Source organism: Cervus canadensis, chromosome 17 (genome assembly GCF_019320065.1).
Source record: "Cervus canadensis isolate Bull #8, Minnesota chromosome 17, ASM1932006v1, whole genome shotgun sequence".
In the NCBI taxonomy this organism is placed as follows: domain Eukaryota; kingdom Metazoa; phylum Chordata; class Mammalia; order Artiodactyla; family Cervidae; genus Cervus; species Cervus canadensis.
Window position 1 is genome coordinate 22,863,852 of NC_057402.1, and position 72,089 is coordinate 22,935,940.

Consider the following 72,089-nt stretch of genomic DNA (forward strand, 5'->3'; position numbering starts at 1 on the left):
TTAAAATATTAACTGTTATTTTCTGGTGGGGGAAGCAAAGTGCTATATAAGTCAGATTGCAGTACAAGTGTCTTTCATGAAATGCCCTTTCACCTTGTCTTTTATTATTCTTCTACAATAACTGAAAAAGCAAAGGTTACCGTATTTTATCAATAAACTATAATCACACAATGGGAGTTCTAGACAGAACACTGTCTAGAGTACACCTAAGTATCTTCAGCCTAAATCTAACAAGAACTCTTCAAGCAAAACAGGTTTAAAGGTTCCATGTGTTAACACCCTCCAGCCAAAGACCACTCGTAACAAACACATGTAGTTCAACAAGTTGCATTTTCTGCTCACTGCACAAGGGAGCACAGCACAGCATGGGGAATTGCGGGTGTCTGAGAAAGGACTTAAAAGATGTGGGCTTGTAGTAGAAGATTTGGGGTTGGATTCACAGAAGTGGGACTTTGCTCTGAATAGGATACTGTCAGGAAGTGCAGCACTTCTGTGATTAGGCATCTTAGTAAGTCTTATTCATAAGGCAGGAGGAGTGAAACAAGGCCAAAGCCATCACTGATAGGACAGCAGCAGCTGTTCATATTAGTCAGGACAGGGGAAGGCTTCGGATTTTTGTGGTTGGCAGGCTGACCCTGGTTTTGTCTCTACTTACACAGATTATGAGGGGGAGCAGGGTCTTGGTATTTTGTCTCACTTCATCACGGACAGAGTGGCCTTGTTTGATGATAATGTTTTACGCAATTGTTGATGTTCAACAGAATACCAAAATAAGCACCAGACAGTTCCCAGTTGTCAGGGACTGCTTTTCCTTCTCACGTGAACAATTCTACCAATACCTTTAGTGTTATTCCTTGAATTTGTGGTGAAATTAAAGAAGTTTATTATGTTTTTTAAGACAGAAATCAATAGAATTCGAATCCCTAGTGTTCATGATAAATGTTAAGTGTCAGAAAGTCAACTAAAAAAAATTAGGAAAGGGGGTATTACCTTGAAGATTCCTGTAACATGAGGAAGATAAGGGTGCAGGCGGACTGTGAGTCAGCTGGAAGCAGGAAGTTAAGTGCCAAGAACTACCTGTCCTTCTCTTGTCTCTTCAGCTCTCTGTACTACCTTTCTCCACACAACAAGAAACTTAACTGCCTACTGCTTGTCTTCCCAGTTACAATATAAGAGGGAGACTGACTCTCTTTCCACAGATAAAATTTGGAAGCTCCTAGGGAAGGGTTCCAACTAGGGCAGCCTGAGTTACAGACCCACCTAATCTAAACAACTATGACCACAAATGGCAGAACATGAGAGAGATGGCTGCTCCACTGGAACCACAGGGCTGGGGAAGTATTTTCCGGAAAAAGTAGAACTGAAGTGCTGGGCAAAAGTACTGAAGTTCAGCCAAGAGTGGAAAAAAATCAGTTCTGGGTTTTAGCTACAATAATTTTCAATTTTTATTTTATATTGGAGCATAGTTGATTAACAATGTTGTGTTAATTTCACAGGTACAGCAAAAAGATTCAGTTACACATTTATGAAGGATGGATCAGGAGTTTGGGATTGACAGGTACACACTGCTATATTTAAAATAGGTAACAAGCAAGGATCTACTGTAAGCACAGAGCAGTTCTGGGTTTTAGAAATAAAACGCCTGCTACAGGCAGCACTCTTTACAACTATCAAGGCATGGAAGCAACCTAAATGTCCATCAACAGATGACTGGATAGAGAAGATGTAGTATGTGTACACACACACACACACACACACTGGAATATCACTCAACCATAAAAAAGAATGAAATAATGCCATTTGCAGCAACATAATAGGACCTAGAAATGAAGTGAAGTAAGTCAGAGAAAGTATGTGACTTATTTCACATACTCAGTGAAGTAAGTCAGAGAAAGACAAATATATCATTTACATGTGATACCTAAAAAAAAAAAAATATATATATATATATACACACATATATATACTAATGAACTTATTTACAAAACAGAAATACACTCACAGTTACCAAAGGGGAAAGGGTGTGGAGAGAGACAAATTAGGAGTTTGGGATTAACAGATATACAGTACTATATATAAAATAGATAACCAAAAAGGACCTACTGCATAGCCCAGAGAACTATGCTCAATATCTTATAATGGAAAAGCATCTGAAAAAGAATATATTTTTTATTTAAAACATTTTAAAGGCAATTAATAAGTTCTGACATTTAAAAAAAAAGGCACAGAAGAATACACACGATATTCCTTTAGTATCAAAAATGGGTCCTGCTATGTCCTATTTTATCCACCTGGCAGAAAAACAACCACTATAAGTCACAGAATCTTACAGTCTTTTAAAGCATAAAATGGAAGGAGAAAAAGAGAAAGCCCAGAGAATCAGGAGAGGACGTGGGAGGTATCTTGCAGGCAGTGGACAGACCAGCATTGTCTCCATCTTGGATCTCCTCCTACCTCGGCAGCCTCATAGAGAGTGGACCTGGGCCATGACCATGACCCGTGCTAAGAACTCCCTTGAGCAGCCACACAAGGAGGAGGGAGAAGAGAGCTGTACCGGAGAGGAAGGGGAACAAGTGGACAAAACCCTTGGGCTCCCCTGACTATGAGAAGCCTGAGACCCCCAGCAGATATTCCTGTGCATGAGGGGCAGAGTGAGGAGGGACAGCTCAAGGGTGTGTAGGAAAGGCCCAATCCAAGTGTGCCCTGGTGTAGTGGGTACTGTTACTATTTACACAAACATAAGTATGTTGATAAAATATGTACAGGTTAACACCATGGAATGTAAGCTTCCAATCAAAAATGGCCATAGCCAATGAATAATTTAAACAGTGCCTGAAGTCTTTTTTTCAAATCATCTTTCCTTAATAAGTACAATTATCCATAAATGTACTTAAAACATAATATACTGAGACCATCCATTTATCTTCAAAAAAGTGAGCACTTCACTATCTTTGCCATCAGCAATAACATTTCCATATTTGTTCAATAATAAGCAAAATACATTTCTTTCACCATCCCACTAACAGCAGATATCATTTAGCTTCTGCCTAAGGATTTGGTTTTCTAAGCAGTTTAATGTAAATTGTAATCTTTACTAGCAGAGATGACCTGCTTCTGGACTAGAGTTATGGCACTTCTCTCTTCAAGAGTATGCAACGTCTCCTGGCAAGTTCACCCACTTCAGACTTCTATTAGATACAGAAAAATGGAAAAGGAAAGGAAAAGTGAATTCTAAAGACAGTTACAACATACCTTTTCCCCTTGACCTTCATTTAATAAATTGTGTCTTTGAAAGAGTATATATTAACTATAAGTTTAGGAGAAAAGAAATCTTAGGCTTATACTTGCTTCCTAGTGATAAACAGATAATAGATAATGTTTGTATCAAATACACATTTTTCAGAAAGATTAGAAACTTGAGAAAATCAACCGAGTTTAAAAACATTCAAAATATAAGTTCTGCCACAATCTTTTGCCTCCCATACCTTGAGAAAAAGTTACCAGAAATTTCCTATTAAACAGTAATTTTATAAAGAAAGCATATCAGAATTTCAACATTTAGGTTCATTTTGTTTTAAACATGAAAAATACCAAATGACTTTCTGAAATGAAAAGTGAAGTGAAAATGTTAGTCACTCAGTTGTATCCAACTCTTTGCAACCCCATGGACTGTATGTAGCGCGCCAGGCTCCTCTGTCCATGGAATTCTCCAGGCAAGAATAGTAGAGTGGGTAGCCATTCCCTCCTCCAAGGGATCTTCCAGACCCAGGGATCAAACCCAAGTCTCTTGCATTGCAAGCAGATTCTTTACTGTCTGAGCCACCAGGGAATTTCTATTTATATACTAAACATAGTTCCCAAAATCACTCCTTGGAGAACAAAAGGGCGGAGTAGTAGGTGGACGTGGGGTACATCTCTCTCCACGGATACATCAGGAATATACCTTTAGACACAAAACTGCATGCAGAACACCAGCTTAGAGCGGACAGGAGGACCAGACCAGTGGAAAAGAATATATAGAACCACGCAAAACTAGGCAGGAGGAAGGAACTAGGGGGAAAAATAGGAGTGTTAGTAGAACTGGACCTGCCCTCGGCAGGTAGAGGAACTGAAGCAGGGGTCTGATCCCCACAGCAGGGCAACTGTCTGAGTCAGAGGAGAAACATTTAAAGCTGAGAGTGAGACAGTGGATCTGTGGCAGCCTAAATGGAATGAGAATCAGACAGTCCTTGCAGCAGTCATAGATACCCCAGATAGGAACCCTGGTCTCCAAGAAGGGGCAGCAGCTGTGAGCTGGAGTTTAGGGATTGTGGAGCAATCCCAGGGCAAGGGCTGTGGTTGACTGCAGAGAGACGGACTGAGGGGATGCGAGGGAGGGGATCGTGGTGGGAAATGCCGGTGGAGGAAAGCCAAGCAGCCATGGAAGCAAGGTGATACTGCTGAGTCATGCATAGGGGGTAGAGCCATCACCATAGCCTCTCTCTTCCCACACACCAGCATCGGCAGCTGAACAATAGAGAGGCTGGCCCACCAAATGCCTGACCCATGGAACTACAGAGTAGGACCCCAACCAGGGGTGCCCCTCTATGTGCCTGATGCACCAAACAACAGAGAAGGACCCCAGGCAAGGGAACCCTCTAAGTGCCTGAATGGGGTGGAGCTATGGAGAAAGACTGGCCAAAGAGGACTTCTGATCGCCAGCTACAGAGGCTTGAAAAAAGACCCTGATAGGGCCCTAACTCCTGCGCTTGAGGCAGTCCATGTCCCTGCACCCTTGGCGCCATCAGGGTCCCCGCAAGCCAAGCAGCTGCACCACCTTCACACTCAACTCTCACTGGGAGAGAGCTGCCACCAGCAAAAAAAAAGTCCTGCCTCTATGCATACAGGGTCACTTTGGTTGTGTCCAACTCTTCGCAACCACGTAGACTGTGGCCTGCCAGGTTTCTCCGTCAGAGAGGGGGTTCTCCAGGCAAGAATACTGGAGCCTATTGGCCAATACTGGTTGCTATACCCTTCTAGAGCACTCTATTTCCTGCTGCCTTAGCTGCCAAACCCCTTGAATACCTGGTGCTGCCAGAACCCCTGTGACCCAAGCAGCTGCACCACCTCCACACCTGGACCTCACCGGGGCAAACCCAAGTCCTCCAGGGCAGCCTCAGGAGCAAACCCCAGTGGTCGAGCCACATACAGAAGTGGAAATAAAACCAGTTGAAACCCAGGGGCACTGTGGCTAAGGAAGAAGACCCAAAACCTTCCCACCAGCTGCACAAGCTGCAGATTAAATCCACACGATCAACTAAGTAGACTCTGTCGATGGAATAAATAAAAAGCCATTGAGAGCTCCAATGAAAGAAAATGCACTAGCTCTGATAGCTGTCGATATTGGAGGCAAGAACACAGAGGCGTAGGACCAGATTAGAATCTAAGCTACGCCCACAGCAGGTCCAGAGATCAGCACAGTGTTAGGGGTCATCCTACAGAGGTAAGGTAGACTGTGACTCCCAGAGAGGGAAAGGACTCTGACAGCAGTGACTCAAGGAAAACATTTATTATTCTTATTTTTTTACTTGTTATGTAGATTCTTTGGGGGTTCCCCCCCCTTTTTTTTACCCCCTGTTGTAGTTGTCGAATGTATTGGCACTAAGAAATCCAATTAAGCTTTCAAGCTTTTTTTCTTTTTTTCTCAGTCACATTTTTTATTATCATAAACCTCTGCCTCTGTGTTGGGCTTTTGCAGTTCTGTGGAGCTTTCCTCTTTTCTTTCTTTTCTCTTTTTCAATTTTAACTTTTTAAACCTATTATTATTTTTTCCAAATTTATTCCTTTGCTTTTCCTACTGTCCTTTTCCCCTTGCAGTTAATCATTAATGTATATAAATCTTCCTTATCTACCTCTATTTAACTTTGCATATCTATTCTTTCTTTCCTTTCTCTCCTTTCATCTCAACATATTTGTTACTTTTATTTTCATTGCTTTATTCCCCAATTGGCACCTTGCTTTAGTTTTGTTTTCCAGTTTGTGCTTTAATTACTTTTGTTCTGGTAGATATAATTTTTGGTTTCCTTTGTTCACTCGGTCAACCTATTGTACTTTATTTTTGTTGGACTGTTTTGATTCTGACTATGGGTGTATATGTGTATATTCACTAACACTTTCTATTGTTGTTATAAACCTCTGCCTCTATGTTGGGGTTTTGCAGTTCTGTGGAATTTTCTTTTTCCCTTTTTCTTTCTTCTTCTATTTCTTTTCTTTTCTTCTTTATATTTTTAATTTTTTAAACCTATTATATTTTTTATACATTTATTCCTTTGTTTGCCTTTCCTACTGTTCTTTTCCCCTTGCAGTTAATCTTTAATGTATGTAAATCTTCTTCATCAACCTCTAATAACTTTGCATACCTAGACTGACTTTCTTTCCTTCCCTCTCGACATATTTGTCAGTTTTGTTTTCATTGCTTTATTCCCCACTTGGCACCTTGCTTTAGTTTTGTTTTCCAGTTTGTGTTTTAGTTATAAAACAATAAACATAACTTTTTATTTCCTTTGTTCGCTGGGTCAATCTACTGTACTTCATTTTTATTGGATTGTTTTCACATTGCTCATGGGTGTGTAAGTATATGTGTATGTTTCATTATTTTAATTATTATTTGCCTGATTTTTTGACTGCTATTTGTCTGGGGTTCATCTTTGGTTTCTCATTTTTGGATATTTGTTTTTATCTCATGTAATGCCATAACAAACCATGTGTGGAATCTTCGTTCCTGACCAGATATCAAGCCCTGAGCTTTTGGAGTACAGCACTGACTCCAAGACCCTAGGCTACCAGAGAACTAACCCTAGGGAGTATCAAACAGTGAGAATTCACACAAAGGAAACCACTTGAATACAAGACCCTGCATCATCCAACCACCAGTAGCACCCTGTGCAGGATACCTCATGTAAACAACAAATAAAACAAAAATACAAATCCAACCATCAGCAGACAGGATTACCAACTCACTCAGCCTTGCCCATCAGAGGAAAAACAAACAAACAATAACTCAGCACAAATCTCACCTTAAATGAAGCTCACACAAACCACTGGACCAATCTTAGGAGGGCAGAAACCAAAAGGAATAAAGAATTTGATTTTCTTCAAGGAAAGAGTTCAACTTTCCTTAAAACCTGGGAACACAGACCTCAAACACAGTAACTTTAAAAAAAAAAATGAAAAGGCAGAGAAAGACTGCACAAATGAAGGAACAAACTAGAAAACCAGAAGTCCAAATTAATGAAGAGGAAATAGGCAAACTACCTGAAAAAGAATTCAGAATAATGATAGTAAAGATGATCAAAAAATCTTGAAAACAAAATGGAGAACATGCAAGAATCAATTAACAAAGACCTAGAAGAATTAAAGAAAAAACATACAGAGACAAACAACACAATCACTAAAATTAAAAATACTGTAGAAGGAATCAATATCAGAATATCTGAAGCAGAAGAATAAATCAGTGAGCTGGAAGATAAAATGGTGGAAATAACTTCTGAAGAGCAGAATAAAGTAAAAAGAATGAAAAGAGCTGAGGACAGTCTCAGGGACTTCTGGGACCATATCAAATGCACCAACATTTGAATTACAGAGGTCCCAGAAGAAGAAAAAGAAAGGGTATGAAAAAAATTTTGAAGAGATTATAGTTGAAAATTTCCCCAACATGGAAAAGGAAACAGTCAATCAAGTCCAAAGGGCACAAAGAGTCAAATACAGGATAAACTCAAGGAGAGACACACCAAGACACATACTAATCAAGCTCACAAAGACTAAACACAAAGAAAGAATATTAAAAACAGCAAGGGAGAAGCAACAAGTAACATACAAGGGAAACCACATATGCTTAACAGCTGATCTTTCAACAGAAATCTGCAGGCAAGGGAATGACAGGATATATTTAAAGTACTGAAAGGGGAAAATCTACAACCAAGATTACTGTACCCAACAAGGATCTCATTCAAAATTGATGGAGAAATAAAAAGCTTCTCAGATAAGCAAAAGTTAAGAGAATTCAGTACCACCAAGCCAGCTTTACAGCAAATGTTAAAGGGACTTATATAGTCAAGAAATACAAGAGAAGAAAAAAGATCTACAAAATCAACCCCAAACAATTAAGAATGGCAATAGGAACATATATATCAATAATTACTTTAAATGTAAATGGATTAAATGCTCCAACCAAAAGACACAGACTGGTTGAATGAATACAAAAAACAAGACCCATATATATGCTGTCTACAAGAAACCCACTTCGAACCTCAAGACACATATAGACTGAAAATGAGAGGATGGAAAATTATATTCCAAGCAAATGGGAAGCAGAAGAAAGCTGGAGTAGCAATGCTCACACAGACAAAATAGACCTTAAAATAAAGAAGATTACAAGAGGTAAGGAAGAACACTACATAAACATACATCCAGGGATCAATCCAAGAGGAAGACATAATAATTGTAAATGCACTCAACAGAGGAGCACCTCAATACATAAGACAAACACTAACAGACATAAAAGGAGAAATTGACAGTAACACAGTAATAGAAGGAGACTTTTAACTCCCCACTCACACCAACGGACAGATCATCAAAATAGAAAATTAATAAGGAAACGAAGTCTTAAATGATACATCAGATGAGATGGATTTCATTGATTTCTTCAGGACATTCCATCCAAATGCAGAAGAACTAAAAACAAAGGTCCATCTAGTCAAAGCTTTGGTTTTTCCAGTAGTCATGTATGGATGTTGCGATTGGACTATAAAGAAAGATGAGCACTGAAGAACTGATGCTTTTGAACTGCGGTGTTGGAGAAGACTCTTGAGAGTCCCCTGGGCTGCAAGGAGATCCAACCAGTCAATCTTGAAGGAAATCAATCCTGAATAGTCACTGGAAGGACTGATGCTGAAGCTGAAACTTTGGCCACCTGATGCAAAGGACCGACTTACTGGAAATGACCCTGATGCTAGGAAAGATTGAAGGTGGGAGAAGGGGACGACAGAGGATGAGATGGTTGGATGGCATCACCAATGTGATGGACATGAGTTTGAGTAGGCTCCGGGAGCTGGTGATGGACAGGGAAGCCTGGCGTGCTGCAGTCCATGGGGTCACGAAGAGGCGGATATGACTGAGTGACTGAACTGAACTGAACTTCTTCTCAAGTGCACATGGAACATTCTCAAGGACAGACCATATCTGGGGTCACAAATCAAACTCCAGTAAAATTAAGAAAACTGAAATCGTATCAAGCATCTTCTCTGTCCACATCGCTATGAGACTAGATATCAATTACAAGAAAAAAACTGTAAGAAACACAAACACATGGAGATTAAACAACACATTTCTAAATAAGCAACAGATTACTGAAGAAATAAAAAAATTTCTAGAAACAAATGACAATGAAAACACCAAAACTCAAAACCTATGGAATGTGGCAAAAGCTGTTTTAAGAGGAAAATTTAAAGCGATACAATCCTACCTCAAGAAACAAGAAAAACATCGAACAGACAACCTAACTTTACACCTAAAACAATTGGAAAAAGAAAAAAAAAAAATCCAAAATTAGTAGAAGGAAAGAAATCAAAGATCCAAGCAGAAATAAATGAAAATGAAAGAAAAAGTAGTAACGATTAATAAAACTAAAAGCTGGTTCTTTGAGAAGATAAACAAAATTGACAAACCTTTAGCCAGTCTCATCAAGAAAAAAGAAGAATCAAATCAACAAAATTAGAAATGAAAAAGGAGCGGTTACAACAGACAATGCAGAAATACAAAGGATTATAACAGACTATTATGAACAATTATACAGCAATAAAATGGATAAGCTGGAAGAAATGGACAGATTCTTAGAAAAGTTCAATCTGTCAAGACTGAACCAGGAAGAAATAGCAATTATGAACAACCCAACTACCAGCACTGAAATTGGAGCTGTGATCAAAAATCTCCCAAAAAACAAAAGCCCAGGAACAGATGGCTTCACAGGAAAATTCTATCAAACATTTAGAGAAAAGCTAATGCCTATCCTTCTAAAACTCTTTCAAAACACTGCAGAGGGAATGCTTCCAAACTCATTCTGCAAGACTACCATCACCCTGATACCAAAACCAGACAAAGACAACACCATAAAAAGAAAACTACAGGCCAACATCACTGATGAACATAGATGCATCAAAAGATGCATCTTTTTGCATCAAAAGATGCAAATCCTCAAAAGAATTTTAGTAAACAGAATTCAGCAACACATCAGAAAGCTCATACACCATGATCAAGTTGGGTTTATTCCAGGGATGCAAGGATTCTTCAGTATACAAAAATCAATGTGATATACCATATTAACAAATTGAAAGATTAAAAACCATATGATAATCTCAATAGATGCAAAAAAGCCTTTGACAAAACTCAGCACCCATTTATGATTCAGTCAGCTCAGTTCAGCCACTTGGTTGTGCCTGACTCTTTGCAACCCCATGGACTGCAGCACGCCAGTCCTCCCTGTCTATCAACAACTCCCAGAGCCTACTCAAATTCATGTCCATTGAGTTGGTGATCCCATCCAACCATCTCATCCTCTGTCATCCCCTTCTCCTCCCACCTTCAATCTTTCCCAGCATCAGGGTCTTTTCCAATGAGTCAGTTCTTCGCATCAGATGGCTAAAGTATTGGAGTTTCAGCTTCAACATCAGTCTTTCTGATGAATATTTAGGACTGATATCCTTTAGGATGGACTGGTTGGATCTCCTTGCAGTCCAAGGGACTCTCAAGAGTCTTCTTCAACACCACAGTTCAAAAGCATCAATTATGATTAAAACTCTTCAAAAATGGGCATAGAAGGAACCTACCTCAACATAGTAAAGGCCATATATGATAAGCCTACAGCAAACATTATTCTCAATGGTGAAAAACTGAAAGTATTCCCCCTGAGATCAGGAATAAGACAAGGGTGTCCACTTTCACCACTATTATTCAACATAGTTCTGGAAATCCTAGCTACAGCAATCAGACAAGAAAAAGAAATAAAAGGAATCCAGATTGGAAAAGAAGTAAAACTCTCACTGTTTGCAGATGACAAGATGCTGGACACAGAAAACCCAAAGATAGTATCAGAAAATTACTAGAGCTAATCAGTGAATTTAGCAAAGTTGCAGAATACAAAATCAATACACAGAAATCACTTGCATTTCTATATACTAACAATGAAAAATCAGAAAGAGAAATTAAGGAATTACCCTCATTCACCATTGCAACAAAAAAATTAAATATCTAGGAATAAACTTACCTAAGGAGACAAAAGAACTGTAACAAAAAATTATAAGACACTAATGAAAGAAATCAAGATGACATAAACAGATGGAGAGATATTCCATGTTCCTGGGTAGGAAGAATCAATATTGTGAAAGTTACTGTACTTCCAAACGCAATCTACAGATTTAATGCAATCTGTATCAAATTACCAGTAGCATTTTTCACAGAACTAGAACAAAAAATTTCACAATTCATATGGAAACACAACAGACCCCGAATAGCTAAAGCAGGCTTCAGAAAGAAGAATGCTGCTGGAGGAATCAACCTTCCTGACTTCAGATTATACTACAAAGCTACAGTCATCAAGACGGTATGGTAATGGCACAAAAACAGAAATATAGACCAAAGGAAGATGATAGAAAGCCAAGAAACCCATACACCTATGGATACCTTATTTTTGACAAAGGAGGCAAGAATATACAATGGGACAAAGACAGCCTCTTCAATAAATGGTGCTGGGAAAACTGGACAGCTACCTGCAAAAGAATGAAATTAGAACACTTCCTAACACCATACACAAAGATAAACTCAAAATGGATTAAAGACCTAAATGTAAGATGAGAAACTATAAAACTTCTAGAGGAAAACATAGGCAGAACACTTGATGACATAAATCAAAGCAAGATCCTCTATGACCCACCTCCTAGAGTAATGGAAATAAAGCAAAAGTAAACAAGTGGGACCTAATTACACTTAAAAGCTTTTGCACAGCAAAGGAAACTATAAGCAAAGTGAAAAGACAACCCTCAGAATGGGAGAAAATAATAGCAAATGAAACAATGGACAAAGGATTAATTTCCAAAATATACAAGCAGCTCATACAACTCAAAACCAGAAAAACAAACAACCCAATCACAAAGTGGGAAAAAGACCTAAATAGACATTTCTCCAAAGAAGACATACAGATGGCTAACAAACATGAAAAGATGCTCAACATCACTCATTATTAGAGAAATGCAAATCAAAACTACAGTGAGTCAGTTCAGTTCAGTCGCTCAATCATGTCTGACTCTTTGCGACCCCACGAACAGCAGCATGCCAGGCCTCCCTGTCCATCACCAACTCCCGGAGTCCACCCAAACCCATGTCCATTGTGTCAGTGATGCCATCCAACCATCTCATCCTCTTGTCATCCCCTTCTCCTCCTGCCTTCAGTCTTTCCCAGCATCAGGGTCTTTTCCAATGCATCAGCTCTTTGCATCAAGTGGCCAAAGTATTGGAGTTTCAGCTTCAACATCAGTCCCTCCAATGAACATCCAGGACTGATCCCCTTTAGGATGGACTGGTTGGATCTCCTTGTGGTCCAAGAGCCTCTCAAGAGTCTTCTCCAACACCACAGTTCAAAAGCATCAATTCTTTACATTACATTACCATATGTAAAATAGAGAGCCAATGGGAATTTGCTGTGTTGCTCAGGAAACTCAAACAGGAGCTCTGTATCAACCTAGAAGGGTGGGGTGGGGAGGGAGATGGGAGGGAGGTTCAAAAGGGAGGGGATAGATGTATACCTGTGGCTGATTCATGTTGAGCTTTGACAGAAAACAGCAAAATTCTGTAAAGTAATTGTCCTTCAATAAAAAATAGATTAATTAAAAAAAAATTTCCCGGCACATGGCAGGCATTCAAATTACAAGCATTATTATTGCTGGCTGCTCACGAGCCAGGGATCACACTGGTCCAATAAACAGGGCAGAGGGGCAAAGTACATAGTATAGAAAGAACTGAGAGGGGGGCTGTGCATCTGGCCTTCACAGTGAGATCCCAGTCAGCAGCGCACCAGGAAAAACCAAATCAAAAGCTAAAAATGGAGTTGCCATGATTCAGAAATCCCACTCTTGGGCATACATCCAGACAAAATTGTAATTAAAAAAGATACATGTGCCTCTATGTTATGTTCATAGCAACAGTATTTTACAATAGCTAAGACATAAAAACAACCCAAATATTCATCAATAAATGAATGGAAAAAGAAGATGTGGTGTTGGGACTTTCCTGGTGATGCAGTGGCTAAGACTCTGCACTCCTGATGCACAGGGCCTGGGTTCGATCCCTGGTTGGGGAACTAAGATCACATACGTCTCAACATGAGTTCGCATGCTGCAACTAAGACCCAGTACAGCCAAGTAAGTAAAAAGACACATTAAAAAAAAAAATATGTGGTGTATATGTACAATGGATTACTAACCATAAAAAGAATGAAATAATGCCATTTTCAGCAACATGAATGGACATAGAGATTAACGTACTAAGCGAAGTAAGAAAGAGAAAAACAAATACCATATGATATCACTTATATGTGGAATCTAAAATAAAGCATAAATGAACATATATATAAAACAGAAATAGATTTCCAAGCATAGGAAACAGATTTGCAGTTGCCAAGGGGGAAGCAGTGTTGGGGAAACATGGATTCGCAGTTTGGGACTAGCAGATACAAACTATACAGGATGGATAAATGACAAGGTCCTAATGTATAGCTCAGGGAACTATATTCAATATCCTGTGATAAACCATAATGGAAAAGAATATGAATTAGAATATGTATGTGTACAAGAATCACTTTGCTGTAGAAAAGAAATTAACATAAGATTGTAAATCAATTACACTTCAATAGAATTTTTTAAAAATCAGATTATAACAATGTGTCCTGCATAATGAGAGGATGGGTGGACTCCCTAAGGTTTCAACAAAACAATCTTTGGATTCCAAGTTTGATTTCACACGGATTTTCCTAGAAGGAAACAATATGCCAAGTAGTTGACTTGAGTCAGGTCCCCTCCTCAGTTATATTTCCCAATGTAAATTATTAAATTGACACGCAGCTGTCACTTCAATCCACTGTGAGTGAGTTGGTCTAACTTTCCCAGAGTGGTCAACTCAGGGAGTGTTACTAGTTTGACAGACTCGCCATAACAAATACCACAGACTGGGTGGCTTAGACAACAGAAATGCATTTTCTCACAGTTCTAGAGGTTAGAAGTCCAAGATCAGTGTCAGCAGGTTTGGTTTCTCCTGAAGCCTCTCTCCTTGGCTTGCAGGCGGTAGACTTCTGTCTTCATATGGTCTTTCCTCTGCGTGCACACATCTGCTGTCCAAATTTTTCTGTGTCCAAATTTCCTCAAAAGAAATTTTGAAAATAAAAAAATATAAGGACATTAGACTGGATGAGGGCCTAATGTAAACACCCATTTTAACTTAATCACCTCTTCAAAGGCCTCATCTCCAAATACAGTCACGTCCTGAGGTAATGGGTGTGATGGCTTTAACATATGAATTTAGGGGGAGGGGCAGACACAATTCAGCCCACAAAAGGGCATATGGATAAAGTTTAAGTTCTGGGGCCTATGAAGGTAAAGGACAAGACTCTGAGCCACAGTGACTAATGACGGAAATGCCTCAATTAATCCCACCTGATGTATCAGGCATACTTCTGGCAGTTCATCCATGAAGACAACGTAAGGAACATGTGTTTTCTCTAACTCCATTCTGAGCTGGCTTGTTCTTTTAAAAATACTTCAGATTTCCTCATCTTTAGCAATTAAAATAGTTTATATTCCAACTTGGCAAGAAACCACATAAATCCTAACTAGTTTGTACATTCATCCTACATCCATTTTCCTTATCTTATAAATTCATTTTAATTCAATTTTAGTGTACTGGACTTAGTGGATCCAAAATCAAAATCAGAAATAACAGACAACACCCTTGTTCTTCTTTTAAAATAATTATCAATTATTTAAGATTGTATATGGTTCTGTCCAGAGGTATCTGAGTACTGAGTAACAATACATATATCAAAACGACTTTTATGTGAAAGAAGTTTGCAATGAAAAGTACTCAGTGGCCAGTGAGAAGAAGGGACAAAAGGGACAAAAAGGAGTGTGCATTTACCGTTCGCTAACTATTTTTAGTGATGAACTAGATTAGTAATGATTACATTATTTTAATGGGAAATGTTGGGGAGGGATAGACTAAACATGAAATCCTGGAAGTTAAGACAGGAAAGGCCACATAATGATCCTAAGACAGAGGCTGATTGTAAGGTTACCAGCAGCTGCTACATCACATTTTGCAGATTCCAACAATTCCCCTAGACAGCATATTAAAAAGCAGAGACATTACTTTGCCAACAAAGGTCCGTCTAGTCAAGGCTATGGTTTTCCCAGTAGTCATGTATGGATGTGAGAATTGGACTGTAAAGAAAGCTAAGCACCAAAGAATTGATGCTTTTGAACTGTGGTGTTGGAGAAGACTTGAGAGTCCCTTGGACAGCAAGGAGATCCAACCAGTCCATCCTAAAGGAAATCAGTCCTGAATATTCATTGGAAGGACTGATGCTGAAGCTGAAACTCCAATAACTTTGGCCACCTGATGTGAAGAACTGACTCACTGGAAAAGACCCTGATGTTGGGAAAGATTGAAGGCAGAAGGAGAAGGGGATGACAGAGGATGAGATGGCTGGATGGCATCACTGACTCAATGGACATGAGTTTGAGTAAACTCCGGGAGTTGGTGATGGACAGGGAGGCCTGGCATGCTGCAATCATGGGGTCGCAAAAAGTCGGACACGACTAAGCAACTGAACTGAACTGAACTGAACAGTTCCCCTAAACTAAACTATTTGACCAGAAGTCAAATGGCAAACTGACAACAATGAAATCTATTTTATAGTACTTCAATCACAGACAAGCATATGCTTACCTGAATCAGTATCAATTTTATGGAATTTGCTTTATATGATATAAACATTGAAGTTCTGAAAGTAAATGTGCTAAATCATGGTTTTTAGAAAAAAGACTTTTACTTAAAATTTCAGAACTTATTCAATATATTTTTATTAAAGTAGAACATATATGCATATATTTAAGTATAACTTAGCCGTCTTAAATATCTGCAACAGAGGTTGAAAGAGAAGCAGTAACATTTGTTCAACACTCCATATCTATTCATGTAAACTGGCTCAAATCCTTCTCAGAAGTAGACAGGTTATAAATAAAAGAACTCATGCACAAGTCATTCAAGACACTACGAATGACACTCAAACACATCTTTTTATTATATACTAAATTTAAAAATACAAATCTTATTAAAAATGCTTATGAAACATTGTATACATAAGTACTGTCAAATACTATCAGATTATGACATTATGTACATTTGCTAAGGTTAATTAGAAACAGAACAACATTCATAATTTTGCTGACAACGAATTTCAGAAGTCAAATATTTTAATTAACATTTGGCAACTTTGAAGTAGTGATCTGCACAGGAAGATGTCTGCAGAGGTAAAACAGTGAGAAAACAAACGGAAAAATGCAGATATTCCTGCCCTAAGTGTTAATAAGTCGATCTCTTCTTCATCCTCTTAAGTCTCAATATAACAGAAATTAAAGTGCATAAGACCGCCAGGAATACCTGATTTGGTTGTACCCTAATACATACTACAGCCAATTGTGCTGCCATATTGAGGGCTTCGATCTCTGTACTGTTCCCAAGGTTTTAGAAGTTAATTTTGAATGTGACTAGGGGAAGAGAGGCCAATACTTTCTAAATTGCACGAAGCGGCCTTAAAGTGTAGAAACACCAAAGATAAAAGTATTAATTTGGGAATAGATTCAAGGAGATCGTCCCTGTCTATTTTGCCCTAGAAATAAAATTAGGATATGAACCTAGTTTTACCTCTGGAAAATGCTTACTAAAAATCTGTTTCGAAAGATCAGACATGTATAGCAAGTACCACAATACTGTCAGTTACTGTCCAGCCACTTACATACTGTATCATAAATACCAGGCATCAATACCTGCCCTCCAAAGATTCACAAGAAACACAGGAAGAAGCATGTTACTACTTGACACTAATCTTGCTAATCAACATAAAGCATGATCTGTAAAAATAGGTCACAACCATACAATCAAGGAAGAGGAGAAGGAAAGCTGCTAGTTTATAAAAGTGCTCCTTTTAGCTTTCAAGCCCAATAGCTTAATTTTGGGTAAAATAAGATTGTAAAGTAAGGCCATCAGTTCTAAATAAGCTGATGAAGCCATCTATACATATGCACGTATATACGTTTAAATTTCAGTTCTGATTTAACACGAATGTGCTATTACAAACCATTTATAGGAAACATCTTATCAGGCTTATTTACAAATATGTGATCAGAGAAAAGATCTTGAAAATCAAGAAAACTGCAGATAAATGTAGCCATTGCTAACACAGTTCACTAAAGGTAAGACAGATTTACATAAAAATCAAAGAAAAAAGTTTAGTAAGAAACCCCTACCATATACACCTATTGGTCATTGGATCAAAAAGGCAAATAAATGTAATGATCATGACTAAACTTTTATTACTGTCTCTTTTAATAACATATCAACATGAGGTTTACTTAGAATACTACCTATAAATACACAGTCTCTCATGATTCAATGAGAATATTAAGTTATTGAATACATTTTTTTATTCCCATGGCACATCATACTTGGTAACACTAATAAGGTAGATTTAGATAACACTTAAATCATGATTACGAATGTTTAATTGAGTATTTTCCTTTCTGTAGCTGTGAAATGTAAAGCTTAGATTTGCTTCCATCAGGCCTCTTAAACCAAACTTCATCATGGTTAATTGTTGTAATTACAGCACTAAAAAGAAAAAAAAATATGAATGAACGAATGACAGTATGCCTCCTCCACTCATTTTAGAGCATTAGCTATAAAACCACAATAGCTGGACTGTAAGGGCAGACTCAGGTATGTAATTGTCATTTATCAGAATGCTACTAGCAGGGCATGCGGCCAAAAATACCACATTCAGCAACACAATTATCTCCTTTCTTTTCTTAATAGAGTTGTTAAAATTTACTCTTGGAACCATTAAAAGCACATTGTCCATTCCCACTCCACCTCCAAAAGACAAAAAAGTGGAGCTAAAACCACTCCTTATCTATGGTATTACAGCTCCAACTCATATTGATATGGTTGTAGGATATGTTCTAAATACAAATCTTAATTCCCAGTGTCAAGCATCTATGATACTCAAACAGATTTTTTTTTAAACACTATTAATCTTTAATATATTAGGGTGGTGCAAAGGTAATTGCGGTTTTGCATTGTTGAACTTTGCCATTTGATATGGAATACATTCTTAAATAAATGTGGTTATGTTATACATCATTTTTTAATATACATTTCTCACTTTATGTATTTTTGCTAATGACTTATTACTTGCGGTGTATTTTACATTTATGTTAGACAAGGGAAATGATGCTAGACAAAAAGCAGATTTGGGTGATTTTTCTTATTCGAGTTCAAAATGGGTCGTAAAGCAGCAGAGACAACTCACAACATCAATGCATTTGACCCAGAAACTGCTAATGAACAGACAGTACAGTAGTGGCTCAAGACGCTTTGCAAAGGCGCAGAGAGCCTGAAGATGAGGAGTGCAGCGGCCGGCCACCAGAGGCTGACAACGAAACTGAGAGCCGTCATCGAAGCTGATCCTATTACAACTGCACGAGAAGTTGTTGAAGAACTCAACACTGATTATTGAGATCAAATCGCCAACACCCGCTGGATATCGAAAAAGCAAGAGAGTTCCAGAAAAACATCTATTTCTGCTTTATTGACTATGCCAAAGTCTTTGACTGTGTGAATCACAATAAACTGTGGAAAATTCTGGAAAAGATGGGAATACCAGACCACCTGACCTGCCTCTTGAGAAACCTCTATGCAGGTCAAGAAGTAACAGTTAGAACTGGACATGGAACAACAGACTGGTTCCAAATAGGAAAAGGAGTACATCAAGGCTTATTTAACTGATGTGCAGAGTACATCATAAGAAACGCTGGGCTGGAAGAAGCACAAGCTGGAATCAAGATTGCCGGGAGAAACATCAACAACCTCAGCTATGCAGATGACACCACCCTTATGGCAGAAAGTGAAGAAGAACTAAACAGCCTCTTGATGAAAGTGAAAGAGGAGAGTGAGAAAGTTGGCTTAAAGCTCAACATTCAGAAAACTAAGATCATGGCATCCAGTTGCATCACTTCATGGCAAATAGATGGGGAAACAGTGGAAACAGTGGCTGACTTTATTTTTTTGGGCTCCAAAATCACTGCAGATGGTGACTGCAGCCACGAAATTAAAAGATGCTTACTCCTTGGAAGGAAAGTTATGACCAACCTAGACAGCATATTGAAAAGCAGAGACATTACTTTGTCAACAAAGGTCCATCTAGTCAAGGCTATGGCTTTTCCAGTAGTCATGTATGGATGTAAGAGTTGTACTATAAAGAAAACTGAGTGCTGAAGAATTGATTCTTTTGAACTGTGGTGTTGAATAAGACTCTTGAGAGTCCCTTGGACTGCAAGGAGATCCAACCAGTCCATCCTAAATGAGATCAGTTCTGGGTATTCATTGGAAGGACTGATGTTGAAGATGATTCTCCAATACTCTGGATGACCAGCTCAGCAGTTGGACCAAGAAGCAGCTCCAAAGCACTTCCCAAAGCCAAATTTACACCAAAAAAAGGTCACAGTCACTGTTTGGTGGTCTGCTGCCCATCTGATCCACTACAGCTTTCTGAATCCTGATGAAACCATTAGATCTAAGAAGTATGCTCAGCAAATTGATGAGATGCACTGAAAACTGCAATGCCTGCATCCAGCATGCAACAGAAAGGGTCCAATTCTTCTCCACGAAAACACCCAAACACACATCGCACCACCACCGTTTCAAAGTTGAACAAATTGGGATACGAGTTTTGCCTCATCTGCCATATTCACCTAACCTCATGCCAACTGACAACCACTTCAAGCATCTCAACAACTTCTTGTGGGGAAAACGCTTCCACAACCAGCAGGTGCAGAAAATGTTTTCTAAGAAAGAGTTCATCACATCTCGAGGCATGGATTTTTGTGCTACAGAAATAAACTCATTTTTCGTTGGCAAAAATGTGTTGATTGTAATGGTTCCCATTTTGATTAATAAAGATGTGTTTGAAGCTAGTAACAATGATTTAAAATTCACAGTCCAAAACCACAATTACATTTGCACCAACCTAACAGAATTCTTTCTAAAACTATGTTTATGTTTAATCCTCTTTTATGCTATTTTATCTCCTTTTTAGGGCTACCCTGGTGGCTCAATAGTAAAGAATCCACCTGCTAATACAGGAGACACGGGTTTGATCTATGGTGCAGGAAGACCCCCTGGAGCCTTCCCCTGGAGAAGGAAACGGCAACCCACTCCAGTATTCTTGCCTGGGAAGTCCCTTGGATAAAGGAGTCTGACTGGCTACAGTCCAAGGGGTTGCAAAGAGTCAGACACAACTTAGTGACTGAGCACAAGCATTTCCTTTCTAACCACATTTACGCTACACAGTAGTAGTTACATGTCTCAAAAGCAATAAGATAAAGCAAAGAAGCCAGGGGTATTTTTTATATATATATGTATATAATATAATATAATATAAATGCTTCCCAGGTGGTGCTAGTGGTAAAAAACCTACCTGCCAATATTGGATATCTAAGAGACATCGATTCGATCCCTGGGTCAGGAAGATCCCCTGGAGGAGGGCATGACAACTCACCCTAGTATTTTGCCTGGAGAATCCCATGGACAGAGGAGCCTGGCAGGCTACAATCCATGGGATCACAAAGAATCTGACACAACTGAAGCAACTAGCATGCACACACACAGATTCTAAGTAGTAGTAGTTATATGACTCAAAAGCAAGAAGATAAAGCAAAAAACCCAGGGGCATTATATATATAACCTAGTAATTAATTAGCTCAATGGACTTTTATGAGAAAAGTTTGCTCCTGAAATGAGTATTCAATACTAAATGCAAACACTTTATTTACTATTACTACCTAGAAAAAGTTATTTTCTTATTGTAGAGGACAAAAAAACCTCTGAGGATTAAATAATAAACTGCTAAAGGAACTAAAGAAGTGAGGCACATTAATATTTTCCAAAGGTCACATCAGAGAAAACTTAAGAAGGCTCTATAAATAATTATACAAACTTTATTTAAGCCCAGACAGGTTGAATCTTTTAAAAGGCAATTTTCAGTTTGCAAGTTATACTTTAATTACCATCACTCTAAATTTTCATTAATTTTCCATTCCTTTCCCATTCTAATTGACAGGATTTTTTTAATAGAAAATACTAAAATATTCCCCCAAAAGTTAAGAATTAAGAGCCACACAGTGGAAGCACACTGTCAAATTTATAGTAGTCTGGTTTAAAGGTCATAATACGAGAATGGTAACAAGTCATCTACTGTAAGAATTAACAAATGGGATTTCTTACCTGGCTAAATAATTCTAATCTTTCCACTTATGTTAATGCTTGTGTCCATGAACTTAATATGTAACTCTAGTGTATAACATTAACACCGGTGTTCAAACATGCTAATCAAATCATACATCACGAGAAGAAAGAAATCCATAGGCAAATGTTAATGTATTATGAATGCACTACACAAGCAGCAAAGATTTACCGACAACAACGCAGTACACTCTAATACTAAGCAGCATTGAAACAATAAAGGCTTTTTACCTTGTAGGACATTCGTCTTTTTTGTCAATACATATCGTCTGTCCACGTATATACCATTCACCGTCATAGTATAACCTTCCCTCTTCAGATCTAGCACTGTGCAGGTGTTTTTCCAGTTTCACGGGTGCTAAAGGGATCAGTTCAAAAACCATCATATTAATAAGACACTGTCAGAAGAACAAAAGTGCAGAACACTTAAGCGTTAATACCAATCACGCATATATATGAAAAAACACTAAAAATATTTTAGATAACAAACCTACATCTAATAAAAACAAAGGGAATTTCATTTCCTACATTTTTTATATAATTCAGTTTTTAATAGAGCTATTTAATAAAGCTAAACAATATATAGTAAATCAATTAACTAGACAAGTGCAAGAGGGCAGATATATTACTCATTATTAATGCCAGTTTTAAGTAAGATTTAAAATCTGAGTTGTCATATTTCCACTGAAAAACCCTGATGGCTCAGACGGCAAAGAATCTGCCTGCAAAGCGGGAGACTCAGGTTCAATCCCTGGGAGGGGAAGATCCCCTGGAGAAGGGAATGGCAACCCAGTATTCTTGCCTGGAGAAATTCCATGGAAAGAGGAGGCTGGTGGGCTACAGTCCATGGGGTTGCAAAGAGTCAGACACAACCAAATGACTAACACACACACAAACAATATATAATAAAGCAATAACTAGACAAGTGTAAGGAGGAGAGACGATGCACTCTGCTTTACTAGTGCCAATTTTAAGTAAGATTTAAAATCTAAGTTATCGTAATTCCACTGAAAATTATATTTTTTCATATTGTCTCACCTGACACTTTATTGTCTCAACTGACACTTTCAAAAGAGCAAAGTTTAACATATATTCCAAGAATTTCCCAGGCCTTTGATTCTAAAAAGCAAATGCCCTCAGTAGAATTTTCATTTTGAAATTCTAGAAATGGTTTGAGATTCATCAGATAAACTCATGCAGGAAAAAAAAAAATTCTTTATGGAAGCACACTGTCAAAAGCACACCATGAAATACGCCCCTCTGCATCATTCAAATGTCACCACCTCAGAAAGGTCTTCCCCAACCACTCTACCCACTCCTCATTAATCTTCCTCACAGCTTTATATTTCCTTCATAGCAATTATTACAATTTGTCATTATCTAGTTAGTTATCTATTTACATTTACATTATCATTCTGCCTCCCTCAAGGAAGTTCCAGGAAGATTCAAGTCTTGCACCACTGCATTCACTGACCTCAAAAAGTGCCTGGTATGTAAAAGGTTTTCAGTAAGTATTCACTCATTCATTCATTCAACAAATGTTTTCTGAGCACTGTGACTGAAACAGACAGATTTCTGACCTTTGTGGAGCTTACGATTCTCTCAGGAGACAGGTAAACATGTAAACAATCAAAAAATTACAAATTGTGGTAAGTGCCATGAAGAAAACAAAGAATACACAAGCTAAAGATAACAGGGGCTGGGGAGGAGACGCATTCAACAGTGTAGTGAGACTCTTAAAGGAATCCATGGCTCAAATCTATATAGTGAAAGAAGGTAGAAACAGAGAAATTATTCTAGACAATAACGTCTGTCACTACTTTGGCAGTGATTTCTGGATTTTTGATGAACCCCACTGCAAGCATTCTAATCTCTCTCATAGAAAATATAGGTATAGAAGTAATTTTGCCCACAATTCCAGAGGCTTGTGGAATTGAAATTCCACAATTCCTATTCACAGTCTCTCTGAAGGCCATCCACGGACTCCAGACACCTCCCCTATAGAATTATTGAGCCCATTAAAAAACACTAAATAAATACTTTTAAGATTACTGATCCATTATCAGCAATTGTAATGCAGTTGAAATACTAAAAGAAGAAATACATTCCATTTAGAAATTGTGAAATTTTTACATGAGGCAAAGACTCCAGAAGAATTTTTCACAGTTCTGCATATAGTGTTCACTGATGACATGAAACCAGTGATGGGGGAGTGGTTTAATATGTAGATGACTTTAAAAGTCTCCAAAGAGAAGATTTCTGAACTCAGACAAAATGACTTACGTTCTGTTTTCACTCTATGTGGACCAAGTGTAGCCATTGCCTTAATTAAAAAAAAAAAAGAAGAAAGATGTCTGAGTTCAAAATCAAAGTATATTTAGATATCCATTTAATATATAAAACTTACAAGCTTAATAACAAACACAGTGAAACATGATCTGCTTCAATAAATTGGTAATTTCTAAAACCATGGGAATATAAAATTTCTTCTAGAGATGTTATCAATACCTAAGATAATCTCAAATTCTCAACTGAGAAGCTTCTGAGAATGAAAAATTTTAATGGGAAAATAAGTCTCCACTTTCAAACAAGCACAGAAAATCTTCTAACATTTCAATGTTTAATGACAAAATGCAAAAATATATAATAAAGGTTCAAATATTCACTCACTTTCATTCATTCAACAAATATATCTGAGTGCCTTCTGTGAGCCAGTACCAGGCTAAGAACTAGGCACAGAATGGTAATTCATTACTATTTTGGGGCAACCTAAACACTTTTCCATACTTTTGCATAAATTATTAATTACGTTATCACAGGAAAAAATACAATCAAACTGCTAACATGCCTCTCTTAAAATACTCTTGCAATCCACAGTTATCTGTATTAGTAATGACTGCCTTAGAGAGACTGTTGCAAAGTAAAGCATATTTACAACAATATTTTCATGTATTAGTGAAAAATTATAGACTCTTAAAAAGTAGACCACAAAAAATATACTTGAATTCCATTGCTCTTTAATCATACCTTCCTTATTGTTGTCCAGTCTTCAAGAATATCAAGATCTTGTAACATATAAACTATATATGGACGTTAAAAAGTCAAGGTCAGTTTAGCTGTAAGAATTTCAATTTTACACTACACTTCCAAATTTCTGTTTTTCAGAGACTGGAACAATGACTTAAGACAGAAACCTTCAGCATGCTGAATTCTGACTCCAAACTGTTTTTCAAAAAACTTAGTATCGGCATAAGTATGTTCTAGTACTTCAGATATTATAACTATATTCTCTTAATCCTATGGTGTCTCTGACAGTAAGATACACCAACAACCTAATCACTATTTTGAGGTGGGTGAGGGGAAAGCAGGAGCCAGCGGAGGGCACCATAGGGAATGCCAAGATTGAATGTATACATTAATTTAATTTAAAGACATACCAGTTTCAGAAACATTAAAAATGTTAAAAAGTACACATGAGAATTAACCAATCATGCTATATAATAAACAACTGCTTCATTTCAAAGCCCTTGTGATCTACAAAGCCATATTAATTTTCAAAGTTGAGATCATGGCTAAATTTCTTATCCTCTCTACCTCGCTTAATCTAAACTATACCCTTCTGCTTTCAATCATTTTTAAAAATCATCTTTTCTTATTACAGGATTATGCAAATAAAGACAATGTATACTAATAAAAGTTACAAAGATATGCACAGTGCAAAAAAGTACATTAAAACAACAACAAAAAATTTTTAAAAAAACAGAAAATTTGAAAAAGGATATCTGACACAACAACTGGCTTCTTTTTGTCAGGACTGAAAGGATCCTTCCTCTTTTTTCTTGACTGAAGCTCATCGTTCCACAGCTCTGGCAAGTAAATAAAAATTAAGTATTATCTGACTTCTTGAGATCAAAGGGAAAAAAAGACTATAATTTCATAGTAGCAAAACTGCATTGGCGGCTATGTTTATATGATATAAATATGGGTATATGCTGTATATATATATGACTAGATATAATTTCATGAGCAGCTATATATTCATGAATTTTCCTCTGCTTTCATTAGAGCAAAATTCAATTTGGCACTTAATGCCTAGTAACTGATGAACATAAATGTCAGGCACTTAAATATTCATCACGAGTGGTCTCAACTAATCTTCGAAGCTACCTCTCAGGCAGACAGTTTCATTACTTCAATCATACGAAGAGACTGACTCAGAAAAGCTAAAACAACTGTCACCCATGGTCACCCAACTAATGGAACAGTGGCACGGGAGCCTGCCTTCTCCATACTGGAGAAACAGAATTTATAACAAGTAACATAGTACACATGCAAGAATCATAGGATAACCCAGGAAATCTTCCAAGGTGTAGAAAGCCTTTCCCTGAAAAAGCCAATTTCACTTTGGCCTAATCTCATTGTTAATAAATATTTCCCTTTTTTGAGACAAAAATCTGCCTCCTTATAGTATCCATCCTTTTGTCCTAGTTTGTGTAGGACCAAGAGAAAAGGCTTCTGCTCCTTCTTCCACGTGACAATCTTTCAAGACTTAAGAGGAAAGAATATATACTGTAGCTGTCTTCCAATACTAACTACTCTTCTGTTGTACTAATATTCTTAACTAGTCTTACAGTACATTATTCTTATGCCTGTTGTTCTGCCGCACTTCTATTTTATTCCTTTTCATGTGCTTCATTTTCTACATCTTTCTGAAGTATGAGTCCAAATTAAAGCAACACTCACAATCACAGCAAATTCTTTAGCAGTCTTCCTCCTTGCCCTCTCTTTAGGACACCTGATTTATATACCGTTTGTATAGGAGGCGAGATGTGATGAGACACCTCAGGAAACCAGAGGTTCAGTGTCACTTACACCTGAGTCACAGCCTTCCCTTTACCTGAGGTAATATCGATGCTGTGCCGGTCCTCTTCAAGCCTTCTGATCTTCTCCTCCAGCTCACTCTGTACTGTATCATACAACAAAAGCTTTTCACTCTGGGATAAAAAAAAAAACAGATCACACATAAGTAGGAAGAAAAGAATCGTTCCATATTTAACTAACAGTATCAAATAACTCACTCTTCAAGTATTTTAACATATGGTGCTTTTGTTGAAATTCAACTTAAAAATTTTAATGATGAAATGTCAAATATATGAATGAACTAAGACTAGAAAGTAAAGAATCTAAGTATACAGTGAACTACACACAATTAAATTGTTTAAGAACATCTAAATCTTAAAAAAAAAGAACATCTAAATCTGCATGTGATAAAGAGGCAAATATTTACTTCATAAAAAACTCATAGTGAGCTCCTGTAGCCCCTTTTAAATACAGGCAGGTCCCCTGTCAGCACAATGGAGAGCCTGTCCTGTAAAATGCATCATTGTAAAACAAACTATTTTTTCTCCTATCAGAACAATTCCTCACTAATATGTCAATCATATTAAAAGAGATTAATATATCATCAAAAGAAAAAATTCAAGTATAAATTTTATAATTATTTAAACAATTCAATTAAAGATAAAATTGTAAAATTACAAGCTAATTATATCCCAATCTTTCCACAAAACTATAGAAATACTGAGCCACTGGCTAAGAGACAAGACTATTTACTAGTAAATCAGACTAGAATCCAGGTCTACTTGTTCTAGCCCATTGTTTTTTTAATTATAAAATACTGTATCCTTTATTTTAAAAGCTACAAGATGAGCATCAATGTGTGTGTATGTGTGTGTGTGTGTGCACTCAGTAGTGTCCAACTCTATGTGACCCCATGGACTGTAGTCCATCAGGCTCCTCTGTTCATGGAATTTTCTAAGCAAGAATACTGGAGTGGGTTGCCATTTCCCACTATAATTTTATATGATAAATTACACATAGATTTATAATCTAAAAGGCTGTGACAGATTGCCACCCACCTACCACATGCATATCTCTAGTAAAGACAATAGCCTATTGGGATATAGCTAGATATGACTGTCTCACAGTAGCTACTGGAATACAGTTTGTTATGATTTCTTGTGGAAGGCATAAGTCATGCCCATTTTCAGCATTCCCAGTGTCAATCATGAAGTCTTCTCTTTTGGGGTTTGAAATTTAGAGTCTACATATGCTTGAAGGTTCTCCCAAGTGGTAGAGAAAAGATGGTTTCTGTAAATTTGAAGCAATCTTGGAGGTAGAGAGAAAGCAGAGCTGAAGAAGGCTAAAACTAGATCTCCTTTAAAAAATTATCTCATTACATGTTACTCTCTATGCTAACTTCTTTTTACTTACTCCTCTGCTTTTGGTAAAATTTTATTGAATAGTTTAGCATTATCTACATTGTACTACAAGAATTGGGAACTGTTACATAGCAGATAAGAAGCAAGAACAGGCTGCAGCCACAGTCAAGATTGTGTGATGGCTATGAATAGAACCAGATTCTCCAACCAAAGAGGACTCTGAAAGCTAAGCAGAAGTGATAAAGACTTTGCTTTCAAGAATATTTCAATGAAAAATATTTTTGTAAAAATTACCATTAAAAAAAAGAATATGGACTTTAAGCTGTTAAATTCTCTTTGTATTCCATCGATATATTTGTCCTAGGCCAAGCAGAAATTCTGAAATAAACCTACCAGTCATTGTTTACAATTAAAAAAAAAAAAAAGGTACAATGGGACTGAAATGTTTGAAGTTTTGAAGGCATCTCTAAAAAATATTCAATATCACTGATGAACATAGATGCAAAAATCCTTAACAAAATTCTAGCAAACAGAATCCAACAACATATTAAAAAAATCATACACCATGACCAAGTGGGCTTTATCCCAGGAATGCAAGGATTCTTTAATATCCGCAAATCAATCAATGTAATACACCACATTAACAAATTGAAAGATAAAAACCATATGATTATCTCAATAGATGCAGAGAAAGCCTTTGACAAAAATCACATCATTATGATTAAAACTCTCCAAAAGCAGGAATAGAAGGAACATACCTCAACATAATAAAAGCTATATATGACAAACCCACAGCAAGCATCACCCTCAATGGTGAAAATTGAAAGCATTTCCCCTGAAATCAGGAACAAGACAAGGGTGCCCACTCTCACCACTACTATTCAACATAGTGTTGGAAGTTCCTGGCCACAGCAATCAGAGCAGAAAAAGAAGTAAAAGGAATCCAGATAGGAAAAGAAGAAGTGAAACTCTCACTGTTTGCAGATGACATGATCCTCTACATAGAAAACCCTAAAGACTCTACCAGAAAATTACTAGAGCTAATCAATGAATATAGTAAAGTTGCAGGATATAAAATTAACACACAGAAATCCCTTGCATTCCTATATACTAACAATGAAAAAACAGAAAGAGAAATTAAGGAAACAATACCATTCACCATTGCAACAAAAAGAATAAAATACTTAGGAGTATATCTACCTAAAGAAACAAAGGACCTATACATAGAAAACTATAAAACACTGATGAAAGAAATCAAAGAGGACACAAACAGATGGAGAAACATACCGTGTTCATGGATTGGAAGAATCAATATTGTCAAAATGGCTATTCTACCCAAAGCAGTCTATAGATTCAATGCAATCCCTATCAAGCTACCAACGGTATTTTTCACAGAACTAGACCAAAGAATTTCACAATTTGTATGGAAATATAGGTATACTTTAAATTACACAAATAGAAGTGTCTTGACTCTATCCTCATTATTCTTTGTTCTTCTCTCCCTTATCCCCAGCCCCTCAACAGCCTTCCATGAGAAGGAAAGAAAGTCATAAATGAAGCAAGTAAAAAGCCATCCAGAAAAGAAAGAGGCATTCAAACTCCCTTGCTCTGGTGCCTCTAGAGCCTTCTATACTCAATAGGTAATTTAGCTTTTTTAAAGTATTACTAATTATAACTACATATTTGGCTTCAAAATCCCACCCCCCTCCAATCTTCACACGTATACTTAGTGAACCTGCTCACTGACCCCTTTCACCAACTGAGACCATGCTCGTACTCATCAGGGCCATGTTAGGGAGTGCCAGGAAAGTGGCTCCAAGGTTCCATGTTTGCACTGGTCTCCCTCTGGCCTGGGTTCAGAACCAACTGCCTGTTGGCAGTTCCCTGACTAAGGCATCTCACAGTTTTGAACCTGAACTAGCGTCTTGGGAGACTTTCAAGGACTAGCATTACCAGAGAAAGAACAAAACATATTAATAAGGCTCCAGTCTTTTTTTTTTTTTAAGTATGCTGCATTAGAATAAAAAGATAAGCAGAATAGGATTTAAAAGCCAAGAAACAGACTCCGGTTGTGGAAAATGTTACAAAAAGGTGACTTTTCAAATCATTTGAAAACCAGATGATAATAAATGACAAGAAAAAAATGAGTTTAACTGTACAGAGAAAAAAAAGTTGGCTTAAAACTCAACATTCAGAAAACTAAGATCATAGCATCCATCCCCATCATTTCATAGCAAATAGATGGTGAAACAATGGAAACAGTGAGAGACTTTACTTTTCGGGGCTCCAAAATCACTGCAGATGGTGACTGCAGCCATGAAATTAAAAGACACTCCTTGGAAGAAAAGTTATGACCAACCTAGACAGCTTATTAAAAAGCAGAGACATTACTTTGCCAACAAAGGTCTATCTAGTCAAAGCTATGGTTTTTGCAGTTTTTGCAGTCATGTATGGATATGAGAGCTGGACCATAAAGAAAGCTGAAGAATTGATGCTTCTGAACTGTGGTGCTGGAGAAGACTCTTGAGAGTCCCTTGGAGATCCAACCACTCCATCCTAAAGGAAATCAGTCCTGAATATTCATTGGAAGGACTGATGTTGAAGCTGAAACTCCAATCCTTTGGCCACCTGATGCGAAAAACTGACTCACTGGAAAAGACCCTGATGCTGGGAAAGATTGAAGGCAGGAGAAGGGAACAACAGAGGATGAGATGGTTGGATGGCATCACCGACTCAATGAACATGAATTTGAGCAAGCACTGGGAGTTGGTGATGGACAGGGAGGCCTGGCGTGCTGCAGTCCATGTGGTCACAAAGAGTCAGACACGACTGAGTGACTGAACTGAACTGATGCAGAGAAAAAATTCTATAACATGAGGTTCTTTGCCTTATGTTATACAAAAAAATTAATGGACTAAACAAATTTATAAAATGAAATTTAAAGGAAGTATATTGGGATGAAGAAAGCTTTTCAAAGCCCAAAAATCTGAAGGACAAGTTTTTTTTTTTACAAGTTATGTTTTAAAAAACTTATTTGTGCACACAGAAATTAAAGACACATTAAAAAGCAAACAAAGGTAAGAAGAAAGCAATAAAAAATATCTGCAACATGACAAAGCCTTAAAACCATCAGATGAAACTAAACAAGCATAGATAAATCAGTAAGAAAAGTCTAAATACTGTCCATACTCACTACCAAAAACAGCCAAAAGAGACAGAGACAAATATAAGGGCAAATTAAATGTGCAGTATGTAATACTATTCTTCACTTGGCAAAGTTGTTTTATTCTTTTCAATTATAATAAACAACGCCTACCAGAAAAATAAATGACCCAATCAAAAAATGGGCCAAAGAACTAAACAGACATTTCTCCAAAGAAGACATACAGATGGCTAACAAACACATGAAAAGATGCTCAACATCACTCATTATCAGAGAAATGCAAATCAAAACCACAATGAGGTACCATCTCACGCCAGTCAGAATGGCTGCTATCAAAATGTCTACAAACAATAAATGCTGGAGAGGGTGTGGAGAAAAGGGAACCCTCTTACACTGTCAGTGGGAATGCAAACTAGCACAGCCACTATGGAGAACAGTGTGGAGATTCCTTAAAAAACTGAAAATAGAACTGCCATACGACCCAGCAATCCTACTGTGGGGCATGCACACTGAGGACACCAGAATTGAAAGAGACACGTGTACCCCAATGTTCATCGCAGCACTGTTTATAATAGCCAGGACATGGAAGCAACCTAGATGTCCATCAGCAGATGAATGGATAAGAAAGGTGTGCTACATATACACAGCAGAATATTACTCAGCTATTAAGACGAATGCATTTGAATCAGTTCCAATGAGGTGGATGAAACTGGAGCCAATTATACAGAGTGAAGTAAGTCAGAAAGAAAAACACCAATACAGTATTTATTAACAGATATATATATGGAATTTAGAAAGATGGTAACAACAACTCTATATGTAAAACAGCAAAAGAGACATAGATATACAGAACAGGCTTTTGGACTCTATGGGAGAAGATGAGGGTGGGATGATTTGCGAGAATAGCATTGAAACATGTATATTACCATGTGTAGAATGGATCACCAGTCCAAGTTTGATGCATGAGACAGGGTGCTCAAAGCCGGTGCGCTGGGACAACCCAGAGGGATGGGGTGGGGAGGGAGGTGGGGGGGGGGGGTTCAGGACGGGGGACACACGTATACCCGTAGCTGATTCATGTCAATGTATGGCAAAAACCACCACAATATTGTAAAGTAATTAGCCTCCAATTAAAATAAATTAATCAATTTAAAATAAATAAATAAACAATGCCAACTGATACAGAGAATACAAACCAACTCAACAATTTAGAAAGTAACTTACAAGTAAGTTTTAAGGACTTTACTGACTATATCCTTTGATCTAGTAATTACGCTGAGGATTCCATCCTAAAGAAGTAACAACCTTGGCCAATGTTGCATGGAAAAGGATGCCCACAACAGCAATACTTATAATGCATAAAACCACGAACAAAGTAAAATCCAGTAACAGAGTATTGGCTACAGAAATTATTGTACTACTCTGCAGATAACAAACATTCAGAATTCAAAAAGTAGGGGAAAACTGCTACAGTAAAATTACAAATGAATCGAGATCATAAACTCTCTCTTCCCGAAGACATAATGAAGTAAACAGAAAACACGTACAAAATAAATCAACAAACTACACTTATAGTTATCAAAGGAAGGAGCACAATGCCATGCCATAACCTCTGAACATGATAAATAAACTGAGACAGAACCCCAAGATCTGCATTATGTACACTATACACACGCAGGCACTCTGTAAAGAAAGAATTTGAGAGGGGGGAATATTCGAAAAATATTTGCCTTATGTTATACAAAAAAATTAATGGACTAAACAAATTTATAAAATGAAATTTAAAGGAAGTATATTGGGATGAAGAAAGCTTTTCAAAGCCCAAAAATCTGGAGGATAAGTTATGTTTTTTTTTTAACAAGTTATGTTTTAAAAAACTATTTGTGCACACAGAAATTAAAGACACATTAAAAAGCAAGCAAAGGTTGCTTGCAAAGTATGCTTGCAAAGCATACTTCCAAATCTAGAAAGAAATGAAGAAGGGTCTGGAAAGGGGAAAACCCATGGGAAGCCCCAAAGAGAGAAAGGCTCACCAGTGAGAAGAAAACTCCTAGAGCTCAGCAGCTGACAAGCTCTGCACACAGGCAGATTTTATTGACTCACTCCTAGATACGTATGATGGCCAAAGGTGGCCAGTTGTTTGTGAAAAGCATCAAAACGAAAGACACGGAGACAAATGAACAGAAAAGAAGTATAAAGAAACAGAAACAAGTCAAGATACAGAGAAGTTCAAAACAACTGCATTTAATACCCATAAAGGGATGAGATCACACCCATGAGAAAAGAATAGGAGTTGGAAAAAATATAAAACATGGGCAATCAGAGGACATAAGAGCTCCTGGAAATTAAATACAGAATGGAAATAAAATATTTAGTAGAAGGATTGGAAAAGAAAGTTGAATATACTCTTAAAAAGAATAAAATAAGAATGAAGGGAGGAGGTGGAGGGAAGCACAATAAAAATATAATATGTAAGATTTACATAATATGTAATAATGTAATATATATATGAAATATAAGAAAATTCAAGGATCAATCTTGGAGGTTCAGCAATTAACCAATAAGAGTTCCAAAATGAGAAAACAGAAAATAATGGAGAAGAAACAATATAAGAAACTTCTCAGAATAAAAGATATGTTTCCTGATATAAATGTTCCTCTGAGTATTCACATGAATGAAAAGAGACGCACATATCACTTTGCTGTTCCATAGCATCAAGGATAAAGAAAACATCTTACAGCTATTCAGGAAGAAAACAGGTCATGTACAGCGGATCAGGATTCACAATGATAACAGGCTTCTCAAAGCAATACTGGAAGCTAGAAAACAATGGAAAACTGCCTTCAAAATTCTGAGGAAACATCATTACTTACCATCTAGAATTCCATACTCTGAAAGGTGAGTTAAAAGATGGTTCCAGACATGAAAGATGTAAGGGTTTTAAAACATGTCCAATAAATCTTTGACATGCCTCCCTCAAAAGGTAGACCCTAATTCCAGTCCCCTTGAAAGTGAGCAGGACTTAATGACTCATCTGTAATGAACAGAATGTGGAAGAAATCTAGGTTATTAAAAACACTGTCACTTCTGTCTTGCTCTTGTGAACCATTCACTCTGGGAGAAGCTAGTCACAAGGTCATGGGAGCCCTCAGTCAGCCTGTGGAGAGGCCTATGGGAATAAGGCTTCCAACCAACAACCAGCAACAACCTGCCAGTCTTTAAGTCACCGTAGAAGCAGTTCCTGCAGTCCCAGTCAAGCCTTCAAACAGCTGCTTCCCTGGCTGACCTCTTCACTGCAATTTCATGTGATTCCCTGAGCCAGAACCACCCAGCTAATGCTCCCAAATTCCTGACCATAGAGACTGCAAAATAAAATGCTGATTACTGTTACAAGTGACTAAATTTTGGAGTAATTTATTATAAAGCAATAGATAACCAACACAAGAAATCTCAAACAACTAACTTCTATACACTTTTTCCCCAAGAAGCTACTCAACAAAACTGAAAAAAAGAAAACAAGACTATAGTAGGGAAAGAAGTTAAAGGGAATTACTTTACTTGTGAAGAGATACCCATGAAGACAGAGAAGCAGCTGGCATAGAAAGTATCTGAAGGATGGAGCAGAAAGGAACAGGGTCTAGGGATGGAAGACTTGCTCCCAGGATGGAGAACTCCAGAAGGAAATGGGTCTCATGGATTACCTGACACATCTGGCCATGTGGAAAATGGCACTGCGGGTTTTCATAAATCTGCTGGAGTCTCTGGGGAGAACTGATAAATAAGAAAAACTAACAATAAAAGAAGCAATTAATTCCAAGGCAAAAAAAAAAAAAATAGTTGTACAAGAAGGGAAGTTTGAGCAAAGCATAACTCTGAGATCAGTAAAAAATAGTTATTGTTACAACAAAAACAAAAATTGTGACATAACAATATTAGAAGAATGAGATGAGGGAAACTATTATGGAATCCTCAGCTTTCAAAAGGTACCATCCAAAACTGATATTATTTAGAAATGAGGCTAAACTCCAGAAGCAGTAGATAAAAGATTTAGATAGACAATTGCTGCTTGCATGTACAACACAGAGATGGGAGTGGAGACTGCTGTTTTGCATTATAAGCCTGTGCTTTCAGAAATATGTATACACATTACCCAGTAAAAGCAGATTTTTAAGAGTATTTAGGGAGGGGGAAACTGGTTGAAGGCCGTCAAAAGGTACAAACTTCCAGTTATAAAATAAACAAGTACAACATGATTAATATAATTAACACCACTGTGTGTTATATACGAAAGTTGTTAAGAGTAAATCCTAAGAGTTTTCATCACAAGGAAAATTTATTTTTCTATCTTTTAATTTTGTATCTATATGAGATGATGGATGCCCATTAAATTTATATCATGATGCTTGTAAATTAAATCACTATGATGCACACTTTAAACTTACACAGTGCTATATGTCAATTACATCTTCATAAAACTAGAAGAAAAAGAATTTTTTTTATTGAAGGATAATTGCTTTACAGAATTTTGTTGTTTTCTGTCAAACCTCAACATGAAACAGCCACAGGTATACATCTATCCCCTCCCTTTTGAACCTCCCTCCCATCTCCCTCCCCATCCCACCCCTCTAGGTTGATACAGAGCCCCTGTTTGAGTTTCCTGAGCCATACAGCAACTTCCCGTTGGCTACCTACTTTACATATAGTAATGTAAATTTCCATGTTACTCTTTCCATACATCTCACCCTCTCCTCCCGTCTCCCCATGTCCATAAGTCTACTCTCTCTGTCTGTTTCTCCACTGCTGCCCTGTAAATAAATTCTTCAGTACCATTTTTCTAGTTTCTATATGTGCATTAGAATATGATATTTATCTTTCTCTCTCTGACTCACTGCACTCTGTATAATAGGTTTTTGGTTCATCCACATCATCGGAAGTGACTCACATGTTCCTTTTTATGGCTGGGTAACATTCCATTGTGTATATGTACCACAACTTATTTTTCCATTCATCTGTCAATGGACATCTAGGTTGCTTCCATGTTCTAGCTATTATAAATGTGCTGCTATAAACAATGGAATATATGTGTCTATTTCAGTTTTGAATATGCCTAGGAGTGGGATTGCTGGGTCATATGTTGGTTTTATTCTGGTTTTATTCCTAGTTTTTTAAGGAATCTCCATACCGTCTTCCATAGTGGCTGTATCAATTTACATTCCCACCAACAGTGCAAAAGCGTTCCCTTTTCTCCACACCCTCTCCAGAATTTATTGTCTGTAGCCTTTTTGATGGAGGGCCATTCTGACCCGTGTGAAACAGGACCTCATTGGAGTTTTGATTTGCATTTCTCTAATAATGAGCGATGTTGAGCATCTTTTCATGTGTTTGTTAGCTGTCTGCATGTTTTCTTTGGAGAAATGACTGTTTAGGCCTTTTTCCCACTTTTTGACTAGGCTGTGTTTTTCCGGCATTGAGTTGTATGAGCTGCTTGTATATTTTGGAAATTAATCTTTGTCAGTTGTTTCATTTGCTATTATTTTCTCCCATTCTGAGGGTTGTCTTTTCACTTTGCTTATAGTCTCCTTTGCTGTGCAAAAGCTTTTAAGTTTAGTTAGGTCCCACTTATTTACTTTTGTTTTTATTTCCGTTACTCTAGGAGGTGGGTCATAGAGGATCTTGCTTTTATGTCATCGAGTGTTCTGCCTATGTTTTCCTCTAAAGTTTTATAGTTTCTTGCCTTACATTTAGCTCTTTAATCAGTATGAGTTTATCTTTGTGTATGGTGTTAGGAAGTGTTCTAATTTCACTCTTTTGCATGCAGCTCTCCGGTTTTCCCAGCACCATTTATCGAAGAGGCTGTCTTTGCCCCATTGTATATTCTTGCCTCCTTTGTCAAAAGTAAGGTACCCATAGGTGCCTGGCTTTCTTTCTGGGCTTTCTATCTTGTTCCATTGGTCTATATTTCAGTTTTTATACCAGTAACACACTATCTTGATGACTGTAGCTTTGTAGTATAATCTGAAGTTAGGAAGGTTGATTTCTCCAGCTCCATTCTTCTTTCTCAAGACTGCTTTGGCTATTGAGGGTCCGTTCTGTTTCCATATGAATTGTGAAATTTTTTGTTCTAGTTCTGTGAAAAAATGCTACTGGTAATTTGATAGGGATCACATTGAATCTGTAGATTGCATTTGGTAGTATAATCATTTTCATAATATTGATTCTTCCTACCCAGGAACATGGAATATCTCTCCAGCTTTTTATGTCATCTTTGATTTCCTTCATTAGTGTCTTATAATTTTCTGTGTACAGTTCTTTTGTCTTTTTAGGTAAGTTTATTCCTAGATATTTAATTCCTTTTGTTGCAATGGTGAATGGGATTGATTCCTTAATTTCTCTGATTTTTGTTAGTATATAGAAATGAAAGTGATTTCTGCATATTGATTTTGTATCCTGCAACTTTGCTGAATTCACTGATTAGCTCTAGTAATTTTCGGATACTACCTTAAGGGTTTTCTATGTACAGTACCATGTCATCTGCAAACAGTGAGAGGTTTACTTCTTTTCTGATCTGGATTCCTTTTATTTCTTTTTCTTATCTGATTGTTGTAGCTAGGACTTCCAGAACTATGTTCAATAACAGTGGTGAAAGTGGACACCCTTGTCTTGTTCCTGATCTCAGGCGGAATGCTTTCAGTTTTTCACCATTCAGAATAATGTTTGCTGTAGGCTTACCATATAAGGCTTTTACTATGTTGAGGTAGGTTCCTCCTATGCCCACTTTTTGAAGAGTTTTAATCATAAATGGGTGCTGGGTTTTGTCAAAGGCTTTTTCTGCATCTATTGAGATTATCATATGGTTTTTATTCTTTCAATTTGTTAATATGGTGTATCACATTGATTGATTTTCATATATTGAAGAATCCTTGCATCCCTGGAATAAACCCAATTTGATCATGGTGTATGAGCTTTTTGATGTGTTGCTGAATTCTGTTTGCTAAAACTTTTTGAGGATTTTTGCATCTATGTTCATCAGTGATATTGGCCTGTAGTTTTCTTTTTATTGTGTTGTCTTTGCCTGGTTTTGGTATCAGGGTGATGGTGGCCTTGTAGAATGAGTTTGGAGGTGTTCTTTCCTCTGCAATTTTTTGAAAGAGTTTTAGAAGGATAGGCATTAGTTCTTCTCTAAATGTTTGACAGAATTCTCCCATGAAGGCTTCTGGTCCTGGGCTTTTGTTCTTTGGGAGATTTTTGATCACAGCTTCAATTTCAGTGCTTGTAATTGGGTTGTTCATAATTTCTTTCTCGTTCAGTCTTGGAAAATTGAACTTTTTAAAGAATCTGTCCATTTGTTCCAGGTTATCCCTTTTATTGTCATATAGTTGCTCATAATAGTCTCTTATTTCTGTACTGTTTGTTGTAATGTCTCCTTTTTCATTTCTAATTTTGTTGATTTGATTCTTATCTTTTTTTTTCTTGATGAGTCTGGCTAAAGGTTTGTCAATTTTGTTTATCTTCTCAAAGAACCACCTTTTAGTTTTATTAATCTTCCCCACTGTTTCTTTCATTTCTTTTTCATTTATTTCTGCTTGGATCTTTATGATTTCTTTGCCTCTACTAATTTTGGGGGGTTTTTGGTTCTTCTTTTTCCAGGCTTCCAGGTTGAATTCTTCCTTCCCTTTGGTTTCTGCCCACCTAAGGTTGGTCCCAGTGGTTTGTGTAAGCTTCATATAAGGTGAGATTTGTGCTCTGTGTTTGCTTGCTTTTCCTCGGCTGGGCAAGGCTGGATGAGGTGGTACTCCTGTCTACTGATGATTTGGTTTATATTTTTGTTTTGTTTGTTGTTTAGATGAGGCATTCTGCACAGGGTGCTACTGGTGTTGGGTGATGCAGGGTCTTGTATTCCAGAGATTTCCTTTGTGTGAGTTCTCACTATTTGATACCACCTAAGGTTACCCTGGCGTGCTGCTATTCATGGGGTCACAAAGAGTTGGACACAACTGAGCAACTGAACTGAACTGAACTGAAGGTTAGTTCTCTGGTAGCATAGGGTCTTAGAGGCAGTGCTCCCACTCCAAAGGCTCATGGCTTGATCTCTTAAAGTGCTAAGGAGTGTGGCTTGATCTTGCACATACTATTCTGCATCCCTTTCTGAGCTTTAAGTGAATAACTCTGTATTGTTCTGGGTTCCAAAGCTGAGACCTCATCAGAGCAGTGAATGAGCCAGTGGTTTCCTGAATGTTCACTCAGTTTTGAACTGAGTTGGAAGATGTCGAGTTTCTGAAGAGATTATAGACCTATCTCATGCAGGGCTGGGTTTGTCATTAATGAATCCCTACAAACAAAATCTGAGTCTGTCAACTAGTAGAAGTTTGTCTGTTCCTTTTCTCAACTGCCAAGCACTGAGGGCAGCCAGGTCACTGTAGGGAATCTTGAAGGAAAGAACCTCAGGACAAATGGTCCCAGCAGCTGCTAGGGTCTTGTCCCAATATTCCTTGATCAGGATCAGCTAGCCACAAGCAGCAGGCTCCTGGCTAGCTAAGCCAAATTGATACTGAGTCCAAGCTTGATCTGCTCACTGCATAACAGGCCAATGAATCTAAGAGACAAGGGGCTGAGGCCAGAAAGAGGCTTTTTTGGGGGGCCAGCTGATCAAGAAGATGGCAGGCTTGTGCCTTAAAAGAACCATCTAATTTTTAAAAATAAACAATAAAACACAAAATGACCCTTTAAAAAAAAAAGTATTTAGAGCAATAAGGATATGCTTATGAAATGCTGCTTATAAAAAAGTTAGGATACAAATAGTATACACAGAGTCACACCAGCTATGTGAAAAACAATTATACAAACATATGCACACTTAGGGCTTCCCGGGTGGCTCAGTGATAAAGAATCTGCCTGCATGCAGGAGCTTCAGGTTTAATCCCTGGGTTGGGAAGATCCCATGAAGAAGGAAATGACAACCCACTCCAGTATTCTTGCCTGGGAAATCCCATGGACAGAGGAAGTTGGTGGGCTACAGTTCATGGAGTGACAAAAAGTTGGATATGACTGAGTGACTGAGCATGCATGCACACTTATTAACAGTGATTACTTCTGCTTAGTAGATGATGGTTACTTTTATTCTCTTCTTTAGACTTATTTCTCAAGTTTTCTCATCAAACACTTACTAATGTTATAATCAGAAAAAAAATAATCAAATGAATTGAAAGCCAAAAAAAATCAGAGCTCTGAAGAGCTCTCACCAATTTTTAAAAATAGGAATGCTAACCCTGAACCCTAAGGGCCTGGTTGAAACCTCGCTACCACCTGCCATCACATCTTAAAACTCATTTCCAGCTCTATGGGGAGGCTTAAATGAGATAACCTAAATAAAGCATCTCTACCCATCTTAGTGTGTGAGGCACTTTATAGTATTCTATAAATATGATTTTCTTCCTTAATTTGACACAAACCATCTGCTGCCTTGATTGCCTCTGTATACTCTCTATGTGCAAACCTGCGTGAACCTGTCTAGTCTCTGGTCCTAGCCCTTCTTTTCTATCTGCTGCTAATCAAACTTTCACTCTGACAACTGGCAGTATGCCTTCCTTCTTCCCACTTCCCTTGCCCCTCAGGTTATTTCCATTATTAATATGTGAGTCAAATGAAGAACTAAGGAATAAGCAGATACAAAGCCCAGTATAACAAAGTTCAGATTTAACACTAAACTACATAAATAACTAGAAAAATCAAACAAAGGATTTCAATCCTTGTTCTGCTGCTTATTAACTGTGTGACTCCCAAGCAAATTACTTAACCTCTCTGAGTCTTTGTTAACCTATTCATAACAATCAAGACAATTCCTATTCTATAAAATTGTTGTAAGGATTAAAATGAGAGTGAATGTAAAACACATAACACTAAATATTTAAAGTTCCTATTCACCTTCTATTTCCTATCTAAAATGCCCTTAACTACTGGTGAGTATTTTCAGATTAACTATATAATTAAACAGATTAATTATAATAGTAATTATATATTAAACATTTAAAACATCAAACCATAACTAAACCAGAAGAAACAGGTAAATATTCAGCATCTCTATGAAGAAGCGAGGATTTTCAAAGCTGAAAAATGATGGAAGAGAAAGAATATCAATACAATTGCCTAAGTAAAAAACATTACTTAAATGTATCTTGTTGACTTTTATTTATGGCAATGTAGAACACTATATATTCACAAAAAACAAAACTAAATAAAACTCCCAACACATCTAGACATTCTAGATAGAATACCACAAAATATCTTTTTAAAGACATAGCTAATCTCTCAAGAAAATAAGAGATATCCCCAAGGATCAAACATAAACAAGGAGCTAAAAACCAGCATGCTAACCTGATACTGAAACTGTGGTTTCCTTGAGGGTATTTGCTGGTTACTGAATAGAGGAGGCATGGTTTTTAGCGGCTATTTGGTTAAAAGAGAAAGATCTTGGAGGTAACTGAGATCCCTGCATGGTTCTGAAGGGTTACTACATTTTATGAAAAGGCTGACTTAAACGATCCACCTGAGGGAAATCTCTCAGCATAGAGCATAAGTGGAGAAAAAAGTTTTCCCTAAACATGTATCATCTCAAGTCTGACTTCTACATATCTGAGATTTAAACACAGAAAATCCCAAGCCAAAAAACTAAAGCAGTCATGTGCTGGTGGCAGATGAGGATACCTGGCTAAAACAACTCAGCAGAAAAAACAGCAGATACTATTTGAAGGGGGCTTCCCAGGTGGCACTGTGGTAAAGAACCTGCCTGCCAATGCAGGAGACGCAAGAGACAGGGTTTGATCCCTGGGTTGGGAAGATTCCCCTGGAGGAGGAAATGGCAACCCACTCCAGTATTCTTGCCTGGAGAATTCCATGGACAGAGTAGCCTGGCGGGCTACAGTCCACAGGGTTGCAAAGAGTCAGACATGACTGAGCATATGCACGCACACACATACACACAATCTCAAGAGCCACGTCTTCTGTCCAAGGCTCACAGAATTCCTACCAATAAAGCCTCCAGAATCATGAAATAAGGAAACAAACTGTGAGGTTTGGCAGAAATAAGAAACAGCAGAATTAGGCTCTGAAGAATGTCTGATAATGACTTACTGAATAAAAATATGAATTCACTGTTAAGCAGTATGAAAGACAGAATGAGGACTTACATATGACTTATTAAAGTTCCAGAAGATGCAAGTAAAGACAATGGAAGAGAGGCAATACCAGAAAAGTTAACAGCTGAGAAATCTTCACATTTTTTGGATTTAATTGAAATGGAATTAATGGAATTAATTGGAATTAATTAATTTAATTAATTGAAATTTCCATTTCAATTAATGGAGGGACTTCCCTGCCAGTCCAAGTGGTTAAGACTTCACCTTGCAATGCAGGCAGTGCAGGTTTGATCCCTGGTCAGGGAGCTAAGATCCCACACACCTCACAGCCAAAAAAACAAACAAACAAAAAAACATAAAACAGAATTAATGGAAAACAAATTCTGAGATGCAGAAGTCACAGCAAATCCAAGTCAGGAGAGAAAAATAATCCTGTGGAGACACACAGTACAGAAACTGAAGAACAACAAACGCAAGAGTTTTTACAGCCAGTAAGGGGAAGGGAAAAAATTATCTACAAATGACTGTAGGCATCTAGCACCGACTGTGGAAAGCAAGATCCTAAAAATATTAACAGGAAATAATTGTCATCCTAGAATGTTATAACCCCCTAAACTGTTATTCCACAATGTTTACAAATACAGCTATTTTTGAACAAATAAAAACTGAAATAAAAGACTTGCAGGGAAAGAATGCCTAGGATATTCTTCAAAAAAGCAAAACATAAACCTGCAGGGAAGGGTTGCAGCTAAAAAACAATGAACAAGAGGCTGCACTGGTGGTCCAATGGTTAAGAATCCACCTTCCAATGCAGGGGATGTGGGTTCGACCCCTGGTTGGGGAACTAAGATCCCATGTGCCTCCAGGCAACTAAGCCTGCATGTGGCAAATACTGATCCTATGCCCTCTAGTGCTCGTGTACCACAGAGAAAGATCCCTCCCGCAGCAGTGAAGATTCCACATGCCACAGCTAAGATCTGATACAGATAAATTAATTAATTTAATAATTAAAAAACAGTTAACAAGTAACTAGTATTAATAAAATATGGATAAACTTAAACAGAACTAAATCTATGAGATCAAAGTAATGTCTCATCTAAAGTATGAAATGTAAGAAATTGTGAACAACTATAACTTGCAATTTGGGAGGGAGTAACTGCAGTTAAGAGTTCTAAGGTCCTTTATATAGGAATTCTATCGAGAAGAACAGAGCTATTGATTGGTATTTAGATTCTACTAATGGAGGTATGCATACTGAAAATTTAAGATAATCTTTAAAATATAGAAATGGAAAGTGTGGAGGTAATCAATTAAAATAGAAATAGAGGACATACATTTCTGATGTAATTTTAAAACTCAATAAATCACACACACTTACCAAAAAAAGGTCAGAAGAGAATTTTAAAAAAGGATAAAGCAGAACAAATTAAAAACACAGAATAGGCTGGACTTAAATACAAATTAAAATAATTGGACTAAATTTATCAGTTAAAAGACAAAAATTGTTGAATAGTTTTATTTTAAATCAAGGTATATGTTATTTATAAGTAATACACTAAAATACAAGGCCAGAAAAAAGTTGAGAGGAAAAAAATAAAGAATGAAAAAACCTTTTATCAGGCAGATGCCAAGCCAAATAAACCTGGGTACCTGCTTTAACTGTCAAGACAAAATAGACTTTAAGGCAAAAATCACTGTTACAGAGATAGAAGGGTATAAAAAAAGGATAAAATGTTACACTCATTAAAAATACAAAAATTTTAATATGTGTGTGCTAATACAGATTCTCTCTCTCTCTATATATATATATATATGTATATACACATATATAAAGCAAAAACTGATAGAATTAAGGAGATATGGGAAATTAAAAATCTCATTTACAAGAGTATCTAAAATAATAAATACTTAGGAATACACTAAAGTGAAAGACTTGTATACTGACAATATAAGACACTGATGAAAGAAATTAAGGAAAATGCAAATAAGTGGAAAGAGAGCCCACGTTCATGGATTGGAAGACTTATTATTGTTAAAATGTCCATACTACCCAAAGCAATTTAAAAAATCAATGTAACCGCTATCAAAATTCCAATGACTTTTTAACAGCAATAGAAAAAACAATCCTAAAATTCATATGGAAATACAAAGGATCCCAAGTAGCCAAAACAATTTTGAGAAAGAAGAACAAATGTGAGGAGGCCTCACATTTCCTAATTTTAAAACATATTATAAAACTACAGTAATTATAACAATATGGTAACAGAATAAAACTTAGACCAATGGAACAGAAATAGAGAGCCTTGAAAATAAACCCATGAATGTATGGTCAACTGAACTTCACCAAGGGTGCCAAGAATACATACATCACTTTCACTGCAGCATTATTCACAAATCACATTATTATTTATATGATGATTTATTTATATTATTTACACTCTAAATTAAGAAAGGGTAACATGGTTGGATATAGTATCAATATATAAACTCACTCATATAAACTCTTCAATATATAAAGCTCACTTTTCTAGGCAGCAGCAGAAAATAAAAAGTAAAAAAGGTAATTTTTAAAAAGCTGTTACTAAACAACAAATAAAATTAATAATAATAGCAACTGTAAGAAGAAAAAGAGCAAGGTAAAATTATTAGGCTATCATCAACTTACTAGAATGAAAGCTGTAAAAAGAGAAATTGTGATACTGGTGCAAGGGGAGCCAAAGAGACCACTGGAACAGATGGAAAAAACACTAAAAACAAGCCAGCACATATGTGGATATTCGGTATAAAAAAGAGATGGAATTGCTGATTAGTGGGGAAACAATGAAGTATGTATTAAACAGTGAGATTACCTATCCATAAGCAAAGAAGTAAAATTAGATCCATACTTGAATCACACACAAAAATGAAATAAAGGTAGTTTAGCAACAAAAAGCAAAATTTCAAATTTTAGAAGAAAACATATCGTTTTAATCAAAGTGGGGAACACACAAGAAACATATACAGTATTATAAAGGAAAGATGATAAATTCAACCACATTAAAATGTGAAATTTTGTTTAAAAGGTCATCAAAAAGAGTGAAAAAGATACCCCACTGCCTGGGTAAAAATATTTGCAAAGCTTATAACCAGCAGTGCATTTGTATCCAGAATATATGAAGAATCTCTATAGTTAATGAGGAAAAGACTAAAAGCTCAACATAAAGGCAAAAGATATGTACAGGTACTTCTTAGAAAAGAAAATCCAAATAGCCAGGAAACATCAAAAGATGTTTCATCTCAGTTATAACCAAGAAAATGACACAAGCTCCATCATTTTTATATCTATCTACTCCCAGTATTTTAATAGTTTATAAAGATATGGTACATTAAGATAAGAATCATCACAGAACTTGTTCTTATTTTCACTAGTTATTTATGATCTTGTCTAGGTCTTATGAAAAGTAATCTGCAAAATCAACAGTATGTTTTCCAGCGTTATTAAAAATAAACAGAATATAGAGAATCCATTTTTCCCCCATAGAGAATTTTGCCCTAAGATATAGAAACAGATCTAAAAACTGAGAAATTAACAGAACTACTGGATATATACATTTTTTGAGTCTTTAGCATTATACTAATTATACTATTTGGTGATGCCAGATGACATAATCATTACAAAGTCTTTTTAAGGTGACAGCTGCAAAACTTCTAAAATTATACCACTAGTTCTTTTGTATGATTCTTTCTTTGTGTCCTATTTCCAATATAGCTTCCAGTGAAACTGTATTAAAAAAAAAATTGCATAAGCAGACTGAGTTAAAGTACTATTTAATTTTGTTTCATTTATTTTACTTTTTTAACTGCTGCACTAGAAGACTTGAAGAATTGAAATCAGCTTAAAAGTTAAGCAAAATAACAGTACCTCACAATGCTGGCGAGAAGCTTGAATTTCACATTCATATTTGTTCTTTACAGATTCTAAGCAGAGCTCTCTATAGATTCCTGCAACCAAACACAATTACTCTGATTATGTTAGCAATAAGGAGTTTCATTATCACTTCCCTGTAAGAATTCTGTCCTATTTTATAAAATGAATCAAGAAGAAATCGGCAGGTCTAACTTTACCTTTAAAAACTAGAAATAACAAGGCTCAGTCAAAATATATGTCAAAGAAGACTACAAAACTAAGAGTTTAAGAGCTAGAGAGAAACTACACTACAAATTTTAGTTCTTACCCATTTTTCTAAAGAATATTTCTAAATGCTTGATAGAGAATGATTAAAATGAAAATAAAACTCTTCACCTATGAAAAACAATGTCTCAGGACTCATAAGGGAAACAGAGTCAAAAAACTCTGGTTTCTCAATCACATATACCCAAACTAACAACTGGATACCATAAACATCGAAACCACTCTTTTTTAACTATTACTTATTTTCAGAGTCCAAAGCTTCCAAGAAGACTAAATGTATAAACTAATATAACAAAATTTATAAATTAACCCGATGTTTGAGTGCTCCTGACAGAGCTTTACCTAGAGGATGGATGGTCAAGAGAGTTTAACTTAGAGGTACCGAAACAACCACATAAAATAGGCACCCTAAAAAAAACACATAAAATAGGCCATGCAAATACACCATCACAAAAATGGCAAAGAGGTCTAGATGTACATACTTAACTCTATGCCATAGCTGCCCCTAGAACTGCAATACTCTTTCCTGTAGAGTAAAGGCAAGGAACAGATAACTGGAACTATGTCGTCAGCAACACAGTCACACACACGACTCTTTGTACAATCAAAAAGCAAAGGAGGCCACCTAGTAGCAAAGTGAATAACTGACTCAAGTAATATTTTCAAAACATTAGGAAGTCTCACTTAGTTCTTTTCAAATGTCAAATAAAACTAAGGACATGTTTACTTTTAAGGATGTCTAAGTCAATATGCAAAGATAGCAGATTAAGCATCACATTATCTATACACTTAATATTAAGCACTCAAGACTAAAATTCGGTTTAAGGAGGATTCAGTATAAGAACCTATTATCAACAATGCCATACGTATTATTCATAAATAACAGGTGTATGAGGATCAATGATTGTTCCCCAAAAAGAAAACAACTTTACTGGAGATCAGTAAATTTCAGTTTTTAGTTTGACTGTGAAAAATCATTACATGATCTTCAAATAGACATATCCTTTGTTAGGCATGGTAGGACACAATTCTGAGGCCAGATCCCAGTTACAAACAGAAGACTGAAATTTAACCACACAAATAAAATACATCTTCATTTATTCATAGTCACAAATGTGTCACCAAACTTTTCAAAATAAAAACTTATAACTGAACTACAGGTTTGAAGGTTAATTCCCTGTTCTTTAACATCCTGATCAATTTTTTTTTAATGCTTTATAAAGAAGAGCTCTTTATCACTCTTAAAGATGAAAAATACTAAGAGGACTTAAATTGAACATTAACAGAAAAATAAACTATGGTAGTAACAGTATCTCTTAATGAAAATATCCTGGTTTCTAATTGTTTCACGTGTGGAAATACCTTTTCAACAACACTGTGACCAATTTGAGGGCTTTTTTTGTTTTAACCCTCCATAGCAGCAGAGAAAAGCAGGAGGCATTTAATAAAATAACTGTGGGTTGATTGATAGTATAATAATCTGGTCAATGTAAATACATTTGTACTTCTATTAACAACAACCACTCATTTGACAAACACCTTTTAAATCTATTGAAGAATTCATACTCTACTATACGGAAAAGATGTTTCACTTTCCTACCTGCTACCTTTGTACGAATTTGCATATTTTCTTGTAAAGTTGCCAGTGGTTCCAAATATTCTGGTGCTTTTCCAGCTATGACTTCTTGTAGTTTTGCATCCACCTGACTTAATCGTTCTTTATAAAGTCTTAACAAAGCAAAAATTAAGATATTAATTTTAAAAGCCCAGCAAAGGCTAACAATTTACCATTTCTATACATTCTCTCTTAATATCCTTCATATTCTAATAGCCTACCAAATGTATTTTTTCCTTGATCTCAGATGACAAGAACACAGTTACATCATTTGACTTTTATGCAAATAATCACAAAGAAATATTTTTCTATTTTTTTAGATATATCGCTTTTTAACAGTTAATTTACAAATCAAAAAAAATACAACCAAAATAACTACCTCTGGACACTGGAGATGTTTTTAACTGCAGAATAAATCAATTCTAAGAGAAAAGGTCAAATAAACACTGAATTTAAAAGGAACAAATCATTTTGAGTATTTTAGATACAGGCATTACTAGCTGTCAGAAATAAATAATTCCCTGTCTCCTCTCCAAATCTCCTGAAAAGGAGTCAGTATAGCAATATTCAGCCTACTTAATTTTTAAGAGAACAAAGAAGAAGCAGAGTGATGAAGGTAAAACCAAAGGCTAGGGAACTTAAGACCTGGCATACTCAGCTCATCTAGACTGTGAATGAAGAAGCTACAACATGAGTTGCTTGGCAGATGGGGAAGTGAAAAGCGGGGCGAAGAATCCCCGTTGCTCTTTTTAAGAGTCTACGTGCAAAGAGGCCTAATGTAACAGCTGTCACATCAACACCTTCAGCGTGATTATCAAAGATGGTATGTGAGGCAACTCAATGTTTATTTTTACCAATAGTCCTGCAGGATAGAACTTTTTTAACAAGAAAATGTTGAAACTGTCATTCTTTATGAGAAGCGTTTCTAACCCTCGTTTTGCGGCATTTCAAAGATATCCTAAAATTTCAAAGCAGATTAACAATTTAAGATCATTCTGTAAGAAAATTTTTTGCCATTTATTACTGCATCATAGGTGAATATCTCATAATACACAAGGATGGCATGTAGTAACTCCCAGGAGAAACCACTGATCATGCTTATAGTTGTTTGTATAAATAGTAGTTGACTATTGAAAACATGATACTTGGCGTTCATATAATATTCCACTCTTTCCTCTTGAAAATACCAACTAAGACAACTAATATTGCCTATCATTGATCATTATATTTAGCATAGCGATTTATATAATGATTTTAAAGGAATAAAGCAAGTTTGAGTGTTCTTGCTAGTTAATATTCTTTTTTTTACAACCAGAAAGGAAAAATTATCTGAATCAACTTCCAAAATAATACATTATCATGTCTGGGTTAAATTTTTCTAAAACTCAACATACAATGTATGAAATCCAAAAAGTATAACACGATACTAATAGTTTTTGAAATTATAAATACAACTTCAAACAAAATGCTAAAAACTAATACAAAAGATGACTGCACCTGAAAAACATCAAACTCATACAAAATATGGATAATAAGGTATCCTAAATACGTGAACATCCTGAATGAAGAGGATATGTGAATTAACAGTATTCAATTAACTCACTTTAAAAAAACAGATTCCTCAAAATCAGTATAATTTCTACAACCTTGGAATCAAGTATAAACTCATCAAAGGCAAGGATCATGAGTCCTGCAGCAGAAACCACAATACTATTCACAGAACAGAAGCTAATTAATGTTTGTTGGATGTTGAACACGGAAATGAATGGACACTTAGGTGGGACAAGTCCCTCTTTCTTTCTAAGAAGGTGGAAGAACTCACCTTCCACCACTTTACGAACTGCAAATTGTGGATTTTCTGCCTTAGGAAAGGAGTGCTATATGTGCCCTATAGTGCTAGAACAGGCAAAGCAGGATATTTATTATTATTATTATTATTAATATTATATTTCCCACCTCTTCCAAAGAGGATTTGAGACAGCTTAAAGAGATACACAGTATGAGAAGACAAAAATAAAAAACAAAGCAACAGGGTAAGACAAAAAAATAATCATAAAACTTGTGCCAGGATTTTTTTTTCAAAAACATATTTATAGATACCAATTCCTTGAGAAAGAATCCTATTAAATAGTGTTAATGAGTCTACTTTTAATACTTTCAGAAACGAATAATGCTGATAGGGGAACTGGCAGGTGATCATGGTGAGCCATGAGAAAGCAAAAATCAAAGCAACTGCCTGCCCCAAGGGGAACAAGATCAGACCAAATGACTCACTAGATGCAAACTTCTCCTATGCAATATATTATACTAGAGCTTTACAACAATTTTAATTTCTTGGATAACCAAAAAAGGCTCTATAAAAGCTCAATACGTGTATCTTAAATAACTGTTTAAGAATCACTCATTCATGGATTTCTTATGCTAAAATACAAATTTGCCTCCTCTTTTCCAGAATGATCCCAAATGAACTGAATGAACTCTCTGTGCTGCCCAAATAATGGATTTCTGGGAATCCAAACTAATTTTAACTTCAAATTAGTAATGTAAATCTTTAGCATTAGAAAATATCATGCTTTTTAAAAGCAAAATTTTACACTATGGATTATTTTGGATTGCTTATATTAATTTGTCACACTAGCATAGAACATTATCTATACATTCATCACTAATACCAATGAAAGTTAACACCAGAAATGGCATAAACAGCAGGATTCGTCTGGTAACGAAATCTGTCTTATTTCAGGCTGGCAATTCCAGATATTAAATGGGCTTTCATCTCTTCTTTGGGCCTCTCTAGGGAAGAAGTAGGAGAAACAGAATAAGCAGCAAAATCACAAAGAATCCATAAACTAAGAGGCAGCTTCTGAATAAGTTAAGCTATCTATGGTCTCAACAGTTTCTCCCTTTCATTTATGTTTCCTAAAGTATATCATGCCCCATGACCTTGCCAGCAAGTTCCAAACTGAATGTTCACCTTTAAGATTTCTTTAAAATCTGCATCTATTCTATTCTCTCCAATCACTGGAGCTCCTTCTTGCATTACCAACTTTACATAAGAGTTCTGGCATTATAAAGAGGGGGAAAAAACAGTATCTGTAAACACACACTACATGTCAGACAAATGGCCGAGAATTTTATATACTGCTCATTCAATCTTTACAGTGGATAATAAAGAACCTATTACTATATTTTTAAAATCTGTCAAGAAAGCCTGGATTCAGGCCCTGTGATTCCACCATGATTCCTCCAAAGTAATGTGCCTTAGTGGAAGGAACACGATAGCACCTAAGATGTAAAGCCTGGCTTAATTTATCACCTTCTGATAAACTATGAACAAGTCACTTAACCTGTGTGATCAATCTTCTCAAGAGTAAATGAGAGATAAAACTATCTTCCAACCTTACAAACTAAACAATGCATGTGAAAACATGCAATGTATACATTATTCAATGTTAAGATATAAATAAAAATCACCATGCTATCTCTTGGAAATAACTCTTATTCTCAAATTTTTTAAAAAATGTTATCTTTATCCAGTTATTTAACAAAGGAATGAATGAAGCACATTAGAACCAAGGGTGCAGCAATCCAAGGAAAACACTTTCATTACCAATACCCACATAAAAATCTTATTAAATTCCCCCCCAAAACCAGCCTCAAAACCCTTGATTAGTTAATTAATGAGGCCTTCAACAGGCAAACAACAGTTGAAGCCTTTTTCAGGTCAGTCAGTCCCATAAAAAACAAAAAGGAAAATAGTTTAGAATGAATATAATTTCTCTCATGCCAGTATACATGTGACAAGGTTGAGATTCAGTGACAGTGACCTTCAGAAATTACTACTTACTGATCCTTGAGATCTGTAAATTGTTTTTCAAGATTGGACATTTCATCTAAACATTCCATTCTTCTTCTTTCACAGTCTTCATCATCCATTTCTGTTAATAAAATGCAAATATCAAAGATAAAACTAATGCTATGTTCCAAATACATCTGAATGTTAATTAGAATGGTTAAAAAAAAAAACAGAAGAAGTACTTTAGGACTTAAACATTTATCAAATATAATTCCCACTGTAGATTTAATGTAAAATACAGATAAGAGTTAAAACAGTTGCTAGTTCTTAATTTTATTCATTTTTTAAAATAATTGTATTCATTTATTTTTGGCTATGCTGAGTCTTTGTCGCTGTGTGGGCCTTTCTCTAGTTGCAACGAGTGGAGGCTACTCTCTAGTTGCAGCACATGGGCTTTTCACTGTGGCAGCATCTCTTGTTTCAGAGCGCAGGCTCCATGGACCCGAGACTTCAACAACTGCAGCACTCAGGCTAAGTAGTTACGACTCCTGGGCTCTAGAGCACAGTCTCAGTATGGGCTCAGTTCTTTACAGGATGTGGGATCTTCCCAGATCAGGGATCATTCCTGTGTCTCCTGCATTGGCAGGCAGATTCTTTACCACTGAGTCACCAGGGAAACCTCTTTATTCACTCTTAAATCATTTTATTAAAGGGCTGATGGGGCAGGGGTCCAGCAGTTAAGACTGTGCTCCCACGTGTAAGGGGCACAGGTTTGATCCCTGGTCAAGGAACTAAGTTCCCACGTGCTGTAGTACAGCCAAAAAGAAAAAGGCTGACCTTAAACTGTGACTATATAGTAATTAGTCCACTTTTGGCTTGTTTTTCACCAACTCACCAAACTTAAGCACCAAAATGATTACGTCCTTTAAAGGTTAATATTGCTCAAGAATACTTACGGAATTCCATTTATGGAATGCTCACATGGATAATTTGCGAGTCAAATAAAAAAAAGAAGATTAATCTCAATACCACAGAGTATTTTGGTTTCCTACTCCTAGGCCCCCACTGTTCCCACTCCCCAATTACAGTCAGTCAGTGAGAAAGAGGAAGGAGGAAGACAAGCAAACTTTTCAAGGAAAACAACTGACAGCTACCAGCTCTCTCCTATATTTCACATTGTCTGTTTTTGTCAATACATCACATATAGCTGACAACATCAGAATAACTTAAGCACAAAATGATGTTCATATTGATCATCATCAAATAAAGGTCAAACTATGAGAAAAAATTAAATTATGTTCAGTTACTTTCTACAGCAAGATAGTATGATTTTTTTTTTAATTTTTCTGAAACAGATTAAAATTATTTCTGGCTCTTAAGAGCTTATTCCTTGACTCTTTAAAATGTGGTCCCTCAGAACTGCCATATGACCCAGTAATCCCACTTCTGGGCATACACACTGAGGAAACCAGATCTGAAAGAGACACGTGCACCCCAATGTTCATAGCAGCACTGTTTATAATAGCCAGGACATGGAAGCAACCTAGATGCCCATCAGCAGATGAATGGATAAGGAAGCTGTGGTACATATACACCATGGAATATTACTCAGCCATTAAAAAGAATTCATTTGAACCAGTCCTAATGAGATGGATGAAGCTGGAGCCCATTATACAGAGTGAAGTAAGCCAGAAAGATAAAGAACATTACAGCATACTAACACATATATATGGAATTTAGAAAGGTGATAACGATAACCCTATATGCAAAACAGAAAAAGAGACACAGAAATACAGAACAGACTTTTGAACTTTGTGGGAGAATGTGAGGGTGGATATTTCAAAAGAACAGCATGTATACTATCTATGGTGAAACAGATCACCAGCCCAGGTGGGATGCATGAGACAAGTGCTCGGGCCTGGTGCACTGGGAAGACCCAGAGGAATCGGGTGGAGAGGGAGGTGGGAGGGGGGATCGGGATTGGGAATACATGTAAATCCATGGCTGATTCATATCAATGTATGACAAAACCCACTGGAAAAAAAAAAAAAAAAATGTGGTCCCTCAAGATGATTCACTCCCCAATATCTGTAGATAGAGTTTTTCTGTAGCCTTAAGACTGGCCAGTACCAAGGATGGAGAAGAATAAAACTGTGGGAGTTTAACATGCAAGATAAATGGTAGAAAAGAGATGCAAAAGCAACATGCAACTGAAAAATTTATTTAATTTCTTTGTACTTAAAAAATCTGACTTGTGCTTCAAATCATTATCATATTCTTCATAAATTAATGTGTCCATTATTTTTTGGGACAGAACAAAAAACAGTTACAAAAAAATAAAAACCCACAGGATCAACATAAAAATTAGAGGCAGAATTTTAGTAAATAGATGTCATTTTGAGAGATCCTGACTCCCATAAAAACAAAAACAAAGAACAAGTGAAGATAAAATGTTTTACAGATCCAGAAAACGTACTCACATATAGTATTGATATTCTCTGTATTCCTCACTTTTGAAATCTCACCTATTTTCATGACTAAGCAGGTGAATTCCAAACTATGCTTCCCATCCCAGGCAGGTTCCAATGCCACATTACCACCTGTCAGTTGGGCACTCTGACTCAAATATACCATCAGGACCTCGAAAACAACATGTCTTTCATACTTTCATCTCAAATCTTTTTTTTTTTTTTTTTCTGTTTCTGTTCAAACTACCACCATTCTCCTTGTATTTGGCTTTTTCTTCTTACATTGACTCCTAAACTTGTATTCATCAATCCCACTTTCTGCTTTTTTTCAAGTCTTTCACACCTATATCTTTTCCTTTTCTAGCTCAAATCCTTCTGCCAACCAAACTGGTTTTCTCACTCTTTTAAATAAAGCTTAAGCCCTGGCCTTGCACTTTTTCTTATATTGCTTCTTCTACAGAAACACCTGAACTTTACCACTCCAATCCAAATTCCACCCATTCTTCAAGATAATTTAGGTAATCCCACTAGCCTTTGCTGACCACCCTGTACTGAAAAGATTTCCTCTACCTCTGAATTTCCACAGTATTGTTTATAAATAAGCGTTCATTTGGCAATTGAATCAAGTGGTGACCTATGACAGCTCTTTAATTGTGGTCAGATCATAACTATTTATACCTTCCACTGAGTAGAACCCAATACTGCAAAAGGAAGTCACTCAGAAACACTTATTCGGGGTGGCTGATTTATTGACTGAAATTACATACTTCCATGGAGGTTTTCTCTGAAAGGGAAGCCTAAAAAAGAGAGTGTCACGGTGATAGGCTGTCGTCAACCTGTCATCCATCCTTGCTTCACATGGCCAAAATCAGGCCAAAACAAAGAAGTAAGTCTCATCTTCATCGTATGGACAGAAGGAAAAGAACCCACGTAATCATAAATTTCATTTCTTTTTAAAATAACCATTCCTAAAAGACTGCAAAAATTGATTTAAGGTGTTAACCTGCCCCCCTCCACTCTATCCTATCCCACGCCCTTCAAAACAGAAAACAAAAACAAATAAACAGACAAAAAAACCAGCACAAAGTTAGAAAAGATTGCAGGGGAGAAGATTTGGAGAACTTCAAAGCTGCCAAAAATCAGCCAGTTATTTATAAGCATATGAAGATCTCCAATCAGTCCTGATGTTGGGCTGTTCTTCTCAGTCTCGAAAAGTTCACAGAAATGATGCAGATGACCCAGCTCCCACGTCAGCCCCCCGAAAGAGGACGAATGTCCAGTACGGACTGACACGCTTGACATTAATAAATTCTAAACCAGCCAAGAGCGAGTACCCTCGGGTCCTGACAACCCACACACGCTGAGAAGGGCTGCAAAGGTGCAAAATAATAAGTCGGCGGTGTGGGGAGAGGAGGCATTTACAGCGTCTCCCAGACAAGATGCGGGACATTTTCGCTCCGGATAGCCCGAGGCACTACCCAGAGGTCCCAAGGGCGGGGCGGATCGAGAACGGAACCGAGCATCGTCCGTGAGCCGGACTAGTCCAGGCCCGCGCCCTGCCCCGCTCCGCCCCGTCAACCGGGACCCGCCAGGAGCTGGGCAGCGCCCCGCGAACAGTTTGGGTGCCACGGAGGGCCGGGAGCCAGTCTCCGCCCCTTCCCTCTCTCCCCGCCCCGCTCTCCCAGCAGGACGCAGCTGCCCGGCGTGCGGAGAGCGGCCTGTCGCTAGCCTGGCGCGAGGACTCGGGGTCCCAGCCCGCTGGCTCGCGTACCTGAGCTATCTCCATCCTCGGAGACCGACGAGCTCTCGGTGTCCTCGTCCTCGGAGCTGCTCCCCTCGTTTTCGGCGTAGTCCACCTCCATCTCATCGTGATGGTTCGTCTCCTTCTTATCCCCTCGGGAATGGACTGGCATTTTCCAGCCGCGCCGTCGCTTCCCACTCCCGGCGCCCAGCCCGGCCACCGCCGCTTCAATGAAGGGCGCGCCGAACGCCCCGACCCACCCAGCAGCCGAGCTCGTTCAGAACCCCCTCGGCTCCTCCCCGCCCCCGCCGGAGCCTCACAACCTAACCCGCAGGCTCAGCACTGAGAGCTCTGCCATTGGTGGAGGCAGCCCTCCCGAGCCGGGGGCTGGAGCTAATCCTGCTCCGGTCCGGTTGGTTGCCGGTAATTACGGCGCGGCCTCGGGATGTGTGTCGGGAATTGTAGTCCTTACTATTCAGACCTGCAGGGGCCGCCGGCTTCGAAGCTTCAGCTACCCTGATCGCTTCTCCCCTCTGGACTTCAAGTCCCACAAGGCACGAAAGCTGCCAGACTCGGTTGCAGTTTATAAACTAAACAGAAACAGATTGTGAGATTTTGGTCTGTGTTTATTCTTTTCCCGCCAAGTGCTTGTCTGAGCTTCCAGGCCATCCAGGATGTTACTGTCAGATGCGAGAAGGTCTTTTGCCTGAGGGTTTTTCCTCCTCTTTAAGGCTACAGGAACTGGAGAAATGTCTCTTTACCAAAGCCCTTTTATTACCACTATTAAACTATTGTTGAATTAGTTTCTGCTGACAACTTGCACTTTCTATGTTACACAAAAATCTTTAAATTATTCTTGAAACTTTTGCATTATGAAAGGAAAGGAAGTTTTATCTTGGCAGTTTTCTCTAATATGTTTTACATTTGTTTTTTACCATATGCGGGTTTCCCTGGTGACTCAGATGGTAAAGAATCTGCCTGCAATGCAGGAGACCAGGTTCGATCCCAGGGTCCGGAAGATCCCCTGGAGAAGGGAATGGCTATCAACTCCAGTGTTCTTGCCTGGAGCATTCCATGGACAGGGCAGCCTGGTGGGCTACAGTCCATGGAGTGAAAAAGTCGGACACAGCTGAGCGACTAACACAGTTCCAGTTTACCATACCCAGCCTGAATATGCCCCCAGTCTTAACTTCAGTTTTCAATGAAAAATATTTATTTGACTTAATGAAATGTTTTATTTTTTCAATAGTAGGGATGATAGACAAGGAAAACTCATTATATATCCTAATCATAATAACATACTAATTGACCACTTTTACTCTGTATCAAATACCCTGGTAAGTTCTTTACATCACTTACATTGAGTTGAATTCCCAATTTATTAGCCCTGAGTTAGGTGCTATTATACCCATTTTACAGATAAGGAAACTTTACTTGCAGACAAACCTAAAAACTCTATTTTATCCATTATAAAAACAAGGCTTCTTCCTGAAGTGGCAATTTGCTATTGAAAGAGATTTCATAGAATATTGTGGGTTGTAAATTTCTTTCTCAAACACAAGATCCAAAGACATTTGACAGAGAATGGTTAAGAGTATCCAAGCATAAATGCATTAAAGTTAGATTTAGAGTTTAATGACAGAAAACATCTCAAGGGCTATCCACCTCTTGGCTGAAATCCAAATTAAGGGACTTTTATTATCTAGTGTCAGCCTACTTGTCCTTTTCTTGCTGTAGTCTCCAAAACTGGACTCATCAGTTGAGAAACAGACGAACTGTTGGCCATTTCAATGTTCTTTGCATATCCTATTTCTCTGCAACCCTCTTGCACTCCTTTTTTTCAAAGCCACTTTCTTGACAACATTCATCACCAGCAACCCCTCCACCATTCAGTACATGCCCCTGTTCCTTCAGATTACTGCTTGGCAACTTTGTACTTGTTTCTGTCACACTGTATTATGGGTTGTTTAGCAGATGCATCTCACCAATTGGATTGTGAATTCCTTGAGAACAGGGATTGTCTTAGCCTGGGATGCGGTTTCAGAGTCAAGCTTGTGAATACATTATGTGAATGGTGTGGACTAAAGCTGGGTAGCTGCTTTTAGCTCCAGCCAGTGGTTGCTACATCTGAATTTGGGGCTAAGTGTCAGACCTTCTGATTTTCAAGAGAAACTTAGAAGTTTACATGAAATTACCAGATTTGTAAACATTATTTCAAGTGCATTTTTTGCTGTTACTTTGGTTTGGTTTGGTTTATTAAACTCCAGACCAAACAAAAGCAGCTGTGAGTAATATCCCTAGCCTCTGTTAATCTCTGTTATATCAGCAGCTAGCAGAGTACGTGCTAGATAGCAACACTAGCTTAGATTTCTGGTCACTCTTCATGATCCAAGCACTGTATGTGCTTTAAGGAGATTAATTCATTTAATCATTATAACAACTCTATGAAGTAGATATAATTATGCCTTCCATTTTGTAGATGGAGAAACTGAAGCACAAAGCAGTTATGTTGCTTGGCCAAGGTCACACAGCTAATAAGTAGCAGATTTAAGATCTGAACTTCAGTAGTCTGACCTCAGAGCCTGCAGTCAACTATCAGTACACAGTGTCCCACTAGCAGATGATTTCTGTGTTTCCGCTGTTTAGAGAAAAACAGAAGGAAGTTGGAGAGGAGGCATGGATTCTAGCCCTGGTTCTGCTAGTAACCAGGCAAGTCAATTTGGCAAATCATATACTCTCTGGTCAGTTGTAAAATGAGAAGTTTGCATTATGTTATCTTTAAGTTCTCGTCAAGCTCTAAAATTCCTGTCCTCGATGTGTTTATGTTTAAGGCAGACAAAATAATGGGAGATTAAGCAATTAGAGTTGCACAAAGATGTATTGCTTAAAAGGAGTTTCTTTCTCCTCTCCCCAAACAGATTTTAGAAAAGATACATAGGAAATGTAAGAGGAACCATAAGGGGAAAAATGAATAAGGCTGGAAAAAAATATTGTCACTTTTAGAAAATACAAATTAACATTAAAAAAAAATATGAAAGCAGAATGAAGTTTTCTCAGTTGAGGCATTTTAAAAGGTAGGAATGATGCCTTCCATTTACGTTTACATTTAACACAGAGTTTATACAATCATTAGATACATTTTAAGTCTCATTTTTCATTAATCCTTAATAAGCACTTGTTTATTGAGAGCCTTCTAAAACTCATGGTCGGTCATCAGCAAAATCTGCTAGATCGTTACCCTCGTCTCTGGAAAGGTCCCTTAACTTTCCTGTTCTGAAGGGAGCATGGCGCTCCCCGAGGAGCCTTGTCATGGATAGGTATACTTGGTGTCCTTGTTCCTTCTAGATGATCATTTCCACCTCCCCTCCCTAAAAGCCCCCAGTTTGTCATCAGGATATGCCACACAGTCTCTTTACTTGTGGCTATTCTGTACATACCTCCCAGGCTCACCGCCCCCCCTCATTTTTTGGAGATTTTAGCTCTTGGCTCATTCTCTCCCATGGTATGCCCACCAGAATCCTTAGTCATTTTAGTATTCAGTAAATAGGCCAGTGCCACTCCATTTCCTACTGGGTTTGCTCTGGCTTGTGAAAGTCGTTCAGTCATATCTGACTCTTTGTGACTCCGTGGACTATATAGTGCATGGAATTCTCTAGGCCAGAATATTGGAGTGGGTAGCCTTTCCCTTCTCCAGGGGATCTTCCCAACCCAGGGATCAAACCCAGGTCTCCCGCATTGCAGGCGGATTCTTTACCAGCTGAGCCACAAGGGAAGCCCACTCTGGCATAGAGTAGATGTAAAATAATTCTGGCTTTTTCTTTGTAGTTTTTCTCCTGTTACCTCCTTTGGTATAACTTTTCAATCTGCTTTATTAAAATTTTAACATTGACATGATAATTTAAACACATAGAAAGGTAATTCAGAATATTATATATATAACAACAGAATGTAAGCTTTGTCAGATCTTATCATTTTATTGCATTTGTTCCACATCCATCTTCATTCCCAATTTTCTCCTTCCTTCTCCAGAATAACCATTATTCTGACTTCAGTGTTTTGATTGCCATGCATGTGTACATTTCATTTTTTCTATATTTAGAAATGATTATGTGTACATTTCATTTTTTGTATATTATAGGAATGATTATTTAACATGTTTTAAACAATCATGTAGTAGAGTAGTGTTAGTCATTCAGTCATGTCTGATGTTTTGTGACCCGATGGACCATAACCTCCAGGCTCCTCGGTCCATGGAATTCTCCAGGCAAGAATACTGGCGTGGGTTGCCATTTCCTTCTCCAGAGGATATTCCCGACCCAGGGTTTGAACCTGGGTCTCTTGCATTGCCAGGAGATGCTTTATCATCTGAGGCACAGGGAAGACCTAAACAATCATATCATATATGATACATATAATACATATGTATTATATAATGCATATAATACTAAAACTTCCTTTATCCTCAACAATGTTTTTGAGACGTATCTATTATGATACAGGTAGCTCTAATCCAGGTAACTTTGATCTGCTCTAAGGTAGTCCCTTGAGTACACTTATTCCATTGAATAAATATTAAAAGTTTCACTCACACACACAAAAAATTCACTCACTTACCTATTAATGGACAGGTAGGTTGCTTTCAATTTTTTCGTTACTAAAAATAGTTGCCTCTATGAATATTCTTGTATTTATCCTTTGGGGCCTGTGTGTGAGGATTTCTCTAGGTCAATGGTCTCCAAAGTACGGTGTGTGTATTCAGGGAGTATATTCTAGGGGATAGGAATAAAAGATTAAAACTTCAGTGTATAAAATTTTCAATTTCATTTTTATTTGGAGTAAAGTAGACATAGGGGAGGAAGCTACAAGCCCATTTTTTTTACTCTGATTTATCCTCATTATGGTTTCCCTGGTGGCTCAGGGGTAAAGAATCCACCTGCCAATGCAAGAGATGCAAGAGATGCAGGTTCGATCCGCTGGAGAAGGAAATGGCAACCCTTTCCAGTATTCTTGCCTGAAAAATTCCATGGACAGAGGAGCCTGATGGGCTAAAGTACAGAGGGTCATAAAGTGTCAGACACGACTGAGCAACTGAGCAGCGCACATGAACTTAATTCCAAACACTACCACGTGGTGGAGCTGAGACATCAACTGTACATCCACAAACCTCGTCACAACTGACGGACCCAGGCCAGATGCCAGTAGCTAGAAAAACAAAGGCAGGAGGCAGTAACTAATGGCTAATACTCAAATCAGGGTAAACATTTTAATCATTCAAACTAAGTCTAGGTCTTTAGAGATCTACTAAATAACTAAATAATAATAATCCACTAAATTGACAACTAAATAAGACCAATTTATTATCAATTATATGAGACCATGATAAAGAACCCGCCTGCCAGGGCAGGAGACATAAGAGATGCAGGTTCAATCCTTGGGTCAGGAAGACCCTGGAGAAGGGTATGGCAACCCATTCCAGTTTTCTTACCTGGAGAATCCCACGGACAGAGGAGCCTGGCGAGCTACAGTGCATAGGGTTGCAAAGATCAGACACAAGTAAAGCATATTACATGCACCATGATTTCAGTTGCTTAAGAATGAAATTTTTTTTAATGTTAATCATTTTATTGTTATAATAAGACAGATGACAGTTTTCCATATCACCATTGCACTCATGCTAGGGATAACAATGCTTCCTCTACTAATAATGCTACTTGATCTTTTTAAGACATGTTATTTACTAAGCTTGGAATATCTGGGAATGCTTAATGAAATAAAAAATTATAAAACATTCCAAATTGTTCTTTTACTTAAGCAAAATACCTAATTGTATTCAATTTACACACAACTTTTCACTTAGAAAGAATGAAACTATTTCACTTCTGATATTTAACAATTATTAGTATAAGATTATTAACAATTACTTTTAATAAAATCCATTCCCTTCTCCAGTGGATCTTCCCAACCCAGGGACTGAACCCAGGTCTCCAGCATTGCAGGCAGATTCTTTACCATCTGAGCCACCAGGGAAGTCCAAGAATCCCTTCTCCAGGGGATCTTCCCAACCCAGGAATCGAGCCAGGGTCTCCTGCATTGCAGGCAGCTTCTTTACCAGTTGAGAAACCAGGGAAGCCTAATATAAAATTATTATAATTATTATTAATATTAATATAAGAATAGATTCTGGGGAAAAAAAAGAATAGTTTCTGTCACCAATATGATGGCCTTGGCATCTTACATATTATGTTTGCAGTTTAAATTAAGTCCTATTTACCAAGCCAGGATAACGAACATGCATGCATGCTAAGTTGTTTCAGTTGTGTCCACTTCTTTGTGAACCAATGGCCTTATGGTCAGAGGACTCCTCTATCCATAGGATTCTCCAGGGAAGAATATAGGAGTGGGTTGCCATGCCCTTCTCCTGGGAAGAATGAAACTATTTAAAGGTGCTTGAAATAGCCTGTTGACAGTACAGGGCCCATCCCTGTATTAACTGTCTATTTGCAGAAATTAGTTCTTGGATTAGTTCAACTATAAACCTGATAATATTCTATTAGCATATTTATGTTATTATTCCACTATCTCATAGCTCATATTATCATGTTCTTTTGTTGTCAATAACTGATTTTTTTTTAAGTAGAGAAATTTTTCTTTTGTCTTTTAAGATTTTTCTCAATGACAAACATTTTACATACAGTTTTATTTTTAATCTGTATTTTTCCTCTTCAGATAATTTTTCTGTATAGTTACAGTGGGAATCTTTTAGCCTCCTCAATATCTATCCCCTTTTTGAAGCAATAGCTCTTTGATTTTACCTTCAATAACTCCCTCTGCTTCATTCTTCCCATGTGGTTCAAGTGGCCAATCAGAATATTATATTCTCTTGGTCCAGGGATGGACACGTGGACCAACCTAGGCCATGATGGACATTGACAGAATTTCTATTGGAGCTACTGAGAAGGAGTTTTCGTCTTTAGAAGTTAAAAGGTCCATGAAGCCTATGAACCTAGCTTTGCTAGGGCCATTTCTCCTCTACATGCAACTTGGGGAAGCAGGGAGGCAGGCGTGGGAAGCAACAGAAGAGCAGAGAGAAAAAGCAAAGATTCCTGATGACTTTAATTTAAGCACCTGGATCCACATGTGTTCAGTGTTAAGCCTTAGACTTTCAGTTACATGACCTAATGAGCTACTCTTCTTATTGGAGTGGTTTTTCTGGTTATCTTACTTTCAGCTAAAAGAGTTCTGAGCACAACAGACAGCTAATTATTTTTTCTTTAAAGTGTGATTTGAAAAGCAAATAAAATATTTTAAAATCTCCTATCGTAATTTCTTCTCTGTTCTTATCAAAAGTCCCCTCTCATATTCACTTATATATTAGCTATTTATTGAATGTGTATTGTGTTTCAGGTAGTGCAGTGGTTTCAGGAGATTCACTGATGAACAGAACAAACAGCGTCTGCTTGCACAGAGCTCAGAGGGAAGTAAAGAGGTAAATATTAAACAGTTAATTCTGCAAATTAAGGGATGTTCTCTACTGGTGTTACGAGAGTGTAACACAGAGACCTGTGGAAGTGGGCATCAGGTAAGACCGCTCTAAAATAGTAATATTTCAGCTAATATCTGACAGTTTGGCATTAGGACAGCTTGTATGGAAAGGAGGAATATCATAAACGGAAAGAACAGGATATGTAAATATCCTGATGTAGAAAAGAGCTTTCTCATGTTCGTGTTTGAGGAATTAAGAGATCACTATGGACAGTCAGTGTTTAAGGGTAAAAAGGGCACAAGGTGGGGTAAGTTAGAGAAAGGCCACATCTCTCAGGGCCTGGTAGATTATAAGGATATTTGATTTTTTTCTAAATCCTAAATGCAATGGGTTGCCATTAGGAAGTTTGTACGAAGGGATGCCATTAGATTAGTGGTAAGATTATACTAACTTAAAATCAGACCTTTAAAAAAAAAAAGATCACTGGTTGCTTAGTGGAAAATGAATTGAGTAATAAAGGAAGAAATCAATCAGATATTGAGGTAAGATAATGGTGGCTTGGACAGGAGTAGAGGCTGTATGGCAAAAAGAAATGGACGAATTTGAGATAATGGGAGATAAAAATCAACAAAACTTACTAATGAATTAAGTATGGGGCATGAGAGAAAGCATATACAATATAGTTTACTTATCTATCTTCTCTTTGAATTAATTTCCTGATGCTATTAAATAATGTTAGCAGCCTTTGCATCAACACATCTCATTAAAAATGTATTTCGCTTAAGAACTTCTATATTCATTGTAATACTATTTTCAGCATTTTCTGACCTTAACCAATCATAAAGTTTCTTCCAATGCTTCTTTATTTTTTCCAGTTTTACTGAGATATCCTTGTTCAGTTCAGTTCAGTTGCTCAGTCGTGTCCGGCTCTTTGCGACCCCATGGACTGCAGCACGCCAGGCTTCCTTGTCCATCACCAACTCCCGGAGCTTGCTCAAACTCATGTCCACCGAGTTAGTGATGCCATCCAACCATCTCATCCTCCGTTGTCTGCTTCTCCTCCTGCCTTCAATCTTTCCCAGCATCAGGGTCTTTTCCAAAGAGTCAGTTCTTTGCATCAGGTGGCCAAAGTATTGGAGTTTCAGCTTCATCACCAGTCCAAATGAATATTCAGGACTGATTTCCTTTAGGAATGACTGGTTTGATGTCTTCGCAGTCGAAGGGATATCCTTGACAGCACTGCAAAAGTTTAAGGTATGCAACATAAAAATTTGATTTACATACATTAAGTGATTATCACAAGTTTAGGATAAACCCATCATCTAGTATAGTTACAAAAATTTAAAAAATAGAGAAACAAATTTCTTGTGATGAGAACTCAGGATTTACACTCTTATTAACTTTCATACGTAACATACATCAATTAATTATATTTATCATGTTGTGTATTACATTCCTAATTCTCCTACTCCTTCTTGACTTGTATGTAAATGCTACCTGTTTTCCCAAAAAATTAAGTCATAATGTATAAAATTCCAACAGAAAGAAATTACAAAATTTATTGACATTGGAAGTGAAGGTACAAAAACAATGATAAGTAAAATGGTTGGCACATTAGCATGAAGGCAGTGGTACCAAATGATACCAACATTCACTGTATTCTTCATCACCAATTTCACTTATGAATATCCTAGATGCATCAGGAGAGATTATTCTTTATTCGATCCCAAGCATTGAGTGGGCTTCCCTGGTGCCTCAGTGATACAGAATCCTCCTGTCAATGCAGGAAGCATGAGTCAAGATCTCTGAGTCAGGAAGATCTCCTGGAGAAGGAAATGGCAACTCAGTCCAGTATTCTTGCCTGGGAAATCCCATGGACAGAGGAGCCTGGTGGGCTACAATCCATATGGTTGCAAAAGACTTGGACACAACTTAGAACTTAATCAACCAAAGCACTGAGTACATCATTTTAATATTTTCTGTGGCAAATCCTACATACTAAAGTACAGTGGTGGTCTTCAGGAAAAATACTTGCACAGTTGAGTTGTAAGCCAACCTAGCAACTTGATTCAAGGAATGACATTTTTATTTGAAAGAACTGACAAACTATAGTTTTTCAGGCTTGGATTTTCAGGCAAGTATTTTCACAAAATATCAAATAAACAAAGAGTGCCTGTCACTTTTAGTAAAACAATTGACAGTATTTGTTACTAAAGGTTAAATTCAAGCTTCCAAATGATAATTAGGAATTTGGAAAACTTTTATTCACCATGATGAGCATGACAACTTTCTAATACTTAAAGAATTTTCTGATGTATTTGATTTTTTAAAATATTTATATTGTTTAATGAGATGTATTAACATTTGGAATATCTGTATATCTCAGTGAACAATTATTTTCCAAATGGCTAGTGTATAATGCTACAAAATTATGCATAGGTAAAAGTTCCATTTAAAGTGCAAGATTTTAATGTAAAGAATACAAAAAGTTTCTTGATATGCTTTCATAATCCATGCTACAACTAATATTTAAGAAACTACCCCTCATTGAGTTTAGTTTTAGTAGAGTGGCCACAATTATCTGAAAAAAATTATTAAAATATTCCCCTTTTCCAATTATCTATTTGTTCTCACAAAACATTTGTTGTCTTTTAAAAAAAGATATTTTATTTTTTCATAAATATGTCAGTTCAAAATACATTTTTTAAAAAATTATGAATGTTATCTTGCAACGGCATATCATTGTTATTTTATGCATATTAAAATAGCTTCACAATTTCTCAGGTTTAATGATTTAAGAGACTTTATTTTTAGAACAGTTTCAAATTTATACAAAAAATTGAACTAATACACGGAGAGCTCCCATTTGCCCTGCATCCAGTTTTCTTTTCTTACAAATGATATGGTACATTTGTTACAATTAATGAACCAACAATGATACATCATTAACTAAACAACATAGCTTATCAGGTTTCCTTGGTTTTTACCTAATGTCCTTTTTGTATCCCAGAATCTTATCAGAATTCCTTGTTACCTTTAGTTTTCATTTCTCCTTAGGCTCTTCTTGATTATGATAGTGTCTCAGACTGTCCTTGGTTTTGACCTTAACAGTTTTGGGGAGCACTGGTCAACTGGGATTTGTCTAATGTTTTTCTCACGATTCGACGGAAGTTGTAGGTTTCAGATAGGGACCACAGAAGTGCCATTTTCATCCTGTTATACCAAGGGTCCATACCCTCAATGTGATACCTCGCTGCTGATGTTAGCCTTGGTCACCTGGCTGAGTGTGTGTCATTTCTCCACTGTAAAGTTAGTCCCTCTGCCCCTTCGGTATGTACTCTGGAAGAAACTCTTAATGTGCAGACCACACCTAAGAACGAGGGGCTTACTCTCCATCTCCTTGAGTCTCTATATAAATTCTTCAAAAATCTTCTTGAATGGGAGATTTGTCTCTTCTCCCCCATTTACCTTTTATTCAATTATTATTTACATCAACATGGACTCATGGATGTTTATATTTGTGGTTATAATCTAAGATTACCTTGTTTATTTTGTTGTTCACATTATCTTAACTTTTACTATTGAGTGCTCTTTCAGTTGATATATTCCTGTCATTTTTGTGTGTGTGTGTGTGATGGATTTCCTTATTTCTGGCACTACAAAGTGCTCCAGGCTCATCTTGTAGATGGGAGAAGGCAATGCCAACCCACTCCAGTACTCTTGCCTGGAAAATCCCATGGACGGAGGAGCCTGGGAGGCTGCCGTCTATGGGGTCGCACAGAGTCTGGACACGACTGAAGCGACTTAGCAGCAGCATCTTGTACAAATGAAACCTAGAATCAGCTCCAGTCCTAGAACCAGACATTTTTCCAAAGAGCTTTGTTGTTGTTTTTTAATTGGAAAATGGTATTAAAGCCAACATCTGGCTATCGGTGTGCTTGCTGCTACTAGGGTGTCATTGCTTCTAAATCCTCTCAGCTGACAGAGCAAGGAAATACACATGTGTTTACTAATCCATCCACATATACCTATCTGTAAATATTTCCACATGTAACTGCCTGTATCTGTATTAAGATAAACAAGTTCCTGGTGATCTCTTCAACTCAAATCCACTACCAAAGGGATTATTCTACCCACCTCCCTGTGCTTATCTGAAAAAGTCCCACTCCAACAGGGAGAAGCTTGGGTCCTGCCATCTGCTGTCCACTTACATAGTTATTTAATTTCAGTATACATGTATACCAGTATCAGAATTAAGCCATACCCTCATGGGAAAAAGACTTAATCAACTAAAGTACGGTGTTTACATACATTTTCTTTAGTCTTTAGTCTTATAGATTTCTTTCATTTTCAAATGAGTATGTTTTCCCTACCTTCTTCAGTGAAGCTGGCTCATACATGTAATAGTGTTAAATTATTTTGTCACATTCTGTGTTCCAACTTGGGATCCTATAGCCTTCTAAATGATTTCTTTTAATTTGCATGTATTAAGGTTCACTAGAGGTTCTATAAGTTTCTATGAATATTGATAAATGCATAGAGTCAGGTATCCACAATTAAAATGTCATATAGAATAATTTTACCCCCTAAAAAACTGCCTGTCCTTTACCTATTCAACCTTCTCTCCCTCCTTTCCAAGCTCCTGACAACTATTAATTTTTACTGTTGCTATCATATTGTCTTTTCCAGAATGTTATATAATTAAAATCATAAAGTATGTGGCCTTTTCAGACATTTCTTTTATTTAGTAATACACATTTAAATTCACCCATGTGTTTTCTTGGCTTGCTTTTTTTTTCACTGATGAATAGTATCCCATTGTATGGATGTAACACAGTTTTTTATTCACTCACCTATTGAAGAACATCTTGGTTCTTCCAAATTTTGGAGTTATTAATAAAGATAATACAAATATTTGTGTGCAGATTTTGGTGAAGCCATGTTTTCAAATCATATTTTCAATTTCAAATACTTTGGAGTGTAACTGCTGGATCATATTGTAAGAATATGCTTAACTTTATAAGAAACTGCCAAACTGCCTTCCAAAGCAGGCTGTACCATTTTACAGTCCCACTAGCAATGATACTTTCCCACCAGTATTTAGTGCATCATTGTTTTGAATTCTAGTCATTCTAATATATGTGCAGTAGTATTTACTGTTGTTTGAATCTGTAATTCTCTAATGGTCAATGATATTGAGCATCTTTTCATTTGCTTATTTGCCATTTGTATATCTTTGGCAAGATGTCTATTCAGTCTTTTCACCATTTTTTTAATTGGGTCACTTGTTTCCTTGAGAGTTCTTTGTATATTTTAATCAAGTCCTTTATCACATATGTATTTTGCAAAGATTTTCTGCCAGTTGGTCAGTTATCCTGTGATTCTTTTAACCATGTCTTTCCTACAGCAGAAACTTTAATAAAATCTGACATCATTTTTTTTCTGTCATGGATTATGCTGTTGGTGCTATATCGAAAAACTCACTGCCAAATGAAAGCTCACCTAGGTGTTCTCCCATTTTTTTTTGGTAGTTTTATAGCTTTGTACGTTACCTTCAGGAATGCTCCATTTTGAGTTAACTTTTGTGAGTTGAAAGGTCTATATCTAGGCCTTTTTTTCTGTATGTGGATGTCACTTGTTTCAGCACATTTATTGAAAAGATTATCTTTTCTCCATTGAATTGCCTTTGCTCCTTTGTCAGTTGACTATATTTGCATGACTCTATTTCTGTTCCATTGATGGTTCTATCTATTCTTTCACCAATACCACACTTGTCTTGATTATTACAATTGTTAAGTGAGTTTTCAAATAAGGAGGTAGCAACTTTGTTCTTCTTCAGTGTTGGTTGGCTGTTCTGGATCTTCTATCTTTCCACATAAACTTTAGAATCAGTGTGTTGATATCTACAAAATAGCTTCCTGGGGTTTTGATTGGTATTGTGTTCAGATAAGGTTGGGAAGAACTGACCTCTTTAATAACCTGAATGCTCCATTCCATGAACATGAAATATTTCTCCAGTTATTTTTGGTTGCACTAGGTCTTCATTGCAGCATGTGGGCTTTTCTCTAGTTGCAGTGAGCGGTCACAACTCTTCATTATGGTGTTCAGGCTTCTCACTGTGGTGTGTGTGTGTGTGTGTGTGTGTGCTAAGTCGCTTCAGTCGTGTCTGACTCTTTGCGATCCTATGGACTGTACCCGACCAGGCTCCTCTGTCCATGGGATTTTCCAGGCAAGAATACTGGGGTAGGTTGCCATGCTGTCCTCCAAGGGATCTTCCCTACCCAGGAACAGACCTGCGTTTCCTGTGACTCCTGCATTGCAGGCAGATTCTTTACCCCAGAACCACCAGGGAAGCCCTCTCATTGTGGTAGCTTCTCCTATTGCAGAGTCCAGGCTCTAGAGCATGTAGGCTACAATAGTTGTGCCTCTAGAGTCATAGTGGGCTCAGTAGTTGTGGCACATGGGCCTGGTTGCTCCGCAGCTTGTGGGACCTTTCTGAACCAGGGATCGAACCTGTGTCCCCTGCATTGGCAGGTACATTGCTATCCATTGCACCACCAGGGAAGTCCATTTCTCCACTTATACACACACACACACACACACATAATTTCTTTCATCTGAATTTTGTAGTTTCCTCAGCTTTAATTTTAATAATGTTATAGATTAGCAAAAGCTATTTGTGTGTGTGTGTTAGTTGTTCAGTCATGTCTGACTCTTTAGGACCCCATGGACGATAGCCCACCAGGCTCCTCTGTCCATGGAATTCTCCAGGCAAGAATACTGGAGTGGGTTGACCATTCCCTTCTCCAGGGGGTTGTCATGACCCAGGGATCAAAGCCAGGCCTTCCACGTTGCAGGCAGATTCTTTACCACCTGAGCCACCTGGGAAGCCTTTTGGAGGCCCAATAATTTTGATCCTGAGACACAGAGGTTTGAAAACTATTAGTCTCTCTCCTGATCACTTCTTTTGGTTTTTAATTTTGTGTTAACTTCAGTTCCTTGCCCTTCATGTCTCATTAGGATTCAGCTGGTAAGCATTCTGCTCCTCCTTTTACTAATGCAACACGGTTGGAATTTCAACCTTCTCATTCACAAGTAGTGAAACTAAAACAGACGCCACGTCTAAAGTAATAGAAGAAAATGTACAGCTTTTATAATAAAATGCAGTCAACTAATAATGATTCACATAGTGATTTTCCTCTGAAGAGGATGGTAGGGAAAAGCCAAGAACAAATCAAAACAAAACAAAAAATTTACATTGGAGAAACCTGCCAGTACTTTAGTCAGGTGATCTAGGTCAACATCAACAGTGGAGGTCAGGGTGATAGTACTTACCATTGATATGATGTGATGAAAATGGCTTTACCTCTGTGATCTTCCTCCCCCAAACCCACAACTTTAGTCTAATCATGAGAAAAACAACTGACAGATTTCAGTAGAAGGGCATCCTTCAATAAACCTGACCAGTACGCCTCAAAACTGTTAAAGTCATCAAAACCAAGGAAAATATGAGAAACTGTCACAGCCAAGGGGAGCCTAAGGAGAAATAATAACTAAATGTAATAAGGTATCCTGGATAAGATCATAGAATAGAAAAAGGACATCAGATAAAAAATAAAACTGTGGAATGTCGTTAATAATGATAACATATCATTTTTATTTTTTGGCTGCACTGGGTCTTCATTGCAGCCCAAGGGCTTAGCTGCCACCAGGCATGTGGAATCTTAGTTCCCTGATCAGGGATTGAACCCCCATCCCCTGCACTAGAAAGTGCATTCTTAACCACTGGACCACAGGGAAACCCCTTATTGGTTTATTAATTGTAATAAATATACCATACTAGCAGTTGGGCACATGAGAAGTCTTTATACTATTGGCCTAATTTTCCTGTAAATGTTTTAAAAAATGAGTCTGTTCAATAAAAAGATCAGTGGTTGCCAGGGGTTAGAAAGAGGGATGAATAAAAGAAACAAAGGATTTTTATGGCAGTGAAAATACTCCATTTGATATTATAATAGTGGAAAAATGTCATTATACATTTGTCCAAGTCCATAAAATGTGTATCACCAAAAGTGAACCCTAATGTAAACTATGGTCTTTAGGTGACAAGGATATGTCAGTGTAGGCTCACTAGTTGTAACAAATGTACCATTTTCATGGGGGATATTGCTAAATGGGTGAGGCTGTGCACCTGTGGGGGCAAGGAGCATCTGTGAACCTAAAACTGATTTACAGAAATAAAGCCCATTAAAAACAGTTTTTAAAGGTCTCTTCAATTTGAATAAACCTGACTTTATAAAAAAATAGTAATGTAATGTTCGCATATGGGAGTTTTGATGATGACATATTTTTCTTGGGATGCTCATGATTTTAAACTTAAGTTTGAAGTCTAGTTTTCACAAGCAGTATTATAAAGATAATTTTCTAGGTTTGTCTTTTCAAAATAAATATGTCTCCAATGGGGAGAGCATTTAAAGAGAAAATTAGGCAGTGGATTGGGCATGCTATCTCTAAATCACACTTGTGCCAGCTTGTTTTGCTACGGTGTTATGGTGTTTCCTTTTTCCTCAGTTGTGCCAGCCATATAATTATTATTAATGATATGTTACATTTTTTGTTTTCTAAAATTATTTCATTCATTC

At 37.2% G+C, this 72,089-nt stretch overlaps 1 protein-coding gene across 2 annotated transcripts; it reads right to left on the reverse strand.

Moving 5' to 3' along the window:
- Positions 1 to 13,451: 13,451 nt before the first annotated feature.
- BRMS1L (BRMS1 like transcriptional repressor) lies at positions 13,452 to 56,317 on the reverse strand. Of its 2 annotated transcripts, none has more exons than XM_043490218.1 (10): positions 55,995 to 56,277; positions 51,807 to 51,897; positions 47,945 to 48,072; positions 46,075 to 46,154; positions 26,555 to 26,651; positions 25,440 to 25,523; positions 24,685 to 24,749; positions 23,941 to 23,980; positions 21,889 to 22,015; positions 13,452 to 14,442 (listed from the first exon to the last, which is right to left on the reverse strand). In XM_043490218.1, exons 1-10 carry the CDS (start codon positions 56,134 to 56,136, stop codon positions 14,319 to 14,321), a joined length of 978 nt encoding a protein of 325 aa, XP_043346153.1. In that variant the 5' UTR covers positions 56,137 to 56,277; the 3' UTR covers positions 13,452 to 14,318. The 2 variants fall into 2 exon arrangements, with proteins under 2 accessions (XP_043346153.1, XP_043346154.1); XM_043490219.1 differs by lacking the exon at positions 13,452 to 14,442 and adding an exon at positions 16,358 to 17,967 and having other exon boundaries at positions 55,995 to 56,317.
- Between the last annotated feature and the right edge of the window lie 15,772 nt (positions 56,318 to 72,089).

Coding starts and splice junctions, on each gene's coding strand:
- BRMS1L (XM_043490218.1), bottom strand. CDS start 56,136: ATGCCAGTCCATTCCCGAGGGGATAAGAAGGAGACGAACCATCACGAT. Junction 24,750..25,439: donor GAAGCCAGTTGTTGTGTCAG/ATATCCTTTTTC, acceptor TGACTTTTTAAC/GTCCATATATAGTTTATATG. Junction 22,016..23,940: donor ACATAGAGTGAAAACAGAAC/GTAAGTCATTTT, acceptor TGATCCCTTTAG/CACCCGTGAAACTGGAAAAA.